The following is a 59,730-nucleotide window of genomic DNA, read 5'->3' on the forward strand; positions in this document are numbered from 1 at the left end:
ACCGAAGCACAACCCACCCAGACCCAAGTCTTTGGTCATAAGACAATCTCTCCCCATACCAGGAATCATGCTTAGTGAGCCTTCTGTGAACTGCCTCCAATGAATAATACCAGAGACCAAAATGTGATCTTGCCAAGCAACTTGTACTGTAACAGTAAAACTTCCCTACTCTTGTACTATGGGACAGTATTCCATTAGCTTTCCAGATTACCTGCTGCCCCTGTGTGCTAGTTTTTTGTGTTTCATGCACGAGTACACCTAAGTCTCTTTAGATTGCTGCTTTCTGTAATTTTTCTCCATTTAAACAATACTGTCCTTTTGTTCTGCCTTCCAAACTGAACAACTTCACATTTTCCCACATAATACTCCATTTGCCTTTTTTTTGCCCATTTATTTAATCTATCAATGTTCCTCTGAAAATGTTTGTATCCCTCTTGCAACTTGTCTTACACTTATTTTGTGTCACAGTTTAGTTAACACACAGGAGACAATTTGCCACATCATTTCTGCACAGGCTTACAAAAGAACAATTTGCAAAAGAACACTTGGCTTCTTCTGCCATAACCCTGCACATTCTTCATTTTCAGATGAAAGTCCACCTGCCTGCACCACAACTTTACATTCATTGAGCATCCCTAAATATTGTAAAATATTCCCTGAAGTGATTCACAGGAGCCTAGAAGACAATTTAAGAACTTTACTGTGAGCCAGCTCAGGAGTCAGTCAGTCTCCTCAATAGGGATTATTTTCAGGACTTTGAATTCTAAAAATAAAATTGAGGCAAGAAGAAAGGAGAAGCAGGTAATAGGCAGTGGAGGAAGTTTTTACACATGTCGGAGAATCTAAAACTATGAATAAATCCAAAGGGGAAATCAGGGAAAATTTTATACTCAGTGTGGCGAGCATGTGGAACTCTCTCCCACAAGACATGTTGATGGTTTCAAAATAAAATGAACTGTGAATATACTTTAGGAAGGATTTGAAGACGGTATGAACAGCAACCTTGAGCTTAATTAAAGCCCAACAGGGTCAACGGTCTGAAACAAAAACAGAAATTGCTGGAGAAACTCAGCAGATCTGGCAGCACCTATGGCGAGAAAGCAGAGTTAACAATCAGTCCAGTGATCCTTTATCAGAATGAGTAATAAATTTGATAACCTTCTCCAACCCTGACACCCTTCTCTACCTTTTCTGTCCTATTCCAGTCTTTTGATCATTTTCGCCCATGCCTTCAAATGCTGGGGGGCCTAAGATCCGACATGGAATGTGTGTGTGAATGTTACGATGGTTACAATCATATCAATTGGATATGTCCTGCAAAGGACATTTGCATATTCTGCAATTTTCAAATCCAATTAGGTGTCATGGTAGCTTAGTGGTTAACATTACTGTCTCACAGCACGAAGGACCAGGATTTGATTCCAGCCTCGGGCAATTGTCTGTGTGGAGTTTGCACGTTCTCCCCATGTCTGCGTGTGTTTCCTCCAGGTACTCCAGTTTCTTCCCACAGTCCAAAGTGGTGCAGGTTAGGTGGATTGGTTATGCTAAATAATTCATAGTGTCCAGGGATGAAATTAACCATGGAAAATTCAGGGTTACAGGGTATGGGGTGGGGGTCCTGGTGGGGTCAGTATGGGCTGAATAGCCTGCTTCCATACTGTAGGGATCCAATGAATCAAAGTTCTGATTTGCTTTGTAAGCATTTTAAAATTTGCACATCCTGTCAAGTACAGAATTAGAAATTAGTTGTGAGGGTGTTAGTATTATTTATTTCCAGAAATATCCTGTATTCATTTTTAAAAATAAACACCATACAAAAAACTGAGTTAAAACATTAATTACATAATTTACAATACACAGGGCATGTTCCACCTAATATGCTTCTCAACATCTTAATAGTCACATAACACATTCCATTTCAATCCTGTTAGCAAATTGTTTATGAAGAACCTCAAAGTAAACTGTCTGGTACAGCTGTGCTCTAGAATGTTCCCTTGGTCTTTTTAAAGTCAGGTCGACCCGTGGACTCGAGTGAGTCGGATTAGGGCAGGGCCGTTCTTCCAATTGGCCATGTCGTCCTGATTGACAGTGCTACTGCCTATATTCGGCCAATGAACGAGCGGGAGCACGGGCATGGGCGGGAATGTCTAGTAATTGACGGGAGGTTGACCAATCGGAATGGGATATCTATTGGGCGGTCCAATGGTATGCGAAGGTTTGGAGGCGGGATGGACTTCGGTTGATGGATTGGTCTGTGAGCCAATTGAATATGAAAATTGTGACGGTCGTGACCCCGAAGGCGGGGACGGATCGACCCCCGGATGATAGACGGTCAATTGGACTAATGGAAAGTGAAGCCTTGACGAATAAGAATTGGAGGCGGGAACCATTCCGACGATGGACCACAGGGTGGACTAATCAGAAAGGAGGAAGCGGATGGTCCGGGCGAATGCGAAGTGTAGGGGCGGGACGCCATCCGCGGATGGACCGACGATTGCACCAATCGAAAGGGAGAGCGTCCAGGACAGCAGCCACTGAGAGCGTACAGGAGGTGGGGGCGGGATTTCCGGCGCGAGTTCTGGTAAGTTCGAGAAGGCGCATGGTGAGCTGGTCGAACTGCTGATGGATCAGGCAAAGGTAAGGGAGATGAAGGGACCTAAAATATAGCCCTAAAAGATTATGCAATCAAGCTATATGTCTTAAGCTGAGGACAGTAGTAGGACGACGTGTGGTTGCTGTGATTTATAATTGCACTGGCTGTGCTGGGGTGGAGCTTCATAGTTAGGCTTTACAGAGTGTATATGGGGTTGGATAGAAGATTAACAAATAGAAACCTCAAAGGTAATGACCTCTGGTTTACTCTCGGTTCTAAGCTCAAATGAGGGGAGGAATAAAAGGACAGAAGATAGATCAATGGCTAAAGATGTGGTGTAAGTGCAGGGATTCAGGTCCTTTGATCACTGGGATCTCTTCTGGGACAGAAAGGCTCTACCTGAACTGGAAAAAGACTAATATCCTACCGAGTAAAGTTGCTGGTTCTGTTAAGGGAGACTAAGCTATGTGGAGGGGGTGGGGGTGTTGGAGCAACCCTAGGTAGCAGAGTTAATAGAAAGACAGATGAAGACTGTCCTCAATCTGAAAAGAACAAGTCAAGAGAATTAACTAACACTGACGAATTGAATGGCATTTATTTAACTGCAAGAGTCCTCAACAGGTAGGGCAGATGAAGTCAGGGTATGTTTGTGAACATGGGATTGGGATATCACAGCTCTGACAGAAATGTGTCTGAGGAATGGACAGGACTGGCTGTTCAATGTACTGAGTTTCAGATATTAGAAACGGAGGGTGTGGGAGAGGGGGAGTAGAGTGTTTGATTAAGGAGAACATTACTAGTGTAACTAGAGAAGACATTTCTGAAAAATTGTCAAGTGAAAATATATAGATTGAAATTAGAGAGGAATTATCATGTTGAAGGATTTGTATTGTTGGTCCTTCCCTCCCCTGCCTCCTGCAGAAAAAAAGTTAAAGGGAAATTAAAGAAATGTGTAGAGAGATCTTGGATATATATAAGATTAATAAGGTTGTAAAATGTGATTTTAACTTTCCAAACATTGACTGGGAGTACCATAGTGTTAGAGGTTTGGATGTGAAGAATTTAATTGTTCAAGAAAATTTTCTTTCATCAACATGTAAATCCCTCTATTATGGAAGAAGCAAAATAAGGCAGGAGAATCAATGTTTCAGACAAGAGCCCAGGGCTCTTGCCCAAAACATCAATTCTCCTGCTTCTTGGATGCTGCCTGATTTCTGCTTTTCCAGCACCCCAATCTCAACTCTGATCTCCAGTATCTGCATTCCTCATTTTCTCCAAAATAAGGCAGGGCAAGTGACTGAAGTGACAGGATGCTTTGAGTCCAGTGATCATTATTCTGTCAGTGTTAAAATAGTTATGGAAAAGGAATCCCCTTCCATGAAAGCTAAAATTTTCAGTTGAAGTAAGGCAAATTTTAATGCTATGAGACCTTTCAAAAGTTGATTGGTGTGGACTGTTCCTGGGTAAAGAGACGTCTGATAAGTGGGAGGCCTTCAAAAACGTGATAACAAGAGTTCAGAGGCAGTATGTTCCTGTTAGAAAGTTAAAAATCACACACCAGGTTATAGTCCAACAGGGTAATTGAAGGAGCGTCGCTCCAAAAGCTAGTATGCTTCCAATTAAACCTGTTGGACTATAACCTGGTGTTGTGTGATTTTTAACTTTGTACACCCCAATCCAACACCAGCAACTCCAAATCATGCTTGTTAGAAAGGTAAGACTGATAGGATTAGGAAACAATGGATGGATAAAGGTATTGAGGTTCTAGTCAAGAGTAAAAAAGAATCTCACATTAGATACAAACAACTGGGTTCAAATGAATCTCTCAAACAGTATAAAGAGTTTAGTGGCATTCTTAAGAGGGAGATCAGGAGGGCAAAGAGGGGGGATATGAAAGCCTTGACAGACATGGTGAAGGATAATCCAAAGACATTCTACAAGTATGCTAAGAGCAGGAGACCAACTAGAGAGAAAGCAGGGCCCCCTAACGATTAAAGAGGTTGTCTTTGTGTCGAACCTCAGGAGATGGGAGATATATTAAATGAATATTTCACATCTGTTTACACTGTGGAGAAACAAATGGAGGCCAGAGAACTCAAAACTATTGTTGTTTTGAAACTGTTCACACTACAGTAGTAGCAGTGCTGGAAGTCTTACAAAATGTTAAGGTGGATAAATGTCTGGTACCAGATGTAGTGTGTCCCATGACTTTGTGGGAAGTTAGGGAGGTAATTGCAGGGAGAAAATTTGCCTGCATTTTCTCTAACCTGGTTTAGTGTATCCATTGCTCCTGATGTGGTGTCCTCTGCATTGGAGAGACCGGGTGCAAACTCGGGGACTGATTCAGGGAGCATCTGTGATCTGTACGCTCCAATCAGTTCCACCTTCCATTTGCCAGTCATTTCAACTCCCCCAACGACATATCCATCCTGGGCTGCCTCCACCATCAAAAGACCATATGCACACTGGAGAAAGAGTACCTTGTCTTCTGCCTGAGGAGCTTGCAACCACATGGTCTTGACACAGAGCTCACTAATTTTCAAACCCCAGTCCCAGTCCCAGGTCCAGTCCTCTCTCTCCACCCTGTCCCTGGATCTGACCGAACCAGTTCATCTTCCTTCCCATCTATCCACCCTTCCCACTGACCAATCACAATCACCTCATGCCTCCATCCACCTACTATCAACCCACCTACCTTTACCCCAGCCTCAGACCCTCCATCTGTATATTTCTTAGCCCCCTAACCCCTCCCCAGTCCTGATGAAAGGTTCCGACCTGAAACATAGACTCCCCTGCTGCTCTAATGCTGCTTGACCTGCTGTGTTTTTTTTCCAGCTCCACACTTGGTGGCTCTGCGGTCCTCACTGTCTCCAGGAAAATGTGGGGCACCTTGCAGAAGTATTTGACATCTATAACTAGGGATGAGATGCCAGATGACTTAAGAGTGGCTCTTATTGTGTCTTGCTTTAAGAAGAAATGTAAGGAAAAGCCTTTTTTAAAAAAAGTTGTTAATGAGTGGAATGAACTTCCACAGGAAGTGGTGGATACAGGTGCAGTTGCAACATTTAAAATACATTTGCATAAGTGCATGAGTAAGAAATGTTTGGAGGGATATGTGCCAAGCACAGGAAGGTGTGAATAGTTTAGTTGGGATCATGGTCAGCATGGGCTGGTTGGACTGAAAAGTCTGTTTCTGTGCTGCACAACTATGTTTGTAAGCTGTTTGGCTAGTCTCCTTCACCTCATGTTCAAGGTCTTTCAGTACAATTTATTTGCTTAAGTAGCATCTTTTTAGCAACTCGTTTCGTCAGTCGTGTTTCATGATCACTTTGTGCTGTTCTGTAAACTTTTTTTTAGTACTCATGCTACATGAAAGCATTTGAGTAGAAAATTGTCTTGGAGTTTGGGGGAGGTGTGCTATGACAAATGGTTAATACTTGATTGGTCAGTGCCAGGCACACCCCTGATATTCAGCTGTATTGACCTCACTAGGTCTGAATATCAAATACTGTGGAGAATCCACTTTTGCCTTTTGTTCGCTACCACTTAAGACGCATTTTTACCTGGGTATCCAAGGTCCTGCTCATTCTGCTATTGTCAAAATGGAAATTACAGGAATTAGTTTAAGTTTCAAGGGATCCAAGGAAAAGTAGGCATATTTGCGGGCAGGCTTCTGTCTCTTATTTCATTTCTGATTAATGGCTAGCTCCAAGTGTCTGGTATCTCTGCTTTTCACATCTTCCGTCATCCTTGAAAGTGGGATGTGTGGGTACTGTAATAGTTTCCTGTCCTTCATTCTCAAGCTGCCAACTGAAAATATGGCAGCTGTTATGGGATCTTTACTTGCATGTTATTAGGGGAGGTGGTGGGTATGGCTACCATGTGTTGATATCCTGATGACAGCCTCTGCATAGGAGCTGAAATAGTGTGCTGTCTCAAAAGCCTGCAACATCTGAAACCCCTTTGGAAATTGAGCCATCAGATTCATCTTGCATATACATTTGGGTTTGGTTGCTGTATCCTTCCTGGGTGCATTTTTTTTTCTGACTTCCCTGATTTATCTGGGATGAACCATTGTTTCTGAGTTATCAGTTGTATTTTCCTGGAAACTTCCTGAACTGTTCTCCAGTTTGGGGATTGTGTAAATGAAGCAATAAATTCTAATTGCGGGCTCAGTACACGTGAACACTGAGGATTTCAAAACAGAGCAGATATTGTTTCCTTTCCGATTGGATTTTTATTGGGTAGCGTGGTACTGCACAGAATTCATTTTTGCTGTATGATTAACAGTTGTCCTTTTCCAAAAGGCTTCCATTGTTAGCTGCCTGTACTCAGTATTAAACTGTGCCAAAGAAACAGAAATCAGCTCAAATAAAATGAGGCCCGATCTTAAATCTGGATCAGTTTTGGGTAGGTGTATCTGAAGCATAGCTGGTTTTCTAGAACTCAGTATTTTAAAATTTCAGACTGGATTTAAGTTCTGCTGACAGATCTCCCACCTGTTCCAAGAAGAAAACAGCAAAAAAGTCTTGTTAGTCAGAAGTCATTTGTTAACTGGTCTTTTTCTCTTTAACAAGATAAAATGCTTGACCCTGTGGTTTGAAATTTACTTGCTGTTCTTCACCTGGTGAGAAATCCACTGCACATTCCTGCTCAGTCTGCTGTATTTAAAAATTCACTCTCTACATTAGAACCACTAAGTATTTTGTGTTTTTCTAAAGGGTCTTATTTTGAGCAATCAGCATGGGTGTCTGCCCTGTTGAGCCAATTAAAATTGGAAGCCTTCTTCAGCTCAGATGGTTTCAGAGCACAAGTAAGTGACAAACCCCGCCAAATTATTTGGGTTGGATTACAATCCCTTAATTTAAAATATCTCTCTGCAAACAATATGCTGTCACAGTTTGATGTTCTAACAATGGTGTTCAAACTGTTGCTTGACATTAGAATATTCAGAGGAAAGTGCTGAATGACCTTGAAATTAAGTAAGTTGTTTGTGGAGAGTAGAGGGAACATTATTATTGAGTCCGTACCAGCTGCTACTGGTAACAGAAACACCCTTTACGGGTTTTGGCCATCTTGACTTTGCTAAATGGTGAATTGGATAAGTATGTTGGTGTACAACTGTGCTTCTGGGTTTTGTTTACTGATCAGTGTCCCATACCTTCCCCCCACAGCTTCCAAAAGCGATAATGTAAACATGAGCCACAATGGGTTTCAGTAACTTGCTTTTTTAAAGTGCAGCAATTTCTTCCTCAGTCCTTTGTTATAAAACAGTTATTTTCCCAAATCAGTCTACTATCAAAAGTACAGGGGGAAAAAAAGACAAGACGTGACCTTTCTCAGTGCACTGAGATGGTTCTGGAGCAAAAACAGAAATTGCTGGCAAAAGTCAGATCTGGCAACATCTGTGGAGAGAAATCTAAGTTAGTCTTTCGTGTCCAATGAACCTTCAGAATTGTACAATGCACGCTGCTCCTGCAGAATATTTCCTTGTCCATGTTTAACCTGATGCCACAAAACTTGGAGGTCTAAAATCAAATTGAGCGACTCCTGTTCAGTGCACATCACTACAAGTGGGCCAATACAAAGTGTTTGTACACTAGGATTCCCCAAAGCTTTTCTGATGGAAAGTTTCCAATGTGTGCTCTGAATAGTCTAAAAGCGCATATTCCCCAGCCCTTCACCTCACTTTAGCTGTTTGTTTCTGAATGTGTATTGCCCAAAACTGACTGTCTACGTTTTCAGAACGATGGTCGCATAATCTGGTCCAGGGATTCCACTTGCTGTCGAGCATCATTGGGATATTAAACTGACTTTGTAAATCTATAAAGTCATGTAGCTATGTCACTATGGTACTCACTGATACCATGTTGTGTCATCTGGTGTGATAATGAAGAGTCAAGTTGGAGTGTATATACTTGTAGCTGAAGAGGCTCTTGTAGAATTATGGTAGTGTCCCTACCTCAGAGATGACATCCAGGTTTGAGTCCCACCTGTTCCAATGGTGTGTAATAATATTTTCAAACAGGCTGATTAGTAGAATATCTTAGATATTTTCAGTGCCTGCTGTGCATTGTGGCAGATATATAGTTGTGGCAGGGTTCTGTATTCACCTACAACTTGCTCCAGTTAAAAATCGGTTATTAGTTGAGATCAGAGCTTGAGAAATGCTTCCGCTTTCAGTGATACCCTTCCAATCCTGCGATATGGTGTGACCTTGTGGCACTGAGTACTGAATAGCATTATAGCTATCATACAGTAGTGTCTGCACTCGATAACCTGATGAATTTAATTGGAGGCTAGAAAAATAGTTACTACTTTGGAGAGCTGTTGCAAAACACCTCCAAAAATCTGAACCTCGTGCAGAGAGAAGGTATTCTTAATATCTCTAATAGTCAGTTGAAGGCACGACACAGCAAATTGGAAGTGTCAGGAAAAGTGCTATATTTATAAACTATGGTGCAAAGGTTTTTCAGCTCATCTGTTAACCGATTGACTTGCTTACATGAGATATATTTAGAACTGTTTACAGGAAGATTCTACCTCCTGAACATCCACAAGAAAAGGTCCACTCTAATGCCTATTCTATCAGTCAATTTGAATATATTTACTGGGTTCAAGATTTGTCCTGCTTAAGCCAGGAATAAATCCAAATTTTAGACTTGAATAGAAAAGCAGGGCAGTCCTTTCGTGAATTAAGTTGAATATAGTAAATGCTGCCCCTTGAAAATTTTGCTTTTGTTATCATAAAATCGAGACTACATTTTAACTGCCAGCTTTAAATCTCCCTTTCATTGGTGTCAGTGCAGTTGCTAAGTGAAGTTTGTTGTCTGGGGGATTTTTGAGAAGTTGCTGCAGTGTAGTTTAGCATGGGTTCAGATTCCTGCACTCCCTTGGTGTTTAGTTGCAGGTCACTGATGTAACGTGTGGTTCCCAGAGCCAGGTTTTACTAAGCTGCATTGGTGTTTTCAGAACTGTTTATTAATAAAAATGGATATAAATTATCCCTAATGAAAGGGAAAAAATGAGTACAGAAAGATTATAGCAGCTGTGTAGGTTCAAGACGACAGCTATCAATGTCTGAAGAATTCTTCAGGATATGGTTGAATAATATTAGATTATCGACTGGTGCAGCTGCACAAGATGAGACAAGGATCACTTAGTACACTAACTTTTTTTTTACATCTTCCCTTTTCCCCCAATAGATCAATGAACTTAAAGAGAAGGGCAATCAAGCCCTGAGTGCTGGGAAGATAGATGATGCCATCATATGTTACAGTGAAGCCATTAAGCTGGACCCCAAGAACCATGTACTTTACAGCAACCGATCTGCTGCCTATGCAAAAAAGGGAGAGTATCAAAAAGCCTATGAAGATGGAAGCAAAACTGTTGAGATTAAACCAGATTGGGGCAAGGTAGGTAAACGGTCATTCTGGAAAAACAGTCAAACCATGTGCAAAACTGTATCACAGTCAGTCAGTGCATCTTGAAACTAGTTTGTTGATCTTGTAGCATGTTGCAGGATGTTTGAAAGATGTGATCAGATGATGTATAATTACAAATTGATGTGTTTTTATGCCTTCCGATAACTAAGGATAGATTACCAACTCAACACTAAAGCTCCCTCTTCCTTATTTCGATAATGCAGTTGAATCTTTGATATTTCCCTGGCCAACCAGGGTCACCTGTCTGAAAAATTATGTTTGACAATGTGCTTGTAACCAGCTGCTTCATTGGTGGGTTAAACTTCATTCTGAGCTCTGATCTAAAGTTGGATGCTTGGACCCAGCTTTGTAATTCCCAATGAGAGTACTGCTAACTAAGCATGGCTATCCTTAATGATTCTGCTGCATTAAAATGTCGGCTTGGAGTGACACCATTTGAGCTCAAGTAGCTACTCAACTAGATATCTGCTTGGGTTATCAAAGGAGCATTGTTGGAGATGAAATGCTGTCTCTAGGCCCTACCTGCTTGTTCAGTTGGATGTGGAAGATAGTGACACACATTTTATGGAAGGAACTCAGAAATTTTTCCTCTTGCCCTGGCAAACCTTAATTCATCAGCTAATAATGGCTGAAACAATTTCTTTTTAATAATTGGGCCACACGTAGGGTTACTCGAGGAAGGCTGCAGCCTTGGAATTCCTTAATCGCTTTGAAGAAGCAAAGAAAACCTATGAGGAGGGTCTGAAACACGAACCAGGAAACACACAGCTGAAAGATGGATTGCAAAAAGTGGATGCCAAACTAGCAGGTGAGAAACTAACTGCAGTACTTACCATCTAGTTCATGTTGGGTGGAAATGGCAGTCTCTCTGTTTAATTCCTTTACGTTCAGAGGGGTACAATATTGTAGTATTGTCGCAATCTTGCTGTCATAAAGTTGGAGTGAAAAGCTGAATCAAGGTAAGAGAGGGTAAGGTTTATATGTCCAATTTCTGAGATGTCAGTCTTGATTTGGTGCACCACCTGGTGAGCAGGGAGAAAAGGCAATGCTGAGCAACAGTCACTTCTTTTCTGTTACAAAAAAAATCCAAATTGGTCTCAAATGCTTCAGAACAGATCATGTGCCTAAAGAATTTGAAGCAGATGGGGCATTGAAATGGACTGGAATAATTCATTATATAAACTACTTCTGAGATGTTTTGACATAATCAATTCTTTGGTGTTTGGGTAGTAACCTTGCAGAGGAGACACTTGCAGCACCTGTCTTTTTATCCCTTATAAATGGAATGAATACCAGGCAGATAAACCCTTCCACGTTGCTGCCCAGGCAATGAAGATAACAGTTTGGTACATTGCTATTTACAAATCCAACCTTGACCATTCAAATTCCTTGGGTAGAACTGGCTGATAATTCAAAATTTACTTTTGCTGTTCAGAAGCCATTGTCTGCTGTTTAGCTTATTTTTTCCAAACTATTGAATCATATTTTCAACATATCACAAAGACAGAATGGTTCTTTTGGTTAGACACAAATATTTTCTTTTACAGAAAAGAAGTTCATGAATCCATTTGCTTCTCCAAATCTGTACCAGAAGCTGGAGAATGACCCTAGGACAAGGGTGTTGCTAAGTGACCCTAGCTACAGGGAAATGATTGAGCAGCTGAAAAACAAACCTTCTGATTTAGCCACGTACGTATAGTCCCTTCCTCTTCAGAGTATCCCCAATAGTTTGGGAGAACTTAATGTTAGCTACAGAATTTATTTGAAGTAACTTGGGATGCTAGTTAACATCTGACTTTACACGTGTTTAGTGCTGTTCTGGCTTAATTTCAACTCCATGACTTTGTAATGTGGAGTTAAGATCTGTTGAAGTGAGTACTATGCGGTGGATGTTGAATGAAGTCATACCAGCTTATGTCCTCCCTTCAACAAATGGCAAGTTTTGGTGCCCTTATCACACTTTCTCCCATTCTGAAGATGCACAAAGGATGTTCCTAATAGTGGGGAGTCCAGAACCAAGGGTCATATTGTAAGGATAAATGATAAACCTTTTTAGGACTGGGGTGAGGAGAAATCGCTTCACCCACAGAGTAATCAACCTATAGAATTCATTAGCTCAAAGTGGTTGAACTTAACACATTTGTTTTCAAGAAGGAGGTAGATATAGATCTTGTGGTTAATGGGATCAAGGGGTATGGGGGGCAGGGGTGGGGGGTAAACGATTAGGATTTTGAGCTCTGTGATCAACCATAGTCATATTGAACGGTGGAACAAGCTTGAGGGGTCAAATGGCCTACTGCTGCTGTCTGTGTTTCTATGCTGACCTTCAGCAATACAGTTCCATGTGTTTCAAGGAATAACAAGGAAATTATGTTGGCAGGCAAGTAATTGCCTATTAATGTAGAATTTAAACATTGCTAAAAAGTGACATGAAGTTTTTAGACTTTGACTTACACTCACTCCTCAAAATTGATACACAGGAAATTAGATTTGAAAGGGATCAATAATTTGAGGCATGAAGGTACTGCTGATTGATTGATATGGGGAAGTAGCAGGATCTCTTAATTGTCAACCTTAGTTAGCTAACTGAACTAAGATCAGGTAGGCCGACTGGTCAAGACATTGCCATGAGGAATGCAGCAGGGATTGGAAGTCTCCATAACACACTCTTCAATGAAGATGGTGCAGTGTATTTTTATAATGCACTAGAAATCGAGCCATGCTACTCCCAGAGTCATCACCAAAGTTAAAGGTTCGATTAAAATACATAGAATGCCTCAATCTTCCTGACTTTTTGATCCAGGTTAAGAGGAAGCATAGACCATGTTTCTGCATTCGACAATGATTGCTACAGATTATTTATTCCACATAGATTCTAGCTACAGGTGAACAATCACGAACCATTGACCATAACGAAGTTAAAAGCTTAACCCCCTTTATAAAATTCCTCCTACACTCATGTAGACAGACACAAAAGCTTGAAGGCAGTTCAAGTGTCCCTGTCCATAGGGTTTGTTGAGATAATCAGTTTTTGTTTTTTGGCTTGACAGACTTGCCGTGCCTTGATCCTCCTCCTCCAGGTACTTTCTCTTGTTTGTAGGAGGCACAGAGCAACTGGTTGACAGTTGTAACATTATTTTATATACTGGTCAAAAGCCAAGTTTAAAGTAATTAATGAGGTGAGGGATAAACTGGCTTTTTACAGGCTTGGGTGTTTTGGTTGCAGAAAAAAGGGCAGTTTCTTTTTTGGATGATTTGGGGTACCAGTGTTGGACTGGGGTGTACAAAGTTAAAAATCTCACAACACCAGGTTATAGTCCAACAGGTTTATTTGGAAGCACTGGCTTTCGGAGTGCTGCTCCTTCATCAGGTGGTTGTGTACAGTCCCACCTCCACCTGATGAAGGAGCAGTGCTTCCAAATAAACCTGTTGGACTATAACCTGGTGTTGTGATTTTTTTTTAAACTTTCTTTTGGAGATCTGGTGGTTTCTGACCAATGACCTCCACAAGCTGTTCAGCCATCTGGTAGCCATTCGCTGTTGTTGGTAAGCAAAAGGTCTTCAGTCATTGACAATTCTACAGATTTATTAACTTCTTGTTGCTGGCCAAATCATTGTTCATACCCTGGATCCAGCTTGTCTGTAGTAACTTCCCCCACTACTTTACCAAATAGCAGAGTAAACAGTACTTGCAATGAATGTCAGCAGGTAACTTTCTTTTTTAAATCCTTCCACAGTCCTTAGTTTTTATCACAGTCCTTTTCCCATTTCAGTTCGAAGTATGGACAAGTTATTTTTGCCAACACAGGTAGTATCCTTTGTTTGTATATGTAGCCTCTAGTACATAAGAGAGAACATTTATTTGCAAGCCCAATGGATTAAGTTTTGTTTTAGTATAATTCTTAGCACAGTCTGGATTTGTTTTGTAAGTGTTGTTGAATAATCAAATTACATCCTAGTGCTGGTTGTTAACCCTGACTTGTTTATGTAAATCTGATAAAAGGACAGTAGTAGTCATACTCAACATGTGCAGTTAATATAGTTTTTAATACCTCTATTGACACCAAAATAAATGGTGATGCCTTAGAATCCCGTCTAGGCATAACTGTTGCCAACTTGTTAACTTGGAGCAAATCAGAACTGTCCTGCGTGATAATGTCAATCCTGATTTAAATCATCACTTGCTGTATATCATGCAGTCTCATGTATCTGTGACCACCATGTTTGATCTCTCTGGTGCCCAGTCCACCTCCCTCCTGGAATGAGGTGGTTTCTCAAAGATTTGAGCAACAGCTGATGCTAGCCATTAAAATACACAAGTAGTATGCTGCCATCGAGCCAAAAAGATATTCTGTGTACCATGCAAATAAGTAATGCGATGAGTTTCGCTGCCAAAGTGTGCAACAATTGGTGGAATATGTCAAATAATACATTCCTTTGGCTGTCCTTGGTACAGCGTGTTTTAACAGTACATGAGCAGTCCATGCTTACAAATTTCAGAACACAGTAGCCAGAACCAGGTGTGATTCTGCTATTCAACAACCTTTACTTAACAATCTGACTGTACTAAGAATTGCACTGGAAACTAATTTTGGAATCGTTCGATCTCCGTACATTTTATCTGTATGCACGAGAGGCTACATTCTCACAACCATTTTCTGTGTGGGAAAAGGGTTTCGTGTATATGTTTGTAGCTTTTTAAATCTATGAAAGGAATATGAAGACTGCCAATCCATGCAGTGTCCTGACCAGTTGATCTATGTACCTGATCTGAATTTAATCAGGTAGCTAGGATTGACAGGTAACAAATCCTGCTGCATCCCTATGCTAGCCATCGCACAACCAATTAGTGTCCTCTTCTCATGCTATGTAAATTACTGATCCCTATTGAAATTTGGTTCTTTCATCTCAGTCCTGACAAGTGAAAGTTGAAAAGTTTAGATTGTCTCTTTTTAGTGATGTTGGCAAATAAGCCATTAATTTTCAGTCTACTACATAAAAGGGTTTTACTTCACGGCGTAGTTGAGATCTCCATGCTGTGTGGGGTGGGGGAAGGTTCAGTCAGTGTTCGAATTGTAATTAGACTGCAGGGCTGCTATGAGAAGGTTGGAGAATGATACGCAGTGAACTAATTCAGAGAGTTGATGTAGACTTGATGCGCCAAATGGTCGTCTCTTGTGCCATGGCCGAATGGGATCCTGAGAATCCAGTTTGACCTATTAACAATGTTGTGCCTAACTAGCCTTAAAAAAAAAATTCAGACTCTGCAGTATTTAAGAAAAGTACAAAGACAAAAGACTTCCAGCTGTTTCTTCCAGTTGGGAGCAAAGTGTAGGAATAAATGAATGCCATATAAGCAGCTGGTGTCTTTTACTTTCTCAGGAGACTGCAAGATCCTAGAATTATGACAACTTTAAGTGTTCTGCTTGGAATTGATCTTCAAGGAGCAGAGGAGGAAGAGGAAGAGACTCCTGCTCCACCTCCACCGAAGAAGGAAACCAAACCCGAGCCAATGGAGGAGGAACTCCCTGAAAATAAAAAAAAGGCATTAAAAAAAGGGCACCTGGAATTCAGTCAAGTTTTTTTTTTCCCCTCTCATTCAGGCTGGTGCTGTTCTAAATATGTTCCTTTAATCTTTAGGCATTGAAAGAGAAGGAATTGGGCAACAATGCCTATAAGAAGAAAGACTTTGAAACAGCGTTAAAGCATTACGAGCAGGCTGCTGAGCTTGACCCTACGAGTATGACCTATTTAACCAACAAAGCAGGTGAGGGATACAGTGAATTGTATTTGGCTTTGTTTTCCTTTTGAAGGTGCTTGATCCACAGCAATCTGGTGGGTTATAAATTTTAAGCAGTGCTTTTATTTCCTTCTCCTTGAAGCACTGGTTTGATTCACTTACATTTCGCCTTTTTATTTTTCTATTTTAAGTAAATAATTCCCAAGTCGCCACTATAGTGAAATTTATTCAAGTTAGGAGTTGAATCCAATTCTGCAGGTAATGCATTCTTGCCTTCTGGCTCATCGGAAAGCCTAGTTAAAGATTTTGACAAACTGGTAGCATCCTGTATTGTGTTTCAGGAGAACATCACTGGCCTGCTTCCTTGGGTATTGTTTGATGTTTTTAAAACAAAAGGAAAGATGTCCAACCGGTTATTTAGCTGTTTATACACTGTGTGATAGAATAAGATGCGTAATCCTTTGTACACTGAATTTTTTTGCTCCTCTTTCCCTTTCTTGAACCTCATTTTCCTTGTGTTTTAAGTGAAAGTCGGACATTCACTTAGGAGTTGAGGGGAGAGAGAGAGGTGGAAGTTTTCTTTAAGCTATTCCCGTCTAATTAACTTTTCCCATGTTTTGAGATAGCAATACTGGATACCTGTTTGTCCAATCCCTCTAAGTCAGTGCACTGTATGAAAAGGTCGAAACACAGGAGAGGAAATTATTTGCTTCCTGTTTTTTTTTCTTTGAACGGGTGCATGCCTTGGAACATAGGACTCCTTTTGGTTCATCATGTCTGTGCTGCTTTGTGCTATCACCAACACATCTTTCCCCCCAACAGCTCTGCAACTTCTTTCAACTAATGATCTGATTCTCTATTGAAAGCCAAGAATCAATCTGCCTCCACTGCATGCAGTCAGGCAGTGCATTCAAGTCCTAACTGCTTGGTATTTTTAACGAGCTTTTTCCGAGGAATATCTCCTGAAATATTCTATCCTTGCAGCTGTGTACTTTGAACAAAATGAATTTGAGAAATGCCGCGAAATCTGTGAAAAAGCCATTGAAGTAGGACGGGAAAATCGTGAAGATTACAGGCAAATTGCAAAGTAAGTAATCCATGTGTCTAGTTGACATCATTTGTCTAATAAGGTATATTACAAACTCGTGCCAAACTCAATATAAGAGTGCATATCACTGTAAAATTCTGAAGCTTTACCAACCAGTCGTTGATTTTTATGTCTTGAATCAATATCGCCTTTTAGACCTAGTTTATCATTTTCAGCAACGTTTGAAATGAATGCCACCACTAAGTGGAGCACTACACATACAGAATGAGAGCACTGCATGGCTGTGTAACACCACAGTGACAAAGTTACAACACCCTAAGCAGACAACGCCTGGTGGTTGTGAGGCTAACACTGTCCTGGAGCAGTTAGATTTTGTCAATATTTTGACCCATGCACAGATGGCTTCCAGGGCGCTCCTTAACAATTGATACAAAAACTGCCTGTAACCCTTAGAATCCAGAACAAAGTCCAAAAGCGGGGGAAGTTCTGTTCAGGAAGATTGACTTTACAGAACTTAATTTACTGAAACTATTTGTGTGCACAATTTTTCTTTAGCTTTGGCAAATAGGACAAAGCAGAATCCACAGAGTCTACAAGTAAATGAAGGGCAAAAGAGTAACTAGGGAGGGAATAAGGCCCCTTAAAGATCAATGAGGCCATCCATGTGTGGAACCAAAGGTAATGGGTGAGATCCTAAACATATTTCATAGAATCCCTACAGTATGAAAGCAGGCCTTTCAACCTATCAAGTCCACACCAACCCTCTGAAGAGCATCCCATCCAGACCCAAAGGGCCAAGGAACTGCGGATGGTCCTTAAATTAGAAAAATGAAAAATCGTGCATTTCAGTAAGGCAGACCAGGATAGGACTTGCACAGTTAATGTAGGGCCCTGGTGAGTATTGTTGAACAGAGACACAGAGGTACAGGTATGTAATTCCTTCAAAGTGGTGTCACAGGTAAGCAGGGTAGTGAAGAAGGCATTTTGGCATGTTTCTCTTCATTAGTTAGAGCATTGAGTAGAGAAGTCAGGACATATTATCTTACAGCTGTAAAAGACATTGGTGAGGCCATATTTGGAGTCCTGTATACAATTCTGGTCTCCCTGCTGTAGGAAAGATGTTATTACACTGTAAAGATGTAAAAAAGATTTACAAGGATGTTATGGAGACTGGAAGGCTTGAGTTATAATAGAAGAGGCTGGATAGGCTGGGATATCTTTCCCAGGAGCAGAGGATGCTGAAGGGTGACCTGTTAAGAGTTTTATAAAATCCTGATGGCCTTAGATAAGGTGACTAGCCAAGGTCATCTTCTCAGATGGGGGAATCCAAAACTAGAGGACATAAGTTTAAGGTGAGAAGGAAAGATTTAAAAAGGACCTGAGGGGGCAACTTTCCACAGAGGGTGGTACGTGTATGGACCAGGCAGCCAGAGGAAGTGATACAATCATAACATTTTAAAAACATTTGGACAGGTACATGATTAGGAAAGGTTTAAATGGATATGGGCCCACTACAGGCACATAGAACTAGTTCCATTTAGGAAACTGGTTCAGTGGATGAGTTGAGCTGAAGGCCCTGTTTCCATGCTGCATGACTCTGACACTATCCTCCAAATGGGCATAAACTGTGACTTGATTGAGGCTGTTTTGACGATGGATAGATACCTGATTGAAGTTCAAACACATCTCAAAATCTCTGATGTGCCGAGGCAATCTAGGGAAGAATCAATAAGTAACAGACGTTTCCTGAGGAGAGGTATGTCTTTCAGATCACTGTTAGCATGGGCTCCATGAGAGGAAACTGAACAGACTACAGTTGAAGGTCAAGAGAGAAGAACATAATTGTTTTGCTTTTAAAACTAATTGTTCCTGTTTAACCTTGAGTCAGAGGTATTGGTAATCCATAGTATCCTATTGGGTTGTGGTGATTAAGTTTCATGGTCTTCATCCTGGTTTGCATAAACAATTTTGTGATTGTGGTTTAATTGCACCTTGGGCAAAGGGAGCAAAATGTGCAAATGATGCCAACTTCTCAGTATTGCCCACGTAACTGCATTTTGTTGACAACATCCTTTCAGGGCATACGCACGAATTGGAAACTCCCACTTCAAGGAAGAAAAGTACAAAGATGCTGTTCACTTCTACAACAAGTCTCTTGCAGAGCATAGGACTCCTGACGTCTTAAAGAAATGTCAGCAAGTGAGTGTTCCCTGTCTTAACTTGTTCTTGGAAGGATTTCTGAAGAAAGATGCCTGAGCAGGCAGATGTATTTATACCTCATGATCCAGGCTAGGGAATATTGCAAGCCCCAAGTCCATAGCTCTGAGGCAGTAATACAAAGCACTGAGCCACCATGCCTTTCTTCTGCTTTACTGGGATTCCTATAGTGAAAGACTGATGTCAATATCTGTTTATGCATTTTGTCCAGTTTTCTTCAGGGCTTTATTTTCTAAATAACTCTCTCTTGTAGGCTGAAAAGATCCTAAAGGATGCAGAGCGAGCAGCTTACATCAATCCTGAGCTTGCCCTTGAAGAAAAGAACAAAGGCAATGAATCCTTCCAGAAAGGTAACATCACATTAACGATCAGGTTTTGCAGATCTTAAAGTGCAGTAAGAGTAGGGTGTAACTGGAATGTGTTTCATTCCTTTTGTTCTTAAGATTGTTTTGTAAATTGGAGTAATCCTATAGCAGTAATATTTTGGCACCAAAGGGTGCACCAGCAGAGCTGGGTATACTGTTAGTATATGGCCCCTTGCTGAGATACTTGTATCATCGATAGCCACAGGTGAGGTGCAGGAAGACTGGAGGTTGGCTAATGTAGTGCCACTATTTAAGAAAGGTAGTAAGGAAAGGCCAGGGAACTACAGACCAGTGTGCCTGACATTGGTGTTGGGCAAGTTGTTGGATGAAATCCTGAGGGGTAGGATTTCCGTGTATTTGGAAAGGCAAGGACTGATTAGGGATAGTCGGCATGGCTTTGTGCATGGAAATCCTGTCTCGTGATTGAGTTTTTTTGAAGAAGTAACAAAGAGGATTGATGAGGTCAGAGTGGTAGACGTGGTCTATATGGACTTCAGCAAGGCATTCGACAAGGTTCCTCATGGGAGGCTGATTAGCAAGGTTAGATCTTATAAAAAAACAGGGAGAACTAGCCATTTGGATACAGAACAGGCTCAAAGGTAGAAGACAGAAGGTGGTGGTGAAGGGTTGTTTTCAGACTGGAGGCCTGTGACCAATGGAGTGCCACAAGGATCGGTGCTGGGTCCGCTACTTTTCATCATTTTTAAACAAATGATTTGGATGTGAACATACGAGATATGGTTAGTAGGTTTGCAGATGACACCAAAATTGGAGGTGTAGTGGACCGTGAAGAAGGTACCACAGAGTACAAAGGGATCTTAATCAAATGGGCCATTTGAGTGGCAGATGAAGTTTAATTTAGATAAATACAAGTTGCTGCATTTTAGAAGGCAAATCAGACCAGGGTGTATACACTTGCTCAGGTCCGAGGTAGTGTTGCTAAACAGAGACCTTGGAGTGCAGGTTCATAGTTCCTTGAAAGTAGAGTCGCAGGTAGATAGGACAGTGAAGAAGGCAGTGGTATGCTTTCCTTTAATGGTCAGCGAATTGAGTATAGGAGTTGGGAGGTCATGTTGTGGTTGTACGTAATGTTGCTTAGGCCATGTTTGGAACATTGTGTGCAGTTCTGGTCTCCTTCCTATCGGAAGGATATTGTGAAACTTGAAAGGGTTCAGAAAAGATTTACAAGGATATTGCCAGGTTTGGAGCTATGGGGAGTGGCTGAATAGGCTGGGGCTATTTTCCCTTGAGCGTCGGAGGCTGAGGGGTGACCTTATAAAGGTTTATAAAACCTTGAGCATGGATAGGGTCAATAGAAAAGGTCATTTCCTTGGGGTGGGGGAGTCCAGAACAAAGAAAATTCCGCACAGGAACAGGCCCTTCAGCCTGCCAAGCCCGCACCAATCCAAATCCTCCATTTCAGCCTGTTGCCTTTTTTTTTGTATCCCTTTGTTCTGAATCTGTCTGTATGCCTTTGCTCCCTGCCCATTCATGTATCTGTCTAGCGTGACGCAATCGTGCCCACCTTTTTTAGATTCCCCACAGTATGGAAACAGGTCATTTGGCCCAACAAGTCCACACCAACCCACCAAACCAGTGAGAGGGGAAAGATAGAAAAGAGGTCAAATGGGCCACATTTTCATGCAGTGGGTGTTTGGTGTATGGAATGAGCTTCCAGAGGAAGTGTTACAATGGCAACATTTTAAAAGTATCTGGATGGGTATATGAATGGGAAGGGTTTAGAGGGATATGGCCCAAGTGCTGGCAAATGGGACTTGATTAAGTGAGGATCTCTGGTCGGCATGGAGGAGTTGGATCAAAGGTTCTATTCTATCCAGTATACCTCTGACTGTATCTTGAAAACAAGAGACATTTATCTGAGCTTTAAAATAATTCCAAAACCCAATTTCCTGGCTTTTTGACCTGCATGTCTCATACCAGCCTGTTGTGGTGTTACTTTGCCTCGTACCTCTTGTGACACACCATGATGCTATCTGTGTTAGTGTTCTCAACTGCACCTCCCCAGTACATTTTAGACTGAAGTTTGTTGTATCCGTCAAAGTTGCTGATGTTCCACCTTGAAAGTTTTTAACCTTTTTCCCCCAGGATGTATTTCAGCCTCTTAAATATTATTTGCTTTAAGTTGGGTAACCATCTTTTCACAAGGCTATCTAAACTCTGAACAGCAAAGATGGAATTTCAATCTGTTCAAACTGAAGTTTGTTTAAAGCCCCACAGTTTTGCAGCTTTTGGTTTTTTTGGTGTGCCATCTGCATTTCCACTTAGTGGGTTCTTTGTTCTTAAAATAATGCATCTTCACGTGGTTTTGCACACCAAAAATCATGGGAGCCAGAAATTGCTCCAAGATGTCCTCCACTTAGCCCCAAAGATGCCAAATCCTAAATACCCTTAGCAGTTCTGGACAAAGGTGGTAATATAGGTTTTATGGTGCCATTTTATGACAGCATGTGGAACAGAAGGGAAGGTCAGGAAAAAAGTTTAGATTAGATTACTTAGTGTGGAAATAGGTCCTTCTGCCCAACAAGTCCACACCGCCCCGCCGAAGCGTAACCCACCCATACCCCTACATCTACATCTACCCCTTACCTGGCCAATTCACCTGACCTGCACATCTTTGGACTGTGGGAGGAAACCGGAGCACCCGGAGGAAACCCACGCAGACACTGGGAGAACGTGCAAACTCCACACAGTCAGTCGCCTGAGGCGGGAATTGAACCCGGGTCTCTGGCGCTGCGAGGCAGCAGTGCTAACCACTGTGCCACCGTGCTGCCCACTAAGTTGAAGATCGTTTAGGTGGCAGGGGAGAAATTAGCAATCAAAGGCGTCATTGACCAAAAGGGGCTGTAGTGTGTTGGCCGTAGGGAAGACCTGAAGCATTGATTCAGTGTGGGTATGAATAGCTGGATAAAGATCCACTCTAGCTAACAAAGCAAAAACAAGAAAAAAATGGCACAGACTAGAAGGAAAGTAAATATTAAAATGGAGGACAGCATTCATGGTCTGAAGTGAACTCCATATTGAGTCCTGAAGGCTGTGAAGGGTCTAAGTGGGAAAATAAGGTCCCAATCCTCCAACTCCAAATGTGCATATGAGAGCAAGGTGGTAAACTGAGGTGGTACCTGACTGGAATGTTGCGGTCATGCTTGCAGACTGAGCAGAGGTCTTCTTTAAAGCTTGATGCCTCAATCTTTTAATTTAACCTTGCCTTCTAATCATTTTTCCCCATCCTTCTGAGACACTTGCTCCTCGCAAGCAGATCGGAGTGTCTCCAGCTCTTTATTTTCACTTCAAACTTACAGCCTCGACAGTATTTTGCCGATGTCTTAATAGCTTCAGCTGATGTCACTGAATAAGTTGACCCTATGTTTGTCTTTAAAACAAACCTTCACCAATTAGACATAACAAGCACCAGGTAACTCTGATATATGCCATAGAGATGTACAGCACGCAAACAGATCATTAGACATAGAAGCAGGGAATAGGCCATTCAGCCCATTTGAGTCTGCTCCACCATTCAATCATGGCTGATAAGTTTCTTAACCCCATTCTCCCACTTTCTACCCCTAACCCTTGATCCCCTTTACAATCAAGGACCTATCTATCTCCATCTTAAATATACTCAAATGACCTGGCCTCCACAGCCTTCTGTGGCAGTGAATTCCATATGTTCACCACTCTCTGGCTGAAGAAGTTTCTCATTATCTCTGTTCTAAAGGGTCTTCCCTTTTACTCTAAGGCTGTGCCCTCTGGTTCTAACCTCTACTACCAATGGAAACATCTTCCCAACATTCACTCCAGGCCATCAAGTATTCTTTAAGTCGCAATTAGAACCTCCTCCCATCCTTCTAAACTCATGTTAAGCGGTTCATTCCTGGGACTATTCTTGTGAATCTACTCTGAACACATTCCAGGGCCAGTATATCCTTCCTGAGATATGGGGCCAAAGACTGCAAATAGTATTCCTGACCAGAGCCTCGGAAGTACAACCCTGCTTTTATATTCCAGTCTTTTTGAAATAAATGTCATCATTGCATTTGGCTTAACTACTGACTCAACCTGCAAATTTTACTTTGAGAGAATCCTGGGCTAGAACTCCCAAGTCTCTTTGTACTTCAGACTTCTGAACTTTCAGTCCATTTAGAAAATAGTCCATGCATCTATTCTTCCGACCAAAGTGCGTGACTTCACTCTTTCCCACATTGTACTCCATCTGCCACTTCTTTGCCCACTCTCCGAACCTATCCAAATCCTTCTGCAGCAATGCTACATCTCCCTCAACCTTTGTATCATCGGCAAACTTAGCCAGAAGGTCCTCAGTTCCTTCATTGAGATCATTAATGTATCACATGAAAAGTTGTGGTCCCAACACTGAGCCTTACAGAACACCACTTGTCACCGGCTTCCACCCTGAGAAGGACCCTTTTATCTCCACTCTCTGCTTTCTGCCACGCAGCCAAGCTTCTATCCACACTAGCACCTTGCCTCTGACACCTTGGCCCCTTGTCTTACTCAGTAGCTTCCTGTGTGACACCTTGTCAAAGGCCTTCATGAAGTTCAGGTAGATGACGTCTATTGATTGACCTTGGTCTAACCTGCTCATTACTTCCTCAAAAGATTCGATCAGATTTGTGAGGCATCACCTACCCTTGAAATCCTGCTGACTCTGCCCTATTTTACCATACGTTTTCCAAGTATTCAAAACTCTCCTCCTTCACAATGGATTCCAGGATCTTAGCCATGACCAACTATTGGTCTGCAATTTTCCGTGTTCTGACTGACTTCCGACAGGCTGGAAGAACACTACATGCCAGGCAGCATCACGAAGTGCCAAAGTCAACATTTTGGGTGTAACCCTTGTTCAGGAATGCGGTTGGGTTTGGGAGGAGCTGCAGATAAAGGGGGAGGTAGGGGCAGGGTGGTGAAGCAGGGATAGGTGAAGGCCACCAAAGCCCCCAGGTACCTTCCCCTGCAACCAGATAAGATGCAAAACCTGCCAGTATACCACCCCCCTCACCTCCAAACAGTCTTTCCAGGTGAGACAGAGGTTCACCTGCCTCTCCTCCAACCTAGTCTACTGCATCAGGTGCTCCCAATATGGTCTTTTCTACACCAGGGAGACCGAATGTAAACTTAGGGGATGGTTCACCAAGCATCATAGCTGGGTCCAGAGGGACCGGACCTCCCATTTCAATTCCCCCAACAAGTCTCTTTCTGACATGACCATCCTTGGCCTCCTGCATTGCCAAAACAAACCACAGTACCTTTTGGAGGAACAACACCTTCTCTTCCACCAGCCCGGAGCACTCAACATTGAGTTCTCAAATTTCAAATAGCCACCCTTCCCATCCCCTCCCCCCTCCCTGCCACCAACCAGATTCATTCCTTCCATTGACCAACCTGGTCGTACCTCTCTACCTGTCTTCACTTATCCCCACTTCACCTCCCCCATCTGCAACTCTTCCCCCAATCCTGAAGAAGGGTTACATCTAAAACGTTGACTTCTGTACATCCTGATGCTGCTTGACTTGTGTTCTTCCAGCCTCCTGCCTGTCTACTTTGGATTTTAACTACAGTTTTTATCTCTTACTCCCTTTTAAACAGGAGTGTCACCTTTGACTCTTCGGTCCAACTTGTCCATGCCAACCAGATATCCTAAATTAATCTTGTCCCATTTGCCAGCATTTTGTCTGTATCCCTCTACATTCTTCCTATTCATATACCCATCGAGATGCCTTTTAAATGTTGTAATTATGCCAGTCTCCTCCTCTTTCTCCGACAGATCATTCCATATACGCACCACCTTCTGTGTTAAACAGCTGCCCCTTAGGTCCCTTTTAAATCTTTCCCCACTCACCTCAAAACCTGTGCTGTCTAGTTTTGGACTTTCCAATCCTGGGACAAAGACCTTGGCTATTCATCTTATCTGTGCCCCTCATGATTTTATAAACCTCTGAGGTAGCCCCTCCACCTCTGACACTCTAGGGAAAATAGCCCCAGCCTATTCTACATTTTCCTATAGCTCAGACCCTCCGACCCTGACAGCATCCTTGTAAATCTTTTCTGCACCCTTTCAAGTTTCACAACATCTTTCTTATAGTGGGGAAACCTGAATCAAATGCAGTATTCCAAAAGTATCCTCACCAACTTCCTGTACAGTTGCAGCATAACATCCCAACTCCTATACTCAATGCACTGACCAATAGTGTCAAGTGTACTAAACTCCTTCACATACCTGTCTACCTGCAAACCCAGTTTCAGGAACTGAATTTCAAAAATCTAGTATACAGCCACACGAATGGTTGGGAAGTGAGTTGTTGCCATTACTGTAATGGGAATGGAATTTTAAATAGTGATGTTTTGCTAGAGTTGTACAGGTGTTGGTAACGTGACATCTGGAGTCCTGTGTATTTTTGTCATCTCATGAAAAAGAGAGAAATTCAATAGAAGCAGTTCAGAGAATGGCTCTTAAAAGACCATTTTGTATGCTTTGATAAAGTTGAGGGATTGGACATTTCTTGGAGACACAGTTTAAAATATAAGCCGTCTCCCATTTAAGGTAGCAATGAGAATTTTGGTGAGTCTTTGGAGCTGTCTTCCAAGCTCTAAAGACAAGGTCTTTGAGATTATTTTTTAAAGGCTGAGGTGAATACTCCCATGTTTGTCAGGATTGTCAGGGATAAGGTGGAATGTGATGGTAAGGCCACAATTGGATCAGTCATGATTTTACTGAATGGTGGAACAGGCTTGAGGGGCTAAATGACCTTTTGCTCCTAACTTGTTTGCTAAGGTATTAATAATTGGAAGTATATCTGCTAACATAGTTACCATTCATTTAATTTATATGGTCACTCAAATAGGAGCAGATTCAATTTGTGGTGTCCATCAACTTTCAAACTTGTGACATCTGGAAACTGCCCAGAGACAGCAGTTGAATACCAAATCCAAGGAAATGGCGTAAGAATTACTGTTCCCTGCAGTAATTCATGTTGCCTGTCCCAAATTGCTCTTTGAGTGGCTTACTATAGCACTGTTACAATTACTTCTATTTAACATTGAGTAACTTTGTTATCTTTTTAATGGAGCTCTGCAAAGCTTTTCATTTTATTTCACGTTTTAGACTGGATGATGTGTGAAAAGCAATTACTGGTACGTTGAAAACAGATGTTTTCAAAGAGCCTGTGTTTTTAGGGCTCAAGGAGTGTCAAGCATACCTATAATTTAAAGGCTACATGTTTGTAATGTGTCTGCGCATGATGTGCATTTGTCCCTCGGAAGTATGGAATGTAATGTATGGGTGACCCTCTTATTTTAATTACAGGTGATTACCCACAGGCAATGAAACATTACTCAGAAGCAATTAAACGCAATCCTACTGATGCTAAACTCTACAGTAATCGAGCTGCATGCTACACCAAGCTCTTAGAATTCCCACTGGCTCTGAAGGTAATAATACTCCATGAAATAATTTTACAACTGTTAATCATGCAAGGCCCCCAGCTGTGTTTGGTAACTTTGGAATAGAGTAGCACAAAAACAGGAATACGCAGAGTTTAATCTCCACTCTGTGCTTAATTAGTCATGAGGGTGTTTGATAGGATTGATATGGTGAAACTGTTCCCACTTGTGAATCTGTCGAGTTCAAGGGTGGGAGGCAGAAATATAATGTAACCAATACAAATAATAGCGTTCTCTCAGCTGATATGAAGTGAATGAGGATCCATTGTCCAGTGGAGTGACTGTAGTATATGGTGATGCATTGAACTGGAGGGTTATGTTTAAGAAGGATGTGTCACTAGTGGATTGTAGGGAAACTTAAAATTGAGTACAGAAGGATGCCATTTAGCTCATCTAAGCACTATCTCTATCCAAAGTGTGTCAATTCAGGAACAAGAGAATTGCACTTTCTTCCTTTGTAGGTAACTATCTTGATTCCCTTTTGAAAGCGTGAATTGAACCTGTCTCTACCACACTCCAAAGCAATACATTGTAGATCCCAACCATGAAGTATTTGGCTTAATGTCTCCTTTGCTGCTTCTGCCAATTACTTTAAACTTTTGTGCCATTGCATTCTTAATCCTTTTCTGAATGGTAACAGTTTTTCCCTGTCTAGCCTGTCCAGACCCCACATTATTTGAATAGCTTTTATCATACTCCCTCTTTTTGCCATCATCACCATTCTAAGGAAAATAGTCCCAACTTCCCTTGTCTATCTTAATAACTGAAATTCCTCATCCCTGGAGCACGTTTGTGAATCTTTTCTGAACTCTCTCTCCAGTGTTTTTCACATCTTTCCTAATGCATCACAGTAAGATGGATGCAGTACTGCATCTGAGACCAAACGTTTTTTTTTACAAGTTCAATGTAACTTCCTTACTCTTGCACTCTGCCATTGTTTAATAAAGCTCAGTATACTATAGGCTTCATAACTACCCCATGATCTGTCATGCCATTTTCAACAATTCATCATCCTATTTACTGTGATGCAATCCATTTCTGGTATTCTGAGAGAAAGTAGTGTTGAGAGAATAGACACTTCATTTCCACAAGTTGGCGATCAAACAGCAAGCTTAAGTTGTGGACTGGAGGTGTGTTGCAGTTTGATGGCCAACTTGTCGCCATTTTGGGCATTATGAGAATACCTGTAATTTTTTTTTCTGTAACTGAACCGCTTCACATCGTTTGGAACATTGATACCAAGTAACCCATTCCTTGTGATCACTAATATCGGTGCCACATTGAGGGGAAAGAAGAAAAGTGTCTCCCTTGCCAGGGAAGGTTCTCAACTTTCAATGGCCAAACGTCCATTGGAGGATAGAGCAAATGCAACAAACACACTGAAGCGTTCCTTGAAAACTTCTGTACTGTTCTCCTTATGATTTGCAATACTTATGGGTTTCCTTAAAATGACACTAGGTTCATGGGTTAGAGACACGTTGGACCAAATAAGGTGTTTCAGTTCAGTACCTAATTGTACATGATTGACTAGTGTTGGCTGAAGGGGGCATGGGTGACCAGGGTGGATTAGGAAAGCAGTTGTGGTCACTTTCTAGCAACAGAAAGAGAGGGGGAATTTTTTTTAATTGTTCATTTGCCTTTGCAGGGTAGGTGAATCCTTCAACATGTGAACTGAATGGTTCAGAAGGCAGAGTGTACACTTCAATTTGGCAGTTTTCCATTCTAACTAATGCAGTAACTGTCTGTCTTTGATAGCCAGTTAACTGAAATACATAATTTAATCTTTTGTTTAGAGAAAGCAATTACTGTATATCTGTAATTAATGAAAGTCAGCAGCCTTAACTAGCTGCTTACGTTAGGATATGGAAAAAACACCTTTATTCACCTGAGTGGCATAATCTGGCTGTGCTGCATGTTAAAGGATGGAAATGAAAATTGATTATCTAACTCCCTCTGAGGAGTATTGTTTCCTATTATGAACATACAATAGTTGGAGGTGAAGGGTGAGTGATAGGAATACTTTGGAAATTGTTGTTCAAGTGTATTCAGAGATTTTAAAATCTGAAATCTAAGCTATGACACTATTTACTACACCTTGTGAATTTGTTCAGTTTCTGAAGAAATTTAGATATCCCCATAATGCCCAAGGTTGGAGTTTCGTAGGTCTTGAAAATACCAGTCCTTGTGAATAAGAAAATGTTTTAAACTAATTTATATCCAACTAGTTTCTAACTGCGAGCCAGTATGATGATTTTAAAAATTGCAACCTTTTGCATTCATTTAAAATAATGGCTTGGATGATTTTCTGTACTTGCTACATTTCCAATTCATTCAGTACGTATTGAACAATGGCATTTTAATTTCCTGGCATGTCTGAATTTGTGAATCAAACACGAATATTTATTGAAATGTGTAACATGCTGGTAATTTAAGATGCTTTCTAACTTCTGTTACAGGACTGTGAAGACTGTATCCGCCTTGATCCCACATTTCGTAAGTTGTTTTGAATTTGTGGGGCTAATGTGAAAACTCTAACAAATTAAATGCTATCCCAGATTCGTATTAATTTTTATCAGAATGGGAAGAAGTTGAATTATTGGCTGATAACATTTAAATATTAAATGTTAATATTTTAACAATTTGCGGCTATCAAATAGTGTAGCTCTTAAGGAAAATTTAATTGAAAGATTAGTCTGATTGGCGGATTTGTCCCCTCTAGGAATATGGCTTCGTTAGCATTGATGTTGTGATTTCTCCCAAAGTTACACTCAAGTTGTGTACATACCTAACTGTCTACACAGAATCTCTCGTTTTTGGTATTCTGGACATCTGTTTGCTCCTTTCCTGGACAAAATGGGGTCCATTGTAAATCCTTACTGCTGAATCCAGCCTTTTCTCTTTCTGCCATCTCCATGTTGGAGACATATCAATATACCCAAGTGGCAAATGGTTTTGGCTGCTCCAAACTGCTAGGATAGAAGTTAGTTGTGTAGAGTGGCAAGTTAATGTTGAGCCTTTATTGACAGTCCCCACTATCATGTGAAAATTATAAGCTTCAATCTGTGGGAGCTGGTGAGTGAGAGCGTAACAATCCTTGCAGGTAAAACAAGTGTTTAATTCAGGGTTGTTTTCAGACCTGATAAGAGGCTGGATTCAACATTTCTTCATTAGATCACGGGACGTAGAAAAACACAGAATACAGAGGAATCTCGATTATCCGAAGGACTCGAGCGGGGAGTATTTCGTTCGGTTAATCAAATGACGGATGACATAGTTTAGCCAAGCATCGGGACCTTGCAATCTTACCAGATAATCTGATATTCTATTATTATAAGATAATAGATGTACAGAACATTTGAAACTAGGATTGAACAATAGGCAAAAATCATAGTGAGTGACAGGATCAAGACTATCATGTCAGTCAGTAAAGCAAAATATTGGCCCTGAATGCCTTTTAATTTCCAAATCGGATGAAAATCCAATTTTGATTATTAATCCTGCAATGAAGGCTGTCTGCTGTTTAATGTTGCATTGGTCTTAATTCAATTGCTCTTCCTGATTCATTATAGTTAAGGGTTACACAAGAAAAGGAGCAGCCCTTGAGGCGTTGAAGGATTTCTCCAAAGCCATGGATGTTTATCAGAAAGCACTTGAGCTGGACTCTAATTCCAAGGTATGACCAGATCATCATACAATTCTTTTTCCGTACACGCAGGCTATGATATGAGGTCCAAGAGAGAGGTATCTCCAGCCATGCAGTTGTAGTAGTGCTGCACATTTTGGTGTTTGACAATGTATTGAAGTAGTGACATGTCTTGACATTCTCTCCACGGAAGACTCACTGTGTGAGCTGGATCGTATGCTTATAGGAGTTATGGGAGAGTTGTGAGTAAGGTGGTTAAAGTATCGTTCATCTTTGTGTAATTTAGAAACACTTCCCTTTAACTACATCAGAGACAAGAGTGAAAAGTGAGCATTTCATGAGGTTTGTGATGACCTGCAGGATATTTTTGGTTGAGAGGGGATGGTATTGGGTATTGACTTTATTATTGATTCAAGGTTATACAAACCTTGCTCTCTCTGACAAAGAAGTGAGTGCTTCCCTTCCAACGCAGCCATTCACATATAAGGGAATCAGCAGCAACTACACCAAGCTGTTGGATTGGTTTAAGCAACTCTCTTGGCAGATGCTGATACTGGTGGGGCTAGAGTAGATGGGTAAGGCAGTAATTGTAGTCATTTTGGCCTAGTCCCCCTCCTTGTGGGTGGGCCAGTTCTGGAAGTATGGAACACAGGCTGCAGGCATTCATAGGCAATGTTCAGTAACCAGATCCAGCAACCCTACAGATAACTCTTGCCCAAAATTCTTTAGGAAGCTTCTGAAGGTTATCAGCGCTGCCTTATGATGCAATATAACCGGAACGACACTCCAGAGGAGGTAAAGCGTCGTGCCATGGGTGATCCAGAGGTACAGCAGATAATGAGTGACCCTGCAATGAGGTTGATCTTGGAGCAGATGCAGAAAGATCCTCAGGCACTAAGCGAGTGAGTATATGTGCTCATATGAAAGACTTGATTGTGTCATAGAATCCCTACAGTGCTAAAGATGCATTTGGTCCATCGAGTCTACACTGATCCTCTGAAGAGTTTCCCAACCAGACCAATCCTATCCCTGTAACTCCATACTTCCCAAGGCTAACTCACCTACCCTGCACAATTTCTGGACAGTATCGGTAATTTAGCATGGCCAATCCACCTAACCTTCACACCTTTGGACCATGGGATGAAACTGAAGCACCCGGAGGGGAGAATGTGCAAACTCCACACAGGCAGTTGACTGAGTGTGGAATCGAACCTGGGTCCCTGGTGCTGGGAGGCAGCAGTGCTAACCACTGAGCTACTGTGCCACCCACACAAATGTTTTTGTCTTCATTCTCTTGCATGAGTTACATGTTAGATTAGATTCCTTACAGTGTGGAAATAGGCCCTTCGGCCCAACAAGTCCACACCTACTCTCTGCAGAGTAACCAACCCAGACCCATTTCCCTCTGACTAATACACCTAACACTATGGTCAATTTAGCATGGCCAATTCACCTGACCTGCACATCTTTGGACTGTGGGAGGAAACCAGAGCACCCGGAGGAAACCCACGCAGACACAGGGAGAATGTGCAAACTCCACACAGTCACCAGAGGCTAGAATTGATCCTGGTGCTGGGAGGCAGCAGTGCTAACCACTGAACCTCCGTACTGCCTTCCTGAAGCCCATGCAGTGCTTTTAGTTAAAACTGTGAAATCATTCACTCACATTTCTGTTGCATTTTTAAGCTCCATGTTGCAAGTATAAGACCATAAGACATAGGAGTAGAAATAAGGCCATTCGGCCTCCCTATAGAAAGAAGTGAGATAGGGGAGTGAACGGTTGTCACTCTGCTTCATAGCTGAGCCCTATCAGATCTGTACTATTAATGCTTGATCTCCTTTCCTTCATCCTCAGCCACTTGAAGAATCCTGTAATAGCCCAGAAGATTCAAAAACTCATCGATGTAGGTCTCATCGCAATCCGGTGATGACTCAAGATTTCAGCAGAGATGAAGCTAGGACAGTCCGACAGGAAAAAGCCCTCTGGGGATTTAAGGGAGGGAGGGAAACAGGAAGAAAAAGACATAATTAAAGCAGCCAAAATAAAAGTGTACAGCATCTCCCATTTGTTTTTATTTGTGACATCTGATTATTTTGTGATCTAATGATATTTAGCGCAATCTTGGTGCAAACCTATAGCCTGTGCACTTCTGTAATTTTATTTTTTGTTTTTAAAATGACAATATGAAAGGTGCATCTCTGCTGTTATAACCTTGCAGTAAATGTAGAGATGAAGGGGTTTTCAAATTTTGCAGTTTATTGCATGTGAAGAGTTGCATTAAAGTGTTGTATCCAATTATCTGTGCATCTCTTGTCTTGTTCTGTTTGCTGTACATTTTACAATTTACAGACATAATGTGTTCATATATGGATTGTGTGGCATGTTTTGTGTAATCCTCTACATCATTTGGTTGTCTTTTTGACTGTATGGTCTCTCCTTTCTCTGAATTTTCATAGTGCCTGTACTTTAACACCTTTTCTCACATGCAGCTGCCTGGGTAACCAGCAAGTTCTAATTGTACACAACTACCATTTTGTTGGGGTTTTTATTCACCATTGCTTGCCTCCATCTGCCTAAAATGGGAACTGTGTTCAGATCATCTACTGATCGTAATATTCTAGTTTTGAAATATTCAGGCGTTTTGTGTTCCCCAAAATGTTTTCTCGCCTTCTAAAGATGGTGGTTTTCCTGAGCTCTTTCCCACAATACCTTAAGATTTTACCTTGTAATCATTCTTTGAAAGCTTGGAAGTGAGTTTGGACATCAGGATACAAGAGAGTGGACTCTGTCCTTTAAATGAGTGGAGGTGAATTTGAGTTGTAGCACTTTTATGCTTAATTGAATATTTTGAAACGCTCACACTTCCTATATCTAAGGGGAACTCCATATGAATTTTTTAACTCCTTCCAAATCAGATTTAGGAAGGATGTATCAACATTGCAAGTTGGTGATACTTCATCTCCCTTGTTCCTGTTTTTCTTTAAACTTAGCCAAACAGCTGAATCCACAAGAGACAGTGTGATCTCAATTGGTGTGAATTGGGTTCCTTGTTCTTTTTTAATAAGGTGAATATTTTAGATGCTGTCTTCCAGAATCCTTACTCTAAGCACAGGATAAATGAAACTGTACCTACTGTTTGTTAAGAATTGTGTAAATAAAATACCAGCAACATCCTTCAGGGGTCACTGTTGATTCTAAAGTTGTCAGGATAGGAACTGTTGTCAAGGTGAGTTACTCAATGATAAAGCAGGCTGCTTGGTTGACACCTCATACATTGCCTTGAACCCGTCAGTCCTGCCACTGGTATTTTGTGGCTGCAAAGTTGTAAGATACAGTGCAGCAAATTGCAAGGGTTTTCTCGTGGTGGCTTGACCGAGAAAGACAGCAGCTGTGGATCTCCAGTTCATCCAGCATCCTGAATTGAATGTTGCAGCATCTGCGACATTCAGGAGTGAGTGTTGGCCCGAGAGCTTTTTTAACTCTATACTGCCTGTTTGGTTACAGCTGCCACCAATGTAATAACACTGGTACTTTCAACAGAGCTTGTCAAGTGCCCTGAAGTAACAGTGCACACATGGTTGTAACCATTTCATAAAGAAACCCCTTTTCCAATGGTACACTATCAAAATATCCACCTATAGGTGGGGAAATCCCAGACCTGAGCAATATGTCTGCCTACTGCTCACAAATAAGTATCTGTAACAGGTTTGCTATGTGGGCAAATGCCAAGAAATGGCATAGTGTCACAATGTAAAAGGTTGACTACTCCATGACTAATTGAAGAGGCAGGAGACCAGCTTGGCAAATAGTCAAAATTGACTTTTGGGGAGAGATGTGCAAAAAAAGGAAATGCTTTTGTACAGATACACTATGAGTCAGTAGCATATTTCCTTCATATTAAGTTAACCATTGAGTCTAATGAGGAGCGTTAGAACACAGAACTTGGAAAGTCATGTAGTGTAGTGGTATTGTCCCTGCATTTGAGCCAGAGGCTCTAGGCTAAAGTCCAATGCCAGGGTTTAAAGGCCCAGAACCTTTTATTTCTATCCATTCTTCACATGTGGTGCTAGCAAGGCACAACATATACTGTCCATCTCCCAAATTACCTGGAGAAAGAGCTGGTGAGCTGCTACCTTGAACCATTAATCCTTGGGCTTGTACAGATACCCACAATGTTGTTAGAGAGGGAGCTCCAGAAATTTGACCTAGAGACATGATTAGAATGACCAATTATACTTCTGGGTCAGGACCATCTACAGCCCAGAAGGCTACTTGCTAAGGGTGGTGTTCCCATATATCTGGTGCCCTTGTCCTCCCAGGTAGTAGCACTTTAGTGATAAGTGGATTTGGAAGCTGCTGGCTATACAGTTGAGCAAAATTCAAGTTTAAAGGAATGTGATAGGTTTGCACTAGGAAAGTTTGCCTTAGAGAGATTCTCGACACCTCTGAGGCAGGTTGTGCAATCAATGATACACATGATGTGATGTCTGCATTGTGAAACTTTCCTGACAGTGTATGATGGAGAGATGATTTCATACAAAACTTATTCATAGTAATGAATCTGCTGGGCCAGGAAAGGAAATGAACTTTGTTACGTACTTTTTGTGAAAAGAAAAGGGTGGAGACATAGAATTTGGGAATTTTTCACTCAATGAGAATATCATACACTGCAAGTTCCTGACTTGGAAATATATCACTGTTCTTTCAGTGTGGCTGGGTCAAAATCCTGAAACTCCCTCCCTCGAGGTTAAAAAACACACAACACCAGGCCTGATGAAGGAGCAGCACTCCAAAAGCTAGTGTTTGCAAATAAACCTGATTTGGAGATGCAGGTGTTGGACTGAGGTGTACAAAGTTAAAAATCACATAATACCAGGTTATAGTCCCAACAGGTTTAATTGGAAGCACTAGCTTTCAGAGCACTGCTCCTTCTTCAGGTGGTTGTGGAGGACACAATTGTGAGAGACAGAATTTATAGCAAAAGTTTACAGTGTGATGTATATATTGAAAAATACCGTTTTTTGTTGAGTCTCTCATCTGTTAGAATGACCATGATAGTTTCACTTCTTTCATATGTAAATCACAAAACTTTTTTCCAAAAAAGTTAAATTCTCAGGTGAACTAACAATTGGTGTCAGCCAGATAAGATGTTGAAAGCGTTAGCCCACTTTTTAGATTAGAATCAGTCTAAACATTATGGCACAGACAGAGAACACAGGGGGCTCACACCTTCAACATCTTATCTGGCTGACACCAATTCTCAGTTAACCTGGGAATGTAACTTTTTGGGGGAAAAAAGGTTTTGTGATTTACATATGAAAGAAGTGAAACTATCATGGTATTTGAACAGATGAGAGACTCAACAAACAATCAAGGTATTTTTCAATGTATAATTTCAGTGACATCACACTGTAAACTTTTGCTATAAATTCTGTGTCTTACAATTGTGTACTCCACAACTACCTGATGAAGGAGCGGCACTCCGAAAGCTAGTGCTTCCAATTAAACCTGTTGGCTATAACCTGGTGATTTTTTACTCTTTATCCAACCCAATCCAGCACATCCACCTCATCCTTCCCTAATGACATTGTGGATCAACCCACGAGAAGGCAGCTCGCCACCACCTTCTCGAGGGGCAACAAATGCTGGGGTCAGCCAGTGACCCACCCCACATCCCAGGAATCAATTAAAAAGCAGGGATGTGAAAAGCTCTGTTGGAAATGTGATTGAGAGCAGTCCAGGAGACTCCCTCCACACAAGAAACATACTCCATAAACAGTTGGACGTGTTCAGACAGGGCAATTTTAATTTCCAACATACCTCAAACTTGGATGCAATTTTTTAAAAAAGGTACCATCAGCTTTTAAGCAACTTCAAAGATTAGACACCTACTGTAAGAAAATGTGACAGCTCAATGGGGCAGGGCATGAACGAAAACAGCTCGAATCTTTGTAAACATGAATCTTCAGCCACAGGTAGGTATATGACTCTAGTGCCTTGCCCTAGCACGTCTACTGCATCGATTGCACAGTCACCACCTCGAGATTGCAAAACTTGCCCAGTAGTTAGTCTGGAACTCACTACAGGTAAGTTGAAGCTTTTTTTTTAACTGCAGTGAGCTGCAGGAGGGCAATCAATTTTACCTAAAAAGAAACCAGGGTCCGGAGTGGACAAACTTCTCCCTTAACGGAAACTGCTTGCATGTTTGAAATTGGTGGGAAACGCCCTGCTCAGAGAGAGAGAAGAGACTGAGAAGCGAGCCGGAAATCTTCATTTCTGGCACATGCTTAACGAGGAAAAGACACTTGCTCGCCGATTTACCAGCAACTGTGACCAGGAGCAGCCGGACCCTGGGCGAACTGGTGAGACTTTAACCTGTGGAAGGGAAGGGGCTTTAAATCAACTTGCTGTTTCATGGGGGCTGCTTGATTGAGACGCGTTTGTAACATCGAGAGGACGAGCGGAATTGCATTGTAGCCTCACACAGTGCTAGAGGCTGCTGTTCAGCCCATCGAATCTAGACCACTCCAATTATTTCCACTTTGCCTTGCAAATGTTGCCTTTTCGAGCTTTTATCCATTCAATTCATGTTGTCACTTGAGTCTTTCCACCAGCCTTCCAGGTACTGGGGTTCTGAAATCAGCACCAAATTTCTCCTCATCCCTCCCTCGAGTTCTTTTCCCAATCCCCTTCAGTCCAACAATTCTGGTTGCCCTGCAATAAGAAGGATGTTGTGAAACTTAAAAGGGTTCAGAAAGGTTTTACTAGGTCGTTGGAGGGTTTGAGCTAAAGGGAGAGGCTGAATAGGCTGGGGCTGTTTCCCTGGTGTGTCGGAGGCTGAGGGGTGACCTTATAGAGGTTTATAAAATCATGAGGGGACATGGATAGGGTAAGTAGACAAGGTCTTTCCCCTAGGGTGGGGGAGTCCAGAACTAGGTTTAGGGTGAGAGGGGAAAGATATAAAAGGGACCTAAGGAGCAACGTTTTCACACAGAGGGTGGTGCATGTGTGGAATGAGCTGCCAGAGGATGTGGTGGAGGCTGGTACAATGACAGCATTTAAAAGGCATCTGGATGGGTATATGAATAGGAAGTAGGGATATAGGGCAAATGGGACTAGATTAGTTCAGGATATCTGGTCGGCATGGATGATTTGGACCGAAGGGTCTGTTTCTGAGCTGTACATCTCGATGATTCTAATCCATGTCCCTCTGGTGACCAACCCTCTTGTCCCTGGGAACACTTTCCTCCCTCATTTACTCAATCCAACCAACAGTCCCTTCCTGATTCTGATGAACGCCCCTAGCTGGTTCTACTAGAGTGCCATTTACAAATTTAAATTACAGATTACAAAGCACTTTGTAGACTTTTAGAAATATTAGCATGAATTTTAAGGAATATATTGTTAAGCACATTAGAAGCAGGTTGGTCGTGGAGCTCTTCTGTCTCACAGTTGGGGGCAACATCACTCCCCCATAAGAGTCCCTTTAAGCCTGCGCTTGTAATCTGTCTGTATCCTCTTTCATTATCAGGGCAGGAGGGAGGGACTGTGTTCCCAGATTACACCGCCATTGTCATTGCAGGTACACACAAACCTCCCGCCCTGACCCTCCAGGGTGACCATCGGCAGATCAGAATGGTTGTCAAATAATTTCACCCATTCTGTATTGATCTCTGTAACCCCCTCCAGCCCCTACCCCCTCCCTTTCTTTGTCACCCCCTCCAGCCCCTACACCCCCTCCCTATTTCTGTCACCCCCTCCGGCCCCTACACCCCCTCCATTCCCTACATCCCCTCCCTATCTCTGTCACCCCCCTCCAGTCCCTACATCGCCTCCCTGTGCGTGTGTGTGTGGAAACTGGGCTATTGAATGTTGATGAGAGCATTATTTCATTCAGGATATTCAGTTGAATGGTTAACTCACTGAAATGAGACACTTCCGATGAATGGGAAGGAGAAAGGACGATTATGTCATGTTGTAACTGTCAGATTGATATCAACTTTTTAAAAATAAAACCCAGAAGTTAAACTCATGAAACATCATGTGATACAGGATCAGGCCATTGAGCTGATCAAGGAAATGGCAGCTCTTTTTCAATCATTTACCCAGTTTTGAAAGTTCCAGTTGAATCTGCTACACTCCTCCCCTCCCTTTCAGGTAGCTGTCCCAGATCACAACAAATCACTGCCTCAAATCAATCATTCTCTTCCTCTCCCCTCTTGGATTTTTTTGCCCAATTCTGTCCCTCTAGTGACTCACCCTCCTGCCATGCTGGAAACATTGACTCAATGGAACATTACCACCACCTCCCACCCTCAAGATAGCTCTGAGAGGAAGAGAGGTCCTGTTGTCATACGTGCAGCTATTAATCTGAATGAACTCATCCAGACCCCATGGGTGGATGTATTAGCCTCAGTGGTTAGCATTTGCTGCCTCCCAGTGCCAGGGACCCTGGTTTGATCCCACCCTCAGGCAATTGTCGATATGAAGTTTGCACGTTCTCCCCATGTCTGCAGGGGTTTCCTACAGATGCTTCAGTTTCCTCCCACAGTCCAAAGTTGTGCAGGTTAGGGTGGATTGGTCATGGGAAATTGTCCCATAGTGTCTGGGGATGTGCAGGTTAGGGTGGATTGGCCATGGGAAATTGTCCCACAGTGTCCAGAGATGTGCAGGTTAGGGTGGATTGGCCGTGCTAACTTGCCCCATAGTATTCAGGGTTGTGCAGGTTAGGGTGGATTGGCCATGGGAAATTGTCCCATAGTGCCCAGGGATGTGTGGATTAGGGTGGATTGACCATGCTAAATTGCCCATAGTATTCAGGGATGTGTAGGTTAGGGTGAATTGGCCATGCTAAATTGCCCATAGTGCCCAGGGATGTGTAGGTTAGGGTGAATTGGCCATGCTAAATTGCCCATAGTATTCAGGGATGTGTAGGTTAGGGTGGATTGGCCGTGCTAAATTGCCCCATAGTGCCCAGGGATGTGCAGGTTAGGGTGGATTGGCCATGGGAAATTGCCCATAGTATTCAGGGATGTGTGGATTAGGGTGGATTGACCATGCTAAATTGCCCATAGTGCCCAGGGATGTGTAGGTTAGGGTGAATTGGCCATGCTAAATTGCCCATAGTATTCAGGGATGTGTAGGTTAGGGTGAATTGGCCATGCTAAATTGCCCATAGTATTCAGGGATGTGTAGGTTAGGGTGGATTGGCCGTGCTAAATTGCCCCATAGTGCCCAGGGATGTGCAGGTTAGGGTGGATTAGCCGTGCTAACTTGCCCCATAGTGCCCAGGGTTGTGCAGGTTAGGGTGGATTGGCCATGGGAAATTGTCCCATAGTGCCCAGGGATGTGTGGGTTAGGGTGGATTGACCATGCTAAATTGCCCGTAGTGTTCAGGGATGTGTAGGTTAGGCGCATTAGTCAGGGGTAAAATGTAGAATAATGGGGAATGGGTCTGGTTGGGTTACCCTTCGGAGAGTCTGTATGGACTTGTTGGGCCAAAGGGCCTGTTTCCACACTGTAGGGAGTCTATGACTGCCCACCTCCCCACCCTACCTTCCCCCACCCCCAATCCCTTCTCTTTGCCCAAGCAGCCCCCACACTGAGAGGGTGGGTGGGCTGTCGAGACCTAACAAAAAGGTCAAGAGGCGTCGTGGATTGAAAGTGGAAAACCAGAGGCAGGGAGATGGTGGGGGCGGGGGTTTGGAACTGAACGGAAGCCACAGCTGGAGCGTTCGAGGGGCACGGTTTTGGTTAAATTTACTCGGTGGTGGAGGGTGGGGGTAGCCAGTCCGAAACTTTACATTCCACCGAGGCGGGAGCTGGGCAACTGCTGCGATCCGACCGAGTTGAGGAATTGCGTCGTCATTCGTTCGATATAAATAGCCAGAGGAACTCAACCGCTCAGAGGCTGGGGGTGGGAGGAAGGCCACGTACTCGCTCCTTCCTATTACAGCTGCTGTCGTTGTGAAAGACGCTCTGATCCCGAGGCACGGGCAGGATGTTGTGGCGAGTCTAACTGCCCGATCGTGATCAACAGGCAACATTTCTTCTGTGAGTCTGGGGTGAGGCTCGCTGAGAGGGTGGGGTCGGTAGGGTTGGGTCCAGCGGTATGTAAAAGAATGTCCTTTCTCCCTCACCACCATCCCCACTCCCCTCCCCCAACCTCTTCCGTACACAACACTGTCCCTCACCTCCCACCCCTGCCCCCACAGCACCCTTCCCCTTCATATTCCTCGACTTCACACCCGTCCACAACCCCCCTCCCCCCTCAACCTCAGGGAGTTCCTTGTTCATGTGGCCTGCTTTTGAAGCGCGTGACTTTTAACCAGGGGTTGGGGGGAGAGCATGGAGGACATCTTAGTGACAAGGCCAGTGTTCACAAGATGGAAGCCGATAAACAGCCCAAGGGTCATGAGAGGGGTGTAGGGGCAAAACATGAGAGTCATCTCCAACTCTCCTCTCTCTCCCTCACATCTTGTGTCGGGTGTGGAATTGCGAATTCCTTCCGAGATTTCTGGAACAACTCTGTCAAAAAGCCAAAGCATCACCTCCCTCCCCAGACCATCCCTGGCTCTCCCAGGCCAAGCCTCATTCAATCTGGTTTGCACTTTCTTTAACCATTCATGGCTTTGTGGGTGTCCAGTATTCATTGCCCCATCGCTAATTGCCCCTTTGTGAAGGTGGGGGTGAGCTGCCGTCTTGAACCGCTGCTGAGAGTATAGTGTAGCCGCATCCACAGTGTCCCTTAGGGAGGGAATCCCAGGATTCTGACCCAGCCACACTGAGGGAACGGTGAGATATTTCCAAGTCGGGATGGTGAGGGGCTCGGAGGGGAACTTGCAGGGGGTGGTGTTCCCATGTATCTGCTGCCCCTTGTCCTTCTGGATGGAAGTGGCCGTGGGTTTGGAAGGTGCTGCCTGAGGATCTCTGGGGAGTTTCTGCAGTGTATCTTGTAGCTGGTACACACTGCTGTTACTGAGCATCAGGGTGGGGGGAAGGAGGGAGGGAGGGAGTGGGTGTTTGTTGGTGTGGGGCCAATCCAGCGGGGGCTGCTTTGTCCATGGAAGGTGTCGAGCTTCTTAAGTGTTGTTGGAGCTGCCCCCACCCAGGGGCAAGTGGGGTGTGTTCCCTCACCCTCCTGCCTTGTGCCTTGTAGATGGTGGGACAGACTTTGGGGGGGGGAGTCAGGAGGGGAGTTACTCGCTGTAGGATTCCCAGCCTCTGACCTGCTCTTGGAGCCGCTGGGTTGATGTGGTGAGTCCGGTAGAGTTTCTTGTCAATGGTAACCCCCAGGATGTTGATGGTGGGGGATTCGATCATGGGAATACCATTGAATGTTAAGAATTAGTCAGAACTGGAAGAGGCCATTCAGTCCCTTGAGCCTGTTCTGTCATTCAATTTGATCATTGGTGTAGCCTCAACTCCTGTTTGCTCCCTCCACCCCCCCCCCCAACTCAAAAATCCTTGATTCCTTTGTCAATCAAAAATCTGCCGAACCCAGCTCTGAATACATTCAATGAACCAACTTCCACTGTTCTCTCGGGAAGAGGATTCCAAGCGCTTATGACCCTCTGAAACCGTCCCCCTGCCCTTTCTAGTTATCCCCGAGGAGGGGGTTTGGGTAACATTATCCCAGCACCCACCCCCTCAATCTCTTTCTGGGGTCGTAGCATTTTCAATAAGGTCATCTCTCCCTCTTTGAAATGTCAATGGATACAGGTCCACAGCACTAACCCCTGTGTCCCAGGGATCAACCTGCTCAGAACCGTGTCCAATGCAAGGATCTCCCTCCTGGAGGAAGGAGGCTGGGACTGTACACAGTCTGTCGGATACAGTCTCCACCTCGCCCTGTACAGTTGTATAGCAAGGCTGCAGTGTGTGGTGCTGGAGAAGCACAACCAGTCAGGCAGCATCCAAGGAGCAGGAGAGTCGGCGCTTCGGGCATAATGACTGGCACATTCCTGATGAAGAGCAAAATGTCAATTCTCCTGCTCCTCGGATGCCGCCTGACCTGCTGTGCTTTTCCAGCACCACACTCTTGACTCTGATCTCCAGCATCTGCAGACCTCACTTTCTCCCAGCTATAACAAGGCCTCCACTTGAACAAAGACCCGAAATTTCATTTGCCTTCCTAATTACTGTCGAAAAGATGTTGTGAAACTTGAAAGGTTCAGAAAAGATTTACAAGGATGTTGCCAGGGTTGGAGGGTTTGAGCTACAGGGAGAGGCTGTTTTCCCTGGAGCGTCGGAGGCTGAAGGGTGACCTTATAGAGGTTTATAAAATCATGAGGGGACATGGATAGGATAAATAGACAAAGTCTTTTCCCTGGGCGGGGGAGTCCAGAACTAGAGGGCATAGGTTTAGGGTGAGAGGGGAAAGATATAAAAGAGACCTAAGGGGCAACTTTTTCCACTCCAGGGTGGTATGTGTATGGAATGAGCTGCCAGAGGAAGTGGTGGAGGCTGGTACAATTGCAACATTTAAAAGGCATCTGGATGGGGATATTAATAGGAAGGGTTTGGAGGGATATGGGCCAGGTGCTGGCAGGTGGGACTACATTGGGTTGAGATATCTGGTCAGCATGGACGGGTTGGACTAAAGGGTCTGTTTCCATGCTGTACATCTCTATGACTCTATGACTTACTCTGGCAAAATGCTGAGTTATTGATTCATTTACCAGTTCGCCTAAATCATTCTGTACCAAAACTTTCCACATTCTCTCTTTCTTTCTACTTAAAGAATCCTCTCTCTTCTTCCCACCAAAGTGGACAATCTCATATTTTTCTACATTACAGCCCACCTGCCAAACTTTCATCGTCTTACCTAACCTTATAGGTTCTGCTGCTGATCATGCCAGACAGATTCTGCAGTTCAGGACAATATCTACTGAAGTTTCCAAGGAGAAGGGGTGATCTAATTGAGGTATACAAGATGTTCAAAGGGATTGATGAAGGATCTAGAGAGAAGATGTTTTCTCATCTGGGGCGATCTATAACATGAGGTCATCATTCGAAGGAGTTGGCTGATTTAGAATAGAGAAGAGCAGATGTTACTTCTCTGAAAGGGTCGTTAACCTGTATAGTTCGTTATCCCAGAACGTGGCAGGTGTCGGGAGAGTCAGTGCTGAGGGAGTGGGTGCTGTGGGAGGGTCAGTGCTGAGGGAGGGGGCGCTGTGGGAGGGTCAGTGCTGAGGGAGGGGGCGCTGTGGGAGGGTCAGTGCTGAGGGAGGGGGCGCTGTGGGAGGGTCAGTGCTGAGGGAGGGGGCGCTGTGGGAGGGTCAGTGCTGGGGGAGCGGGCGCTGTGGGAGGGTCAGTGCTGGGGGAGCGGGCACTGTGGGAGGGTCAGTGCTGGGGGAGCGGGCACTGTGGGAGGGTCAGTGCTGGGGGAGCGGGCACTGTGGGAGGGTCAGTGCTGGGGGAGCGGGCACTGTGGGAGGGTCGGTGCTGACAGAGCAGTGGGAGAGCTGGGTACATGTGCTATGGCCCATTATACCTCCAGTGTGGTGTGTGACTCTTGATTTCTGCCGTTTTTATGTTTGTTGTGTGTCATTCTGTTGGCAATCACAGTCACACCCAGTTAATAAAACACAGCAAACAATTCCCTCTGTGTGTGTGTTCCTTATCGTAGCCCTGGCCTTCCAGCTGGAAGGACAAACGGATGTAAGTCAGACACATTAAACTGGGAAGGCCTAACTCCAAGGTCTTCCATTCACCAGCTGGGGGATAGCAGGAGAATGGGCCACTCACACCAGACAGTGGGAGCAGCTCTGATCCCTCACTTCCCCCCCATTCCTGAACACTGCCCGTTAATCAGAGTGACTCCGTTCGGAGAGACCTCCTGAGAAGCCTATTGCTGAAAATAGGGGTCCATTAGCCAACATCTCTCACAGCCATTGGGACAAGCCCAAGAATCACCAAATTATTAACGAACCAGGAGACTTGCTGTTCCCCACGGCAACAGTTCAGCCAGTCGCCATCCAACTACCAATCTGGTTCCCCGTCGGGTAAGTGGTTGTGACCACCTGAAATGTGGATCTCTTGCACGTGTGTCCTGATGGGAACTCACCGTGAAGTATCTTCAGCAGAGTTTAGGTTGTTTCACAATCTGATCAACTCTGCCCTTTGACCCCAGGCCCAAATAAAGGTCATCCACTTAAAGGTGGGCCATAGCAACCAACCAACATGCAGAGAAACACAATATGGTGGGCATCCTGTGGAGTAGCATGGACTAATTTGTGGGTGTGCGTGTGTGTGTGTGTACACGTATGTCATGAGGATGTCCCAAGCTCCATATGAATAAAATCTTTCTTTTTAAAAAAAGGAGCAGGAGTAGGCCATTGAGCCCTTCCAGCCTCTGCTACCCCATTCGATCAGATCGTAGCAGACCTATAGGGGTGACCCTTCACCTCCTCCAAAACCATTGTCAATCAGAAACCACACGAAAGTGGCGTTGACTATGATCAGTCACCCTCCCCCACCATCCCCAAGACCCAAACCCTCTCTGGGGGAGTGAGAATTCCACAGACTCTCCGCACTCAGAGCGAAGAAATTCATCCTTATCTTCATCTTTAATGGGATGCTCCATTATTGTCCGCGCTTTGCCCAGGTAGGACCCTGTTAAAGCACCCTCCCACCCCCCTGACCATTATTGGCGTCAATAAGATCACCTCTCATACTACTAAACACCAGTGGGTATCAGCTAAACCTGCTCCACCTAACCTTCCACCCCCGCAGCCAACCTCTAACACTCATCCTTTCCTCTCTCCCTCTTGATTTCTGAGTTCCTGCTACAGTGAACATAGGTGCAGGAAGCTGGGCTATTTCTCCCGTAACCTTGTTCAAGCAGATCTCTTACTTCAACACCATTTTCCCCTCACCGTCCCTTCATGTCCCTACTATCAAGAATCTTCTCGGCCTCCATCTTGAACACGCTCTGTGACTGAGCCAACCCTACCCTCCCCCGATTCCCCACTCTCTGAGGGAAAATACTCCCCCTCCTCTCAGTCCAAAATGGCCAGCCCCTTATCCTGAGTTGCTTGTGACCTCCCCACCCAAGATCGGGGGAGTGACCACCCCCCTGTAAGAGTGTTATTTTCTTTATAATTCTAAACTCCAAAGAATGTAGGGCCCAGTCTTCTCAAGTGTCACCTCATGGAAACCATAGAAACCAGCAGCAGGAGTACACCTTTTGGTCAGAGAGATGTACAGCATGGAAACAGACCTTTTGGTCCAACTCGTCTGTGCCGACCAGATATCCTAACCTAATCTTGTCCCATTTGCCAGCACTTGGCCCATATCCCTCTAAACCTTTCCTATTCATATACCCTTCCAGATGCCTTTTAAATGCTGTAATTGTACCAGCCTCCACCACTTCCTCTGGCAGCTCATTCCACACACACACACCACCCTCTGCATGAAAAAGTTGCCCCTTAGGTCCCTTTTAAATCTTTCCCCTCTCACCCTAAACCTATGACCTCTAGTTCTGGACTCCCCAACCCCAGAGAAAAGACATTGTCTATCTATCCTATCCATGTCCCCTCATGATTTTATAAACCTCTATAAGGTCACCCCTCAGCCTCCAGGGAAAATAGCCCCAGCCTACAGCCCTGTAGCTCAAACCCTCCAGCGTCCTTGTAAACCTTCCAAGTTTCACATCCTACCGATAGCAGGGAGAAGCAGATTTGAACACGGTATTCCTTCAAGTCTGCTCCAGCGTTCAGTAGAATCGGATCCAATCCCAATCTCGACGCCCACCTTCTCCCAATAGCCCCTTTATAATCTGAGATCCTTCTTGACCACACTCAGTGAGCTGGATTGAACCGGTCTCGGTGCGGGCTGGCCATGGGTTTGACTGATTCGCTTGCTTTTTTGCTGTTGCCAGGGATGTTGAACGATGGCGCACGGGGGCATCAAGACTTCCAGCGGGGACTACATAGATGCATCATGGGAGCTGAAGATCGCTGTGGAAGAATTGGGTCCTGAGGCGGATCCCATCACCTTGAGAGTGAACGGCGATGTGCACATCGGTGGTGTCATCCTTCAACTTGTGGAGAAAATCGGTAAGCACCAACAAATCTGACGGTCAGCGTCAGTGAGACCGGGGGTACAAGGCCTGGGATTGTCATCTCAAACCCAGTCACCTGTCCAAAGTCAACCACAGTTGCAGTCAGTGGTCTGAAAGACCAGGCTTGGTAAAGGACCTCTGTGTATGAATGCAATGCCACAGAATGTATTATGTTGCTCGCGGTAAATAGTTATTTGGCCGCTCAGGGGAAGTAGATAAAAGACATGTTCTGTCGGAGGATTTTTTTTTGACTTGCAGCGCAATTTGCAAGAAGCTTTAAGAGAGAGGCTGGGGCTGAGGGACGACCTTATAAAGGTTCGTAATATCATGAGGGGCGTGGATAGGGAAAATAGCTTTACCCCTGGGGTGGGGAGGCCAAAACTAGAGGGCATAGGTTAAAGGTGAGCGGGGACCTGAGGGGCAACTTTTTCACGCGGAGGGTGGTGTGTGTATGGAATGAGCTGCCAGAGGAAGTGGTGGAGGCTGGTACAGCATTTAAAAGGCATCTGGATGGATACATGAATAGGAAGGATTTGGAGGGATATGAGCCAAGTGCTGACAAATGGGACTGGATTAGGTTAGGGTATCTGGTTGGCATGGGTGAGTTGGGCTGAAGGGTCTGTTTCCCTGCTGGACATCTTTGTGGAACAGACCTGCTGAGGGAGTGGTGGGTGTGGGGACAGTTCCAACATTTAAAAGACATTTTGGATAAGGACCTGGATAGGAAAAGGATTGGAGGGATATGGGCCAGGAGTGAGGCAGCTGGGACTAGTTTAGTTTGGGGTTAGGGTCAGCACAGACTGGTTGGACCGAAGGGTCTGTTTCTGTGCTGCTGGGGGTGGGGGAGTGTGCAAGAGTTAGACTGTGCGGGAGGAGAGTGCTGAAGGCTGGAAAGTGGGATCTGACTGGCCCTGGGGGGGGGGGATGCACCAGTTAAATGATGACTGACAGCTAACCAACAAGCATTGTTTAAATTTAAACCAGCGTTTCACTGATGGTCTATTATAAGACTGTCAGTCAGTCTTGCAGTGTGGCGCAGTTGCAAATTCAGGAAGCTATTTATATTGATGTGTGGTTCCCAATTCTTCGCAAATACACATTTAGACACATCACATCTGTTTGGACTTGTCAAAAAAACAGATCAAACTCTAACACATTCCTCAGAAAACGCCTGGAGCAATCAGACTCAACCTTCCTTGGTTTAACTGAAGGGGTATTTTCCCCCAGTGTTAGGTCTGGGGTTAGTTGAAGGGGTATGGGTGCTATATGGCCTCTAGGGTAAATCTCCCTCAGAAATGCAACTGGCCATTGTTGCACAGTAACCAATAATTAGACAGAATGAAATCTTCATAACCCCCTGGTTAGTTACAGCTAACTTGGAAAACAAACTCTATCGTGCAGTGGGCACTCCCAAAGAATGGGGTTCCGGAATCATCGAGATGTACAGCACAGAAACAGACCCTTCGGCCCAACCTGTCCATGCTGACCAGATATTCCCAACCTAATCCAATCCCATTTGCCAGCACCCGGCCCATATCCCTCCAAACCCTTCCTATTCATATACCCATCCAAATGCCTCTTAAATATTGTCATTGTACCAGCTTCCACCACTTCCTCTGGTAGCTCATTCCATACATGTACCACCCTCTGTGTGAAAAAGTTGCCCCTTAGATCTTTTTTTTATATCTTTCCCCTCTCACCCTAAACCTATGCCCCTCTAGTTCTGGACTCTTCCTCGACCCCAGGGAAAAGACTTTGTCTATTTACTCTATCCATGCCCCTCATAATTTTGTAAACCTCTATAAGGTCACCCCTCAGCCTCTGACGCTCCAGGGAAAACAGCCCCAGCCTGTTCAGCCTCTCCCTATAGCTCAAACCCTCCAACCCTGGCAACATCCTTGTAAATCTTTTCTGATCTCTTTCAAGTTCCACAACATCCTTCTTATAGCAGGGAGACCAGAACTGAACGCAGTATTCCAAAAGCAGCCAAATCAATGTCCTGTACAGTCAGTTAGCTCAGTTGGCTGGATGGTTGGTTAGGGGTGATACAGCGATGTTGATAGTGTAAGTTCAATTCCTGCACTGGTTCAGGTTACCATGAAGGGTTGTCCTCCCACCCTCACCAGAAATGTGGTGACCCTCTGGTTAAACCTACACCACTTGTCTCTCTCCAACACTATGGCTCAGTGGTTAGCACTGTTGCCTTGTGGCGTTGGGGACCCGGGTTTGATCCCACCCTCAGGCGAGTGACTGTGTGGAGTTTGCACATTCTCCCCGTGTCTGCGTGGGTTTCCTCCGGGTGCTCCGGTTTCCTCCCGCAGTCCAAAGATGTGCAGTTTAGGGTGGATTGGCCTTGGAAAATAGAAGGATAGGGTGGGCTGCTTTTTGGGGGGTCAATGTGGACTCAATGGGCTGAATGGCCCGCTTCCACACAGTAAGGTTTGTATGATGAATGAGAGAATCCTCCCTTTCATGTTTTTACTAAGAACAGGGAGCCTAGAAGATGACCACTCTTTAAAGGTTTGGTGTGGCCGGGCCTGGTATTAATTCCTCCCCCTGATCCCACAATATTCCCACCCCCGGCCCCACCTCACGGTGGGTCTGGAGTCACATGTCGGCCCCTCTGATGCGGATAATCGCACAGAGGGTCTATTTTTGGACTAGGCCGCAGCCTGAGTTGGTGGCCCCTGAGTAGCCCCACCCTCCGCGGGTTGCTCTGCTTCGCTCGCTGTGTTTTTAACTTGTGTGCCTGAGCGGAAGGATGTGGTTCCGAGCTGTCAGCGGAACGCAGAGCAGAAGGGGAATGGCAGCCTAGCCTGGGGAGTCACGTGGTGGTGGTGGAGGTTGGGGGAGGAGGGCAACCCTGACTGGAGGCCTCTGCAGCAGGGAAAGGGCTGGCTGTGGGCGGAAGCCGAAGTGAAAAGAGACTGGGGACGCAGATCTCCAGACCCGGAGACACCACCTCTAGCCTACAGCCAGTTCGGCCATTTTGTAGCTTTGGCCGGGAGTGAAAGGGGAGCGGGAGGGGATAGGGAGAGTTGGGAAACGTGTCAATGCGAGTTACAACTCTGGTATTCCTTCATTCCTCCCCCCCCCCCCCCCCCCCCCCAACAACCGACTGTGTGTCCTAAGTCCAATTTTTCACCCGCTTCACACACACACACAGGATTTGAGCCATAGGGAGAGGCTGAATAGGCTGGGGCTGTTTTCCCTGGAGTGTCAGAGGCTGAGGGGTGATCTTACAGAGGTTTATAAAATCATGAGGGGCGTGGATAGGGTAAATAAATGGGATGGGGGAATCCAGAACTAGAGGGGCATAGGTTTAGGATGAGAGGGGAAAGATATAAAAGAGACCTAAGGGGCAACTTTTTCATGCAGAGGATGGTGTGTGTATGGAATGAGCTGCCAGAGGAAGTGGTGGAGGCTGGTACAATTACAACATTTAAAAGGTATCTGGATGGGTATATGAATAGGAAGGATTTGGAGGGATATGGGATCAAATGGGTGGCACAGTGGTTAGCACTGATGCCTCACAGCGCCAGGGACCCAGGTTCAATTCCCGCCTCGGGCAAACTGTGTGGAGTTTGCACATTCGCCCTATGTCTGTGTGGGTTTCCTCTAGGTGCCCTGGTTTCCTCCCACAATCCAAAGATGTGCAGGTTAGGTGAATTGGCCGTGCTAAATTGCCTGTAGTGTTAGGTGAAGGGGTAAATGTAGGGGAATGTGTCTGGGTGGGTTGCTCTTCGGAGGGTCGGTGTGGACTTGTTGGGCCAAAGGGCCTGTTTCCACACTGTTATACTCTTAAGTGTTGGCAAATGGGACTGGATTAGGTTGGGATATCTGGGCAGCACAGACGAGTTGGGCCGAAGGGTATGTTTCCGTGCTGCACATCTTGAGGATTCTATCCGCCTTCGAAAGGGTCGGCAGGACCGATAGTGAGGAAGTCCTGGGGGACCCGTGGGGGAGGGGGTGGGGGGGGTTGGGTCCATCCTCCTCGCGAGTGGGTGGACAGGGAGAGGGCCTGGGACAGAGTCGACAGAGAGGAGACTGCTCCCAGTCGCCGAAGCAGGAAGAACCCGGGAGGAGGGGAGCACGGACTTAGGATGGAGAAAATGGACACAGGAGGGGGCCCGAGGTTTCGGGAGTGTACTGCCTGTGGGAGAAGATCAGAGTTAGACCATTCAGCTCATCGATCGCGGCTGATGTGTCTCACAACCCCGTTCTCCCGCCTTCTCCCTGTAACCCCTGACCCCCTCACCAGTCAAGGCTCTATCCATCTCTGTCTCAAGTACACGCAATGACTTGGCCTCCACACCCCTCTACAGGCACGAGCTCCACAGATCCCCCACCCTCTGGCTGAAGTGATTCCTCCTCATCCCCGTCCCTTCACCCTGAGGTCCTGGTTCTACCCCGCTGGAAACAGCTTCTCCACTCCATCCAGGCCACTCAGTGTTCTGTACGTTTCAGTCCAATTTCCTCCCCCACTACCCCCCCCACCGTCCTGCTAAACTCCACCCAGTACAGACCCAGAGTCCCCAATATGACACTATGAGGGAGGAAGGTGCAGGGATAAAGAGAGAAGCCAGAGAAGAGGAATTGGGTGCACTTGCTCGTTCAGGGGAACCAGTGTGTTTGCGAGGAGCTGAACGGCCTCCCCGCTGATCTGGGGCAGTCGATGCGACTCCGAGAGTGGATTGAGGAAGTGGTGAGGGCTGATGCTTTGGGTTCCTGTGAGAGTTCGACAGCGCAGGTCCCCGGGAGCTGAGATCTGATGACTTTGTGCATTTTGTAGCTTCCGGATTTCCCAGTGGTGGTGACTGGTGTCGGGACCCTGCCCCGCCCAGTCTGGACGTGGGGCAACATTGCCCCATGCACGAATGCTGTCCCCCCCCCATCCCAATCTGGTGCTGCCTTTTTATCCCCCTCCTGACCCCTCTGCCCCTCCCAATTCCCAATTGCTAAGGAACAGGGCAAGCCCTCAGCTGGCCCTCACATCACATCATGGATGATCTGACCTAGGCCTCAAATCCTCCTTCATATCAGCTCCTCCAGAACCCCCCATCCTGGGGAAGGATGGTCTTGCTCTGAAGGGGTGCAGTGAGGGTTTCCCAGGCTGGTTCCAGGGATGGTGGGACTGACGTATGCAGAGAGATTGACTAGGTTAGGATGGCCCAGAGGAGTGAGGGGTGATCTCATGGAGACTAATAAAATTCGAACAGGACTAGCCAGGGTAGATGCAGGCAGGGTGTTCCCGATGGTGGGTATATCCAGAACCAAGGGTCACAGTCTGAGGATTCAGGGTGGACGGTTTAGGACGCAGATGAGGAGACATGTCTTCACCCAGAGAGTGGTGGGCCTGTGGAATTCATTACCACAGGGAGGAGTTGAGGACAAATCATTGAATGTGTCCAAGAGATTGCTCGATATAACACTTGGGGCGAATGGGATCGAAGGTTGTGGGGAGAAAGCAGTATGAGGCTGTTGAGTTGAATGGTCAGCCACGATGGTGAAGGATTGGGGAACAGGATGGAAGGGTGACAGAGATAGGGAGGGGGTGTAGGGGCTGGAGGGGGGTTACAGAGATAGGGAGGGGGTGGAGGGGCTGGAGGGTGTGATAGAGATAAGGAGGGGGTGTAGGGGCTGGAGGGGGTGACAGAGATGGGATGGGGATGTAGGGTCTGGAGGGGGGTTACAGAGATAGGGAGGGGGTGTCGGGGCTGGAGGGGGTGACAGAGATAGGGAGGGGGGTGTAGGGGCTGGGAGGGGTTACAGAGATAGGGAGGGGGTGTAGGGGCTGGGAGGGGGTTACAGAGATAGGGAGGAGGTGTAGGGGCTGGAGGGGGGTTACAGAGATAGGGAGGGGGTGTAGGGGCTGGAGGGGGGTTACAGAGATAGGGAGGGGGGTGGAGGGGCTGGAGGGTGTGATAGAGATAGGGAGGGGGTGACAGAGATAAGGAGGGGGTGTAGGGGCTGGAGGGGGGTGACAGAGATAGGGAGGGGCTGGAGGGGGTGACAGAGATAGGGAGGGGGTGTGGGATCTGGAGGGGGTAGTGGGTGACAGAGGGAGGAGTGGCCTGTTTGCTGTGTTACTATCAGTGTTATGAGCTGCTGGTGCTGGAAGTACAGGTCATTGTGGGTTCTGAGTGCTGGGCTATCGGAGAGCTGTGGTTAGCCTGGAGGGAGCTTCCCTTTTCCTAGGCAGCTGCCTGTTATCAGGCATTGGCTGTCATTTCCCGCCCCCCCCCCCCCCCCACCCCCACCTTATCAGTATCCTCCTTCCCCCAAGCTGCCTCTGGCTGGATAGTCAGAGATACTGAGTGTGTCTCTCTGTGGCACCAGCAGAGTCCCGGGATACACTCCAGTCTGGGTCCGGATGAAGGAGGGAGATTAGTGGTTATCAGGAGAGAGTCGCTCACCTATCCCCATCACTGAGTTTTATTTTTGTCCGTATCCAACAACCCTCCCCTCCCAGCCCCATCACTAGCCAAGGAGCTGCTCCGTAAAAGCTCTACATTTGAAGAGCGCCTTTGAGGACACCGGGCCCCCTCCAAGTGTGAAACAGCCAGTAAAGGACTTTATTTTTTGACCGGCGGGCTCGTTTGGGAAGGTAGAGACTGCAGCAGTCGGTTGCTGCACAGCAAGATCCCACGTGCACAGCAATGTGGGACTGACCTGGATCGTCTGTGTTTAGCAACGTTGGTCGAGGGTTCAATATCAGCCTCGGGACCCCAGGGAGAACATCACACACCCCTATCGTCTTGCAGCAGTGAATATGGGATGTCCCCCTCCCCCCCCCCCCCCCCCCCCCCCGTCCCTGCTAACAAGGGGATGTGATGGCCTAGTGGTATTATCACTAGACTGGAGTAATGTTCTGGGGATCCGGGTTCGAAACCCACCATGGCAGATGGTGCAATTTGAATTCAGTAACTGTCTGGAATTCGGAGTCTAATGGTGGCCATGAATCCATCGCCATCTGTTGGAAAGGTCCATCTGGGTGACTAATGCCCTTTAGGGAAGGAAACTACCATCCTTACCTGGCCTCGGCCTACTCATGGCTCCAGACCCACAGCGATGTGGTTGACTATGAATTGCCCTCTGGGTAATAAAGGATGGGTAATATGTGCTGGGCCCAGCCAGTGACACCCTTATCCCAGGAACAAATAAAAAGAAAAGCTAGATTCTCCATTTAATGTCTCATCTGAAATAATGGCAACTCCGACAGTGCCCACCCCCCTCAGCACTGACCCTCCGACAGTGCCCGCTCCCTCAGCACTGACCCTCCGACAGTGCCCGTTCCCTCAGCGCTGACCCTCCGACAGTGCCCGCTCCCTCAGCACTGACCCTCCGACAGTGCCCGTTCCCTCAGCGCTGACCCTCCGACAGTGCCCGTTCCCTCAGCGCTGACCCCTCCGACAGTGCCCGTTCCCTCAGCGCTGACCCTCCGACAGTGCCCGTTCCTCAGCGCTGACCCTCCGACAGTGCCCGCTCCCTCAGCACTGACCCTCCGACAGTGCCCGCTCCCTCAGCACTGACCCTCCGACAGTGCCCGCTCCCTCAGCACTGACCCTCCGACAGTGCCCGCTCCCTCAGCACTGACCCTCCGACAGTGCCCGCTCCCTCAGCACTGGACCCTCCGACAGTGCAGCACTCCCTCAGCACTGACCCTCTGACAGTGCCCGCTCCCTCAGCACTGACCCTCCAACAGTGCCCGCTCCCTCAGTGCTGACCCTCTGACAGTGCGGCACTCCCTCAGCACTGACCCTCCGACAGTGCGGCACTCCCTCAGCACTGACCTCTGACAAAGCAATATTGGATTAATGCAGATGTCTGGAAGGGGTGTAGGGGCAGAAAAAGGTGACAGAGATAGGGAGGGGGTGTAGGGGCTATAGGGGGTTACAGAGATAGGGAGGGGGTGTAGGAGTTGGAGGGGGGGTAGGGGCTGGAAGGGGTTACAGAGATAGGGAGGGGGTGTAGGGGCTGGAGGGGGTGTCAGGGATAGGGAGGGGGTTGTAGGGGTTGGAGGGAGTGACAGGGATAGGGAGGGGATGGTAGGGTTTGGAGGGGGTGACAGGGATAGGGAGGGTGTGTAGGGGCAAGAGGGGGTTACAGTGATAAGGAGGGGGTGTAGGGGCTAGAGGGGGTGACAGGGATAGGGAGGGGGGGGGGGAGGGGGGGGGGGGGGGTGTAGAGGCTGGAGGGGGTTACAGACATAGGGAGGGGGTGTAGGGGCTGGAGGGGGTGACAGAGATAGGGAGGGGGTGTAGGGGCTGGAGGGGGTTACAGTGATAAGGAGGGGGTGTAGGGGCTAGAGGGGGTGACAGGGATAGGGAGGAGGCTATTGGAAGGTTGGTGATATGGTCAGTGGGTGAGTCATGCCTCTGTGATGCCGATACTGTTCTATAGCTGATGGAGGGAATGGGAACGTTGGGATGGAGACTGCTCCTCATTCCCGGAAAGTCCAATGAGGTTGATTGTTTGTTTCCTGTCTGTCTGTCTGTCAGAGATAAAGAAGAACTGGTCGGACCATGGGCTGTGGTGGGAACAGAAGAATCGCTGGGTTCTGAAAACGAACTGGACTCTGGATAAATATGGAATCCAGGCAGATGCGAGGCTGCTTTTCACCCCCCAGCACAAGTCATTGCGTCTTCAGCTGCCCAACCTCAAAACGGTCAAACTGAAAGCCAGCTTCTCCTGTCCCGTCTTCAGCTCCATCATTGGCATCTGTAAGATACTCGGTAAGTCCCCCCTCCCTCGGCGCTGACCCTCCGACAGTGCCCCCCTCCCTCGGCGCTGACCCTCCGACAGTGCCCCCTCCCTCGGCACTGACCCTCCGACAGTGCCCCCTCCCTCAGCACTGACCCTCTGACAGTGCGGCACTCCCCTCGGCGCTGACCCTCCGACAGTGCCCCCTCCCTCGGCGCTGACCCTCTGACGGTGCCCCCTCCCTCAGCGCTGACCCTCCGACAGTGCCCCCCTCCCTTAGCGCTGACCCTCTGACAGTGCCCCCTCCCTCAGCGCTGACCCTCTGACAGTGCACCCTCCCTCGACGCTAATCCTCCAACAGTGCCCCTTCCCTTGCGCTGACCCTCCAACAGTGCCCCCTCCCTCGGCGCTGACCCTCCCTCCGTCTATCCTGGTGATAATTTCCCTTTCCCTCCAGCAGTAGGTGTGAACTGGTTAGACCTGTTTGCCAAGTACAGTGGTTCTTATGTAGCTGCCGGGCACATCCTTCCCTTCGGCTGTGGAACATCGGTGTCTTAGGCTGAGCGAGCGTTTATTACCCAACCCCTTAACTCCCCCGAGGGCACTGAACAGTCAGCCACATCCGGGAAATTAGCTGGACAGGTGGAGATTTTAATTTGAGATAAAATCCCACCAATTGCCAGTGAAGATGCGATCCCAGATTCCCAGCACTAAGCTGACGGTGAGTCACTGGATCCACAATGTTAACTCTGCTCTCTCTTTCCACAGATGCTGCCAGACCTGCTGAGTTTCTCCAGCAATTTCTGTTTTTGTTTTGGCGACGGAGGGGTGGTTCTGGGAGTGTACCAAAGTCATTTCCCTGACACGGGGATGGTGTTGAATAAACCTTTTGGACCATATCCTGGAGTTGTGTGACTTCTGACTCTGTCTGCCACAGTTCAACACCGGAATCTCCCCATTAGAAAACATCAAACGCAGTTAGAATACTGTGTGCAATTCTGGAATCCATATCCTAGCAGCGAATGTGACAGCGCGGTGGAGAGATTTACCAGGATCGGGAACAGCTGGAGAAACCCAAGCAGGTCCGGCAGCGTCTGTGGAGAGAGGAGGCAGAGTGAAAGTTTCGGGTGCCTTCACTAGAACGACTCTGGATCTGTGCAGGGTAGTACTCAGTCTGTCAGGTCTGGGCTCTGAGAGATACATGTGAATGAACCCAGCCCATCCCTCACTCTTGGCCTCTTCCTTTCCCCTTTCAGATATCCGTCACCCAGAGGAGCTATCGCTGCTGAAACCTCTAGATGACCCCAACCAGAGGAGGAAGAAAAAGGAGAGGGATAGTGAACCCGAGGAGGAGGTGGTGGATTTGGAAAGTCTCACCCCGTCTCGAGGAACACAAAGTAATGACCCTGTACAAACGTCTGGTCTTGACACCTGAGAGAGAAAGAGAGAGAGAGAGAGAGAGATTTCAAACCTGTTGGGACCTAGTCAGGAAAGCGAGCTGGGAGGGACGCCGAGGGGGATTTGGAGAGTCTGAGCGAGTGGGTGAACAGATGCATGCAGTATGGAGAGAGGCTTTTGCCCGAAACGTTGATTTCGCTGCTCGTTGGATGCTGCCTGAACTGCTGTGCTCTTCCAGCACCACTAATCCAGTATTTGATTTTCAGCATCTGCAGTCATTGTTTTTACCATGCAGAGAGAGTTGTAGAGATGTAAACAGCATGGAAACAGACCCTTTCAGTCCCAACTCGTTCCAGATATCCCAAGTCATCTCAATCCTATAATCCTCTTTCCCAAAGAATGGGCGCTATGGAATCATACAGCACGGAAACAGATCCTCAGTCCATCTCACCCGTGCCGATCAGATATCCGAACCTAATCTAATCCCGTCTGCCAGCATTTGGCCCATATCCCTCTAAACCCTTCCTGTTCATGTCCCCATCCAGATGCCTTTTAAATGCTGTCATTGTACCAATCTCCACCACATCCTCTGGCAGCTCATTCCATACCACGTCCCACCCTCTGGGTGAAAAAGTTTCCCCTTAGGTCCCTTTTAAGTTATTCCCCTCTCACCTTCAACCTATTCCCTCTCGAGTCATAGAAATGGACTGCACAGGAACAGATCCTTCAATCCCAACTCATCCATGCTGATCAGATATCTTAAATTTAACTCATCCCATTTGCCAGCATTTGTTCTATATCCCTCTAAACCCTCCTACTCATATACCCATCGGATGGCAGTTAAAATGTTTTGGAATCCCCTACCCCAGGGAAAAACACCTTGTCTATTTACCCTATTCCATGTCCCCTCATGATTTTGTAAACCTCTATAAGGTCACCCCTCAGCCTCCGACGCTCCAGGGAAAACAGCCCCAGGCCTGTTCAGCCTCTCCCTGTAGCTCTACCCCTCCAACATCTTTGTAACTGATCAGGGTTAGCAGGAGAAACAGCGTATTTCACTAACAGTGAGAGAGCGGGCAGTGTCGAAGTTGAGAAGGAGCTGGGTGTCTGTGTTCAGGAATCACTGAGGGTTCACTTGTTGGGGCAGCAGGCAATGGGGAAGGTCAGTGCTGTGCCAGCCTTTCTCACCGGTGGCTCTGCCAGGGGAGGAGGGTGCCTTGCTCAGGCTGTATTGTGCCTGGGGTGAGAGATTCCCGGAGTATTGTGTGTGGGAATCTGGTCTCCTTATCCATGGGAGGTTACAGTTGTCTGAGAGAGAGTACGATAGAGTGATGGCGCGGGTGTTGCGATAGTCCCTGAGAGATTCTCTCTGTAGTTTGGAGGAATGTGAGGTAATCTGGGTGAAGAACACACCGTTTTTACAAAAGCCCTGGATGGGGGTCAGTGGGGGGGAGGTTACCCCACCTCCTCCCTACAGTGCTGGGGGGTGGGGTTAAAGGGGCATTGTGAACCGGGGTGGGGGGGGGAGTGAGCTGGAATTCAGCCTCAGGGTAAGGGGTCGGCCATTTTGGACTGAGATGGGGAGGAATGTCTTCACCAGCAGCGTGGGAATTCCCGGAGGGGAACGGAGACTCCGACAGTGAGAGAGGGAGATTTCAAGAAGTGAGAGATCTGGAGGGTGTGGGGGCGGGTGGGGGGGGTAGATGGGGGAGATAGCGTTGATGTGGATGGTCAGTCACAACCACCTCGAACAGCACAGCAGGTTCGACAGACCGAGTGGCCTCTTCCCCACCCCGGCTTCGATTTCTTTGATGTTTCAGCCAGGATTGGGAAGTTCGCGCGGGGAGAGGGAGAGAGGACCGGAGATGCTGTGGGATCGTTGCTGCTCGGGACAGGGGTGGGGGAGAGGGGGTGAGAAGAATTTGGGGAGGGGGCTTTTGGATCGAGTCGACGAGGGAGAGACCGTTCCCGGTGGCAGGAGTGTCGGTCAGCAGAGGATGGAAGAGAATGGGAACAGATTCCAAGTGATGGAGTTGGGGGTGGGTGGGGGGTGGAAGGGGAATTTCGATTGGAGAAATTTCGAGTTGGTGCGTTCTGGGGGTTGGGGGGGGAGCAGGTTCAATTGAAACTTTCAAAAGGACAGTGGGGGTGGGTTTGCTGGAAATTTGTACAGAACTGTGGGGGGGGGAGAGAGGGAGGGAGAGACAGAGAGAGAGAGGAGGAACAAATTGGAGAGGTCTTTACAAAGAGCCAGCACAGGATACATGGGCTGAATGGACTCCTGTGCTTTATCGGCCTGCTGCTCGGTAAGCGTGCATATGGTTTTGGACAGAGCGCGATAGTGACGTTTGTGTGGTGATGGGTCTGCCCCCCCCCCCTTCCATGGAACTCATCCGAGCAGAACCTTCTACATTTGCCACACTCCATTCTGCTTTTGTCTCACTTGGGGCAGTGTCTTGGCTGCCCTGAGGGGGGCAGTGTCGAGCTGAGCCCACGGACTTGACTCAGCATTGCCACCTGGTGGCTGTGGCTGGCGTGGCGAACCGCAGCCCCTTCCAGGCATTTGGTCCCAGATCCTGGGGAGGCTGTGCACTTGGGGTGCACATTGGCAACTACAACCACCTCATTTACCCTACTGCCTGAAGGTGCTGATTCAGGGGTCCATGCAGGTCACCATCGGTTTGTTCCCTGTCGGTCATCATATTCCTACCCCTAGTTTCTGTCTTGTGTGTGCATGAGTGTGTCTGTGTGTGTGTGTGTCTGTGTCCAGCGCCTGTGTGTGTGTGTGTGTGTGTGTGTATTCACTCATTCATAGGATGTGGGGGTCGCTGGCTGGGCCCAGGATTTACTGCCCCCGTCCCTAGTTGCCCCCCTTGAGGAGGTGGGGGGGTGAGCTGCCGTCTTGACCCCCTGCAGTCCATGTGCTGTGGGTAGACCCACAGTGTCCCTTAGGGAGGGAATCCCAGGATTCTGACCCAGCCAGACTGAGGGAACGGCGAGATATTTCCAAGTCGGGATGGTGAGGGGCTCGGAGG

The 59,730-nt window shown here is 45.8% G+C and overlaps 2 protein-coding genes across 5 annotated transcripts; both read left to right on the forward strand.

Moving 5' to 3' along the window:
- The first annotated feature begins 2,547 nt into the window (after positions 1-2,547).
- Positions 2,548-33,701, forward strand: stip1 (stress-induced phosphoprotein 1). Its single transcript, XM_072551129.1, has 14 exons — positions 2,548-2,637; positions 9,799-10,008; positions 10,705-10,846; positions 11,586-11,727; positions 15,421-15,583; positions 15,679-15,805; positions 16,763-16,865; positions 18,905-19,025; positions 19,297-19,393; positions 26,748-26,872; positions 29,341-29,377; positions 30,454-30,557; positions 31,257-31,429; positions 32,383-33,701. Exons 1-14 carry the CDS (start codon positions 2,623-2,625, stop codon positions 32,453-32,455), a joined length of 1,632 nt encoding a protein of 543 aa, XP_072407230.1. The 5' UTR covers positions 2,548-2,622; the 3' UTR covers positions 32,456-33,701.
- A 2,838-nt stretch (positions 33,702-36,539) lies between these two features.
- LOC140456848 (fermitin family homolog 2-like) lies at positions 36,540-56,756 on the forward strand. 4 transcript variants are annotated; one of them, XM_072550780.1, is made up of 4 exons: positions 36,540-36,614; positions 46,412-46,589; positions 55,096-55,329; positions 56,554-56,756. In XM_072550780.1, exons 2-4 carry the CDS (start codon positions 46,424-46,426, stop codon positions 56,730-56,732), a joined length of 579 nt encoding a protein of 192 aa, XP_072406881.1. In that variant the 5' UTR covers positions 36,540-36,614; positions 46,412-46,423; the 3' UTR covers positions 56,733-56,756. The 4 variants fall into 4 exon arrangements, with proteins under 4 accessions (XP_072406881.1, XP_072406879.1, XP_072406883.1 ...); XM_072550778.1 differs by lacking the exon at positions 36,540-36,614 and adding an exon at positions 36,651-36,890; XM_072550782.1 differs by lacking the exon at positions 36,540-36,614 and adding an exon at positions 40,410-40,592.
- The last annotated feature ends 2,974 nt before the right edge of the window (positions 56,757-59,730 follow it).

This window comes from Chiloscyllium punctatum, chromosome 31, assembly GCF_047496795.1.
Source record: "Chiloscyllium punctatum isolate Juve2018m chromosome 31, sChiPun1.3, whole genome shotgun sequence".
Lineage (NCBI taxonomy): Eukaryota > Metazoa > Chordata > Chondrichthyes > Orectolobiformes > Hemiscylliidae > Chiloscyllium > Chiloscyllium punctatum.

Coding starts and splice junctions, on each gene's coding strand:
- LOC140456848 (XM_072550780.1), top strand. CDS start 46,424: ATGGCGCACGGGGGCATCAAGACTTCCAGCGGGGACTACATAGATGCA. Junction 46,590..55,095: donor TCAACTTGTGGAGAAAATCG/GTAAGCACCAAC, acceptor TCTGTCTGTCAG/AGATAAAGAAGAACTGGTCG. Junction 55,330..56,553: donor TGGCATCTGTAAGATACTCG/GTAAGTCCCCCC, acceptor TTCCCCTTTCAG/ATATCCGTCACCCAGAGGAG.
- stip1 (XM_072551129.1), top strand. Junction 16,866..18,904: donor GATTACAGGCAAATTGCAAA/GTAAGTAATCCA, acceptor ACATCCTTTCAG/GGCATACGCACGAATTGGAA. Junction 19,026..19,296: donor TCTTAAAGAAATGTCAGCAA/GTGAGTGTTCCC, acceptor TCTCTCTTGTAG/GCTGAAAAGATCCTAAAGGA.